The 72089-nt window shown below is 40.9% G+C and overlaps 1 pseudogene; it reads right to left on the bottom strand.

Moving 5' to 3' along the window:
* Positions 1-44133: 44133 nt before the first annotated feature.
* Positions 44134-58887, bottom strand: LOC117084986 (annotated as a pseudogene).
* Positions 58888-72089: the final 13202 nt, after the last annotated feature.

Raw genomic sequence — 72089 nt, 5'->3', positions numbered from 1 at the left:
GGTGACAGAGCGAGACTCCATCTCAGAAAAGTAATACTATAAAAAATAAAAGAAAATAAATACAGAAAAGCACATAAAATGACAATTCTAAATTTTTGCTTATGTACAAAATAAGTAACTACTTAGATCAAAATTTCCTACCCTCTTCCATACTAATTTTTTCTTAGTACTTGCTTTCTTTGATAGCCACCATTGAACACCTAATTTTGCTAAGGTATGCACAGAATAAAATGTGGCACAATGTGATGTTGAACGTGTGAATTAGCTTAGCTGATATTTTGTGAGGAATTTGACAGAAGTTTGTATTGCTCTGTTTCCCTCCAAAACGCAGAATATCCCAGGGCATCTTTTGAGTTTGGTGCAGTTGCTGCCGAGTTTGTTGCAGTTCTCCAAAGCAGCTTGGCACACAGTTGAACTTAGCAGATTTATTGTTGAACATCTCACATTTTGTTTATGGTCCACCTCAAGTAAATTTTGTGCATAATGTGAGATGAGTGTCAAGGTTAATTTTTTCATCATATGGATATTCCATTGCTCCGATACCATTATTTGTGGTCAATCAGGGGATCATATATGTGGGTCTATTTCAGAGCTCCCTTTTCATTATACTGTAGTAATAAGGCAGTGTGGAGCTCACTGTCTGTTAGACCAGCATCACACTGTCTTCATTACTATGGTTTTATGAAAAGTCTTGAAACCTAATAGTGTATGTTTTTCCTCCTTGTTCTTTAAGATTGTTATGACTATTTTTTGTCCCTTGCATTTGCACATATGCTTTAGGATTTGTTGTGATGCTCTACCAAAGAAATCTCCTGTTCTTTCTAACGTGGTTAGACTAGCCTGCTGCTGTTGTGGCTAACAGTGTGTGTGTGAAGTGGCGATGGGGGAAAAGATGGAGTTTATCAGCTCTTTAATACGCCCTTTTCTCTTTTGCTAGGTGATAGCTCCTTCAGTGCATTTGAGGGGAATGTAAGAAGAAGAAAAATAAAATTTAAAAAATCTTGGTTAGACCTAAAACCATAAAAACCCTAGAAGAAAACCTAGGAAATACCATTCAGGACATAGGCATGGGCAAGGACTTCATGTCTAAAACACCAAAAGCAATTGCAACAAAAGCTAAGATTGACAAATGGGATCTAATTAAACTAAAGAGCTTCTGCACAGCAAAAGAAACTACCATCAGAGTGAACAGGCAACCTACAGGATGGGAGAAAATTTTTGCAGTCTATCCATCTGAAAAAGGGATAATATCCAGAATCTATAAATAACTTAAACTAATTTACAAGAAAAAATCAAACAACCCCATCAAAAAGTGAGCAAAGGATATGAACAGACACTTCTCAAAAGAAGACATTTATACAGCCAACAGACACATGAAAAAATGCTTAGCATCACTGGCCATCAGAGAAATGCAAATCAAAACCACAATGAGATACCATCTCACACCAGTTAGAATGGTGATCTTTAAAAAGTCAGGAAACAATAGGTGCTGGAGAGGATGTGGAGAAACAGGAACACTTTTACACTGTTGGTGGGACTGTAAACTAGTTCAACCATTGTGGAAGACAGTGTGGTGATTCCTCAAGGATCTAGAACTAGAAATACCATTTGACCCAGCCATCCCACTACTGGGTATATACCCAAAGGATTATAAATCATGCTGCTATAAAGACACATGCACACGTATGTTTATTGCAGCACCATTCACAATAGCAAAGACTTGGAACTAACCCAAATGCCCATCAATGATAGACTGGATTAAGAAAATGTGGCAAAAAAAAAAAAAAAAAAGAAAATGTGGCATATATACACCATGGAATACTATGCAGCCATGAAAGAGGATAAGTTCATGTCCTTTGTAAGGACATGGATGAAGCTGGAAACCATCATTCTCAGCAAACTATTGCAAGGGACAGAAAACCAAACACCGCATGTTCTCACTCATAGGTGGGAGCTGAACAATGAGATCACTTGGACACAGGAAGGGGAACATCACACACCGGGGCCTGTTGTGGGGAGAAGGAAGGAGGGAGGGATAGCATTGGGAGATATACCTAATGTAAATGACAAGTTAATGGGTGCAGCACACCGACATGGCACATGTATACATATGTAACAAACCTGCATGTGGTGCACATGTACCCTAAAACTTAAAGTATAATTTAAAAAATCCCAGTTAAACAGGAAATTGCAAAGTTCTCTCTGGTTGGCTGTTGCTCTTTCTCATTTCTCATTTAAATGCCAGTTCTCTCACTGGGGCTTGTGTGTGGACTCTTCAGAGGACCACAGAAGAGAGGCACCTCCCACTGCCCAGCTCAGACCTGGCCTTTTCTACACTCCCCGCCACCTCTGTACAACCTGCCTCCGCCTGCTCTATATCCCCTGCATGACCTCCTTGCTGCTGGGATCCATTAGCTACACGGGAATCTTGAGTAGAATGCTGGCAAGAGGCTTTGAACTCAGCTGCACTGCATGGTTCTACCATAGCCACAGAGCACTCACACTTCCTCGCCATCCCCACCTACTCTCCCAGGCCCTCCTGGGCCATGCCTGGTAACACAGCAGATAACTGGTAGGCATACTGGCTAAGCAGACATGCCCCCATCCCCTGTGCATGCAGGCATCGCCGTGTTTACATCACCATCTTCACGTCTTTACTCTTGGACTCCCTCTGGGATGGAAGAGAGTGAAGAGACTCTCTGCAGAACTTTGTTCTAGCAATCCCTCTAGCTACAAGCTCATCTCCTCACTGTTATTGGTGATAAGTTGTATTGCTTTGGGGGTTAATCCAATCTGGCCCTTCTCGGTACCTTAGTGCTTCTGGCCAACTCTGGCCCCAGCTGTGGGCAAATTGTTGGCAGAATGCACACTCGGATGTGTGGTGATCAGTGGCTTTGGTTCTCAGTTTTGCACCATAAATGTAATTTCCTCCCTCCCAATAATAGCAGGAATGAAACAACAATTAATTCCACATTTTTTTAAAGGCCAGTTTTGTTTTAAAATCTAAAATAACTAAAGGTCTTTCCTGTCCTTGCCTCTAAGAGCAGCTAATCTACTTTTAATAAGAAGTGATTCTTTTTTTCCCTACATTTTTGGTATATGGTGAGTGTGGTTACTAATGAGACAAAGACTTTCACATTCAACAAATGCATGTCTGCATTTACCATGTGGTCTGCGCTGTTTTAACGTCGAGGTCTAAACATTAACAAATCTGATTTAAGTCAAATAAAATCTGCAAGTCAGGTGTCATTATTTGAGTTTTAGCTAAAAACAAAACAAAACAAAACAAAAAACAGAAAACAATGCTGAGAATGTTGATCTCCCAGAGGGCCAGTAAATTTGCTGTTTTAGCCACAGCCATCTCCCAAAGTCAGTAATTTTTCACAGGAACGACCACAAGGAAGATGTTAGATGTGCATCCACCTGGAAAAGCAGTACAGAAACAGACGACCTGTCGATGCGGCCACTGTCATCTCCTTACACAAAAGAAGGCACTTTAAATTGCAAAAGTCTGAAATGATTGAACTTACACCATATGTGATTTTTTTTTTAATCGGGTGCTCTAGAGACTACCATTATGAGGTCAGCACTCGGCCAGTAATTCACTTTTATGTCTCCAGAGTTACTTACTTGTCTCTTTGAACCAGAGAAAGAAAGAAGCAGCTTTTAAGATAAACGGGGAACAAAAGACAGAACAACGACAGTAAGTGTACTTTATTTAGCTTGTTGACTTCCAGAAGTTAAATGGAATTTTTTAAATGCATATTTCTCATTATTTGATTATACAAAATCTTTGCAGGCATTTGGGAAATCTGACAACATAAAAACATATCAAAGAAATAATCTCATAGTTTCCCTAGATCTCCAGAAAGGAGCAAAGCAATCTCTGTTTTCAAATGAAGTTCTTTATCTTTTTTGTTTTTTGAGAGCAGCACCAAACATTTTCATTGGATTTTCCAATTCATCTTTCCACATTATGTGGAACTTTTAAAATAAGACTTTTATTTGATTACAGGCATTCAATTTTAACTTAACGATTGTAGCACCGATTGAGAAATATTTCATTCTTTTGGGGAATCTCATTAAGATTTTCACATTTTTGTTTTATTTTCCTATAAGTTTTAAAAACCCTGATCAATCTGAGCTGTATCTGATTTTTACTGTAATCAGTTAAGAACTGCCTTTTCTCTCTTAGGATGTTGAAAAGTTTTTGTTTGTATTTATCTCACTGTGCAATTAATTCGGTTTTGTTCTTTGATGGAAATCTGAGTTGTGTTTTATTCATATGAAAAAGATGCAGCAGTAAATCCTCATCTTCATTTTAACATGTGGAGCAGATGGTCCACATCACTGAAACGCAGAAGGCAAGTCAAGGCTTTTCTTTCACTTTTGCTGTTTCTTACTTTGATGACTGGAAGATAATGCAAACCTATATGAGCACTAGAGTTTTTCTGAAATTTCTGAATAGCGTTATTTTTAAGTTTCTGTTTTTAGAATTTCAATAACTACTCATATAGGAGATTTGCAACAGAAATCTTATCAACACTGTTTCATTTTTACTTTTTGGATTCAGAGTGACATGTACAAGTTTGTTATCTAGGAAATTTGTGGGTCATGGGGGTTTGATGTACAGATTATTTTGTCACCCAGGTAATAAGCATAGTACCTGATACGTCATTCTGTCCTCTCTCTTCCTACCCTCCTCCCTCAAACAGGCCCCAGCGTCTATCGTTTCCTTCTTACCTCGTGTCCATTTGTTCTCAGTGTTTAACGCCCCCTTATAAGCCGAGAACATGCAATACTTGGTTTTCTGTTCTTGTGTTAATTTGCTTAAGATAATGGTGTCCAGCTCCATCCATGCTGCTGCAGAGCACATGAGCTCATTCTGTTTCATGGCTACGTGGTAGTGCATGGTGTGTATGTACCATATTTTAGTTAGCCAGCCCATAATTGATGGGCATTTTCTCTGATATTATGTCTTTGATATTGTGAATAGTGCTGAGATAAACGTACAAATACATGTGCCCTTATGGTAGAACAATTTATATTCCCTTGGGTATATACCCAATAATGGGATTGCTGGGTTGAACGCTGGTTCTTTTTGAAGTTTTTTGAGAAATTACTGAACTGCTCTCCACAATGGTTGAACTACATTACATTCCGACAAGCAGCACACAAGTGTTCCCTTTTCTCTACAAGTTTGCCAGCATCTGTTATTTTTTGACTTTTTAATAGTAGCCATTCTGACTAGTGTGAGATGGGATCTCATGGTAGCTTTGGATGACATTTCCCTAATGATAGACCTTTTCCAGATGCATAGTGTGAAAATATTTTCTCCCATTCTGTAGATTGTCTGTTTACTCTGCTGATAGTTTCTTTGCTGTGCAGAAGCTCTTTAGTTTAATTAGGTCTCATTTGTCAATTTTGGTTTTTATTGCTTTTGACATCTTCATTATGAAATATGTCCAGCATGATATTTGCTGGGTTTTCTTGCAGGGTTTTTATAGTTTTAGGTTTTACATTTAAGTCTTTAATCATCCTGATTTAATTTTATATGTGGTGAAAGGAAGGGCATCTGGCGAATTTTTCGTATTTTTAGTAGAGACAGGGTTTCACCATGTTAGCCGGGATGGTCTCAATCTCCTGACCTTGTGATCCACCCACCTTGGCCTCCCAAAGTGCTGGGATTACAGGTGTGAGCCACCACACCAGCCCCACATTGTATTTCATTTTTATGTCTCCTTAGAATCCTTTTGGCTGTGACAGTTTCATACACTTTCCTTGTTTTTCCTGACCTTGACAGTTTTGGAGGGTATTGGTAAACTATTACAGAACATTCTTCTATTAAAATCTGTCTGATGTTTGTCTCACGACTAAACTGGATTTATGTGTTTTGGAGAGGAAGATCATAGAATATATTGCCATGTTCATATCAAGGGCATATTCCAGTAGCATGATTCATGACCATTGATCTTCACCTTAGTCACTTGGTGAAAGCAGTGTTTGCCAGAACTTTGTATTTCCCCCTTTCTGTATTATGTTCTTTGGAAGGAAGTAACCATATGCAGCTCACATTTATGGAGAGTATATATGTGGGAGAGTCCTTATTTTTTTCTTACAAAATTAACTCTCAGATTTGCAGGTTTGGAAAATAATGTTGACAGACTGATTCTGAATCTTCCACACATCCTCTCCAAAAATCCATAAAGTTCACACTGAGAGCAAACAAAACTGTATAGAATCCATGGAGACAGAGAATGTCAACATTGAAATCTTCAATTTACCACAAGAGAGAATAAAATAGACAAATGCTGAGAGAGCTCACATAAACCCTATTAGACATCTGAGGATCCAGGCTGGAGGGGTTTAAATAACTCTGCAATAAGAATGTAGATGAATGTGAAAGATGTGCAGAAGACAGGAAAAATCATGCCTCAGTAAGAAAATGTGCACTAATAAATGCCAAAGTAAGGAACACAGATTGAGACACAATTCAGAGAAATGCTGTAAAAAAGGTACTAAAACATGTGCTAAATTGTAGCATTAGATAGTCACTTCAGATACATGGGGTGACACTTATTGGAGACAAAAAGGTGAGGAGGAATAATGAATCAGAGAGAAAAATTAGGATTTTGTGAAGCTTCAGTCTCTTCCTTTTTCCTATATGACCATCACCACCACCACCATTGTCCACAAAAAGTCCTGCTGGACAGAATGCCACACTGGCAGAAGAAACTCAAACTAGGAACTCTGTCCACAAAATGAGTAGGAATGGAAGAAAGTAGATTGCACACAGGCCAATGTAAAAATAAATAAATAAATAAATAAATAGATAAAAGCTTTTGTGTTGGTTAAACATCACCTCAAAAACTGTAATACAGTACTTCAAGATGAATTACATATTTTTAAGCAAGTATTTGGGAATGTAAACAACAACAAAAAACAAAACAAACAAGAAAATATTAAAATTCTATGACCTCAAATTATAAAAACACAGTAGGAAATTACATGAGTTGATTGAACTTGAAAATAAAGAAATAGAAGGCAAAATTACATCATAGTTAAAGACTAAATTAGAGACCCCCCAAAATACATTAAAATTTAATAATGAGTATTACAGAAAATCAGAAAAACAATCAAGAGAATAAAAATGATATAAAGAAAGAAGTAAATAAAGAGGAATTACAGACAGCAAAGAAGGTCCAACATATATATAATTGATGTTTCTGAAGTAGAAAACCAAAACAATGAACAAAATTAATACTTTGAACTATATCCAAAAGTACACAATGAAAATGTATTTTCAAGGAAAATAACTTGCAGCAATTATCTTTCAGCCATATGCTAATAAAACTGTTAGACTTCAACAATAAAAACAAAGTTATGATTTTCAAGCAGAAAGATAAAATTACTTATAATCAGAAAACAACCTAGATGGGGTTTGATTCCTTGAAAACAACATGGAAAGAAAGCCACCAATGCAATAACATTTTCAGAAAAGCTTAAAGAAAGACAGAACGAGTCAAAGATAATATGTCTGGTCAAATTGTCTTTCAAGTGTCAAGGCACATTTCTTTTTCTTTTTGAAATGGAGGAGTTTTGCTCTGTCTCCCAGGTTGGAGTGCAATGGCTCACTGCAACTTTTTCCTCCCAGGTTCAAGAGATTTTCCTGCCTCATCCTCCTGAGTAGCTGGGATTACAGGCATAAGCCACCATGTCCAGCTAATATTTGCAATTTTAGTAGAGACAGGGTTTTGCCACATAAGCCAGGCTGGTCTCAAACTCCTGACCTCAGGTGATCCGCCTGCCTTGGCCTCCCAAAGTGCTGGGATAACAGGTGTGAGCCACTGCACCTGGCTGAAGACACATATCTGAATGTTCCAGTACTCAATACTGTCATAATTTCCCTTTCTGAGGTATGTACAGGATGAACTTCATCTAAAAAAAAAATTCTATACAATGGAACACTGCACATAATTTCCCTTCCTGAGGTATCTACTAGAAGATGAGCTTCATCTAAAAAAAATGACTTGGAAATAATTGGCAAAAAGAGTGAGGAGTTTATAAGTTCATCACAGGTATAAGAGTAACACAAGGGTGGGGTCATGGGTAGATTTATATTTAAAAATTATCCATTATGTGTACACACAAAGTAGAAGGAGTAAAACCAATGAATGAGAGAAGGAAGAGAAGAAGAAAAAGTAGAATATAATTTTTAATTGTTTCATCTTAGAATATTGGAATTAATAAATACTATTGGAAATGAATATATCAATTGTGACACTGCCCTCCAGCCTGGGTGACAGGGCAAGACTCCATCTCAAAAAAAAAAAGAAACCAACATATCAAAGAATAACATGTTAAATGAGAAAAAAAGAAATTGAAAGCTTACGAAAATATTAATTCAAAGTTAACCACCAACATATAAATAAAGGTATAAATTTTCTCAAACACTGAAAGAAATTTTAAGAAATCCAAGAAGTCACACTAAATTTAATGTGCACTGTAATTGTAATATAACATGAAAGACAGAATTGAGAATAAACATAACCATCATATCAATAAATGTGAATGACCCTAACTTGCTTACTAAAGAAAAAATATGTTCAAATTAACTCATAAAACAAAACCCAATCTATGTCATATATAAGGGGAACACTAAAAATTCAGTGGTTAGAAATGATGATATAACTAGAAGACAAACTAAAGATCTACTAATTCAAGTGAGACAAGAAAGAAAATGTTAAGCCTCTGATACTACATAAAGTAGAATTCAAGCAGCATTTAATAAAATAGAAAAGAATATTTTGTAATGGTAAACACCATAATCTTGAATGAAAATACAACAGTCATGGGCATCCACATACCAAATAATGTGACAAATACCTACATTAAATAAGAACTGTAAAAGCTGCAAAGAAAAATACATAGATGCACACTAATATAGACAATATTTAACATACCACTCTCTGCAAAAGACAAATAAATGAACAAAATATATATTAAAATAGAAAAAAACTAAACAGCATAATAAGAGAACTTTTAGATGTATATTGAATAATACACCATAAAAATAGAAAATATTTTTTCTGAAGTATGCATGGAAAATTCATAAAGATTTCTCATATACTAGGGCATAGAGAAAACATCTGTATATTCCATACGATGTAAATATTACAGTTTCTGACCGTAATACAGTATCCCTAGAAATGGAAAATGAAACAAAAAGACTTTATTACCTGGAAATTATAAGTTGTATTATACAACTCTCAAATAAAAAGGGAAATAAACAAGAATAAAAGTACTATAGATGAAAGTCAGAGTGATACATGTTAAATGCAGTCATTAGAAAAATACTTGCTGGGGTTGAGTGGAAAGTGTGCTGCTGCCGTGGGCACAGGACCTGGGTGCCCTAGCTTGGCAGGTGAACAGGGAAGGGAATGGCCTGAAACCCAAGATTCCTGTCTCAGCCGGAAAAAGGTTTATAGCCTGGGGCAGTTTTGAGTTCTGAGCATAGACTGCATGGAATTTAGCTAGTTGCTGGTAGCAAATACTGAGGGTTACAGATCTGCTGTGCCAAGTGTGTGGGAGCTCAGGTGAGGCTTACTTTGGCCTGCTATTCTCCACTCCCTGTGTGAACCCTTCTGTGAAGGACAGGCAGTTATGCTCCTTTCTGGAACATTACCCCAGTGGCCAGAGAACTGACCCCTGATCCCCGCAGGGACTTCTGCTTGTCCTGCAAGTGGAGATCAAGAACTTGAAGCTGCCTGATCCATCCCCCACCTGACTTTGCTTCTCCACCTACTCTGGTCGCTTAATACAAAGGATAGAAACTTTTGGAAGCCCTATGGCCCCTCCCATCACCTTAGAAACCAGAATACTTTCTCTGGGTAACATAAGGCAAACACAAATCTTACCACTGCTACTGCAGCTGGTTCTCCTTTGCAATTCCACCTCTTGGCTGGAAGCCAACTGACACAGTCCATTACAGCATCTCCAGGAAGACTAACACTGCCTCCAGGAAGGAGAACACAGCTATCTCCACTGCCTGCATCACCCTGGCTATCTCCACTGTATTTGACCTCAGCTATCTTCATGCCTTCACCACCCTGTCCAACCAGGAACTCCTGAGTGGGACCGTGTGACCAGTTCATTACTATTGCAACCAGCATTTGAGAAAGCCAACACACTAAGGTTATTTACACCCAAGGAATTTTACAGAGTCTGTCACTTCCCTGCCACACTCATCAGAGTGAGTGCTGGTACCCACTGCTGGGAGACTTGAGGGTAGTTTCTATCACTGGCTCCCTTGAAGACATTCCCCAACACCAGCTTGGGTTGTGGCAGCCTCGCTGGGCAGCTAGACCAAGAGGAGCAGCAACATTCACTCTAATCTGGTTATCAGGAACTCCTGATCCTAGGAGAAGAGGAAGTGAACCACATCAAGGGAACATCCCATAGGACAAAAGATTATAGACGGCAGGCCTTGAGTCCCAGGTTTTTCCACTGGTGACAAGTTTACTTCAACAGAGACCCAGTTGCAGTGCTGGGCTCAGCAGGGATAGACAGGCAGCCCTGGTGCTCAGAAAGGGTCTTAGAGAAGGAGATTTCCCCCTTTTCCACACAGCAGAACCAACTGGGGCTTCTTCCATGGGAGCTCAGCATGGTAGAACTACACATAGCCTTTCTGAAGCACTTCAAGACACTTCAGGGTGAATGCATTCCCACAGGTGGATAACCCTGTAGGTTCAGGCTTGCACGAGAGAAGAGGTAGAGTCTCAATTTCTCTCTACCTGGAACATCAACATTCCTGCAGATAAAAAGAGGTGCCTGTCTGATCTGAACAGCTAGAACACTGGGTCAGAAGTGTGTCTGGGAGGTGGATGACTTTCTTGCTGGCCTGGCAGGGAAGCTAAAGTGGGTCTTGCCCTTCCCCCTGATAATACGTCAGTGTGTTTTACTGACAGTTCCCCCAACCATCTCTCTCAAGGCTGGGACCTCTACCTGCCACTGGAAATAGCATTTACCTATGTGCTTTTACCACAACTGGTTTCTACTCAGGGACACCCCCTCTACTGGTCTGAAGCCTGAACTATTCAACTCAGTAAATAAAATAATGAGGAAAAACATAAGTAAAAGCATGCATATCATGGGGGAATGAGGTGAGCTTCAAGAGGCCTCTTTCATTCCAACCCCATAGGTGACAGTAAACTTGCACACACACCAAGCACATTGCTACTACAACCAGTATCTGAGAAAGCCATCATACAAAGACTATATAATCAAGAAACTTATACAGAGTCCTACTCCTGAAAGCACAAAGAGCCAAATTGACTACAATAAACTAAAAACATTAAAGTCACATCCTTAAGGGGAAAAAAGAAATGTAAAAAAACCAGTCAAATAAACAATTCAAGAATAATTAGAAAAAACAGTCTACCCAAATGAGAAGAAACCAGAAAAATAATCTGGCAATATGGCAAAACAGGATTCTGTAATACCCCCAAAAGATTACATTAGCTCTCCAGGAATGGATCCAAAGCAAGATAAAATCTTTGAAATACTAGGTAAAAAATTCAAAAGTTTGATTGTTAAGCTGCTCAACATGATACCACAGAAAGGTTAAAACCAACATAAAGAGATTAAAAATCAATTCCGGATATGAATAAAATATTTTCTAAAAAGATGGATGTTTTTTAAAAAAGCCAATCAGAATTTCTGAAAATAAAATACACATTTAGGGAGTTGTAAAATGCAATGGAAAGTTTAACAAAAGACTAGAACAACTAGAATAATGAATTTCAGAGCTCAAAAACAAAGCATTCAAATGAACCTAATCAGGCAAAGATAAAGAAAAAAGAAAAAAACAAACAAAAAGTCTATAAGAAATATGGGATCATGTAAAATTACCAAACATAAGAATAATTGGTGTTCTTGAGGGAGAAGAAGCAGCAAAAAAGTTGAAGAAAATGTCCCCAGCCTTGCTAGAGATTTAGACTTCCAAATACAAGAAGCTAAAGAACGCCTGGGAGATTCATCACATAAAGGACTTCACCAAGACATATAGTTATCCATTTACCAGAAGTCAACATGAAGGAAATAATTCTGAGGGCAGTGAGAAAAAAGCATCAAGTAACCATCAGACTAACAGCAGACTTCTCACCAGAAACCTTACAAGGCAAAAGGGATTGGGATCCTATCTTTAGCCTCCTGAAACAGAGTAACTGTGAGTCAAGAATTTTGTATACATCAAAACTAAGTTTCAGGAATGAAAAAGAAATGAAGTCATTGTCAGACAAACAAGTGCTGAGAGAATTTGTCAATAACAGTCCAGCCCTGCAAGAAATGCTAAAAGGAGTTCTAAACTTTGAAACAAAAGGTTGATATGCATGCACCAGAATAGAACCTTTTGAAAGGATAAAGTTCACAAAGCCTATAAAACAATAACACAATGAAGAAAGCAAAGTATCTAGGTAACAATTAACATGATGACTAGAACAATACACCACATGTCATTATTAATGTTGAATGCAAATATCCTAAGTGCTACACTTAAAAGATACAATTTGGCAAAATGGATTGAAAAAAATCACAAATAAAATATCTACTATTTTCAAGAGACTCACCCAACACATAAGGACTCATATCAACTAAAGGTAAAGGGATGGAAAAAGATATTCCATGCAAATTAAAATCAAAAGTAAGCAGGAGTAGCTATTCTTATATCAGATTAAAACAGACTTTACAGCACAACATTAAAAAAAGTAATTATACAATAAAAGGATTAATCCAAAAAAGAAAATATTATAATTATCAACTTAGATCTACCTAACACTAGAGATCCAAGATTGATAAAACATTTACTACTAGAGCTAAAAAATAAGACAGCAACACAGTAATAATAGTAGGTGACATGATTTAGCTCTGTGTCCCCACCCAAATCTCACCTTGAATTGTAATAATCCCCACATGTCAAAGACAGGACCTGGTAAAGGTAATTGAATCATGGTGGCACTTTTCCCCATGCTGTTCTCGTGATGATGAGTGAGTCTCATGGTATCTGATGGTTTTACAAGCCTTTAGCATTTCCCCTGTTTGCAATTCTCTCTCATGCCACCTTATGAAGAAGGACATGGTTGCATCCCCTTCCCCATGAGTGTAGGTTTCCTGAGGCTTTCCCAGCCATGAAGAGCTGCGAGTTAAACCTCTTTTCTTTGTAAATTACCCAGTCTCAGGTATTTCTTCATAGCAGCATGAGAATGAACTAATACAGCAGGACTTCAATACTCCACTGAGAGCACTAGACAGATTATCAAGAGAGAAAGTCAACAAGGAAACAAAGGGCTTAAGCTATACTCTATGACAAATGGACCTGACGGATATTTACCAAACATGCTACCCGAGAACTGTAGAACGTATATTTTTTTGTCATCAGCACGTGGAACATTCTGCAAGACAGACCATACGATAGGCCACAAAATAACTCTCAATACATTTAAAAATGTCTAAATAATATCAAGTATCTACTCAGACAGCTGTGGAAAAAACTGGAAATTAATTACAAAAGGAATCCTCAAAGCTACACAAGTACATGAAAATTAATCTGCTCTTGAATTATTTGGGCGGAAACAGTGAAATCAAGATGAGGATTTAAAAATTCCTTAAAATGAAGAATAATAGTGACACAATTCATCAAGACCTCTGGGATATAGGAAAGCAGTGCTCAGAGGAACGTTTACAGCGTTAAAAGCCTGAAAGATTACAAATCGATAACGCAGTGTTGCACTTCAAGGAACTAGAGGAACAGTCATAAATATCACTCAAAATTAGCAGAAGAAATGAAATAACAAAGACCAGAGGGCAACTAAATGAAACTAAAACAAACAAAAATATGAAAGATCAATGAAACAAAAAGCTGGTACTTTGAACAGCTAAAAGAATGATATATCATTAGCCAGATTAATCATTACTAAAAAAGAGAAAAGATACGTATAAACTCAATTAGAAATGAAACTGGAGACATTACAACCAACTCCACAGAAATACAGAAGATTATTCAAAATACAATAATCACCTCTATGCACGCAAACTAGAAAATTTAGAGAAAATAAATAAATTTCTGGAAACATTCAGCTGTCCTAGATTAAGTCAGGAAGAAATAGATACCCTGAATAGACCAATAACAAGCAGTGAGACTGAATATGTAATAAAAAACAATTGCCAACAACAAAAACAAACCCCATGGTCAGATGACATATTAGGCCATTCTCTTGCTACTAATAAAGACATACCTGAGACTGGCCAATTTACAAAGGAAAGAGGTTTAGTTGACTCACAGTTCAGCATGGCTGGGGAGGCCTCAGGAAAATTACAATCATGGTGGCAGAGGAAGCAAACACCACGGCAGCAACAAGAGAAACTGCTGAAGAAAAGAGAGGAAAGCTCCTGATAAAAACATCAGATCTCGTGATAACTCAATATCATGAGAACAGCATGAGGGTAATCACCTCCATGATTAAATTACCTCCCACTGAGTCCCTCCCATGGCAATGTGGAGATTATGGAAACTGCAATTCGAGATGAGATTTCTGTGAGAACACAGCCAAACCATATTATTCTGCCCTCCTGGCTTCTCCCATTTCATGTCCTCAAATTTCAAAACAAAATTATGCTCTTTCAACGGTCCCCTAAAGTCTTAGCTCATTCCAGCATTAACTCAAAAGTTCAGGTCCAAAGTCTCATCTGGGACCAGGCAAGTTCTTTCTGCCTATGAGCCTGTAAAATCAAAAGCAAGTTAATTACTTCCTAGATACAATGGGGGTACAGACATTGGGTACGTTCACCCATTCCAAATGAGAGAAATTGGCCAAAACAAAGGGGCTGCAGGCCTCATGCAAATCCGAAATCTAATAGGGTGGTCATTAAACCTTAAAGTTCCAAAATAATCTATTTTGACGCCATATCTCTCAACCAGTTCATGCAGATGCAAGAGGTGGGTTCCCATGGCCTTGGGAAGCTCTGTCTCTGCGGCCTTGCAGGCTACAGCTCCCCTCCCAGCTGCTTTCACAAGCTGGCATTGAGTGTCTGTGGCTTTTCCAGGCCCATGGCACAAGCTGTCAGTGGATCTCCCATTCTGGGGTCTGGAGGACAGTAGCTCTCTTCTCACAGCTCTACTAGGCAGTGCCTCAGTGGGGACTTGGTGTGGGGGCTCCAACACCTCATTTCTCCTTTCTGCACTCCCTAGCAGAGGTTCTCCATGAGGGCCCTGCCCCTACAGCAAACTTCTTCTTGGACATTCAGGTGTTTCCATACATCCTCTGAAATCTAGGCAGAGGTTTCCAAACCTCACTTCTTCTGTGCATCTTCATGCTCAACACCCTGTGGAAGCTGACAAGGCATGGGTTCGCACCCTCTGAAGCCATGGCCTGAGCTGTACCTCAGCCACTTTGAGCCATGGGTGGAGCAGCTGGGACTCGGGGCACCAAGTCCTTAGGCTGTACATGGCAGGAGGGCCCTGGGCCCAGCCCAGGAAAGCATTTTCTCTTCCTTGGCCTCCAGTCCTGTAATGGGAGGTGCTGCTGCAAAGGGTCCCGACATGACCTGGAGATATTTTCTTCATTGTCTTGGTGATTAACATAAGGATCCTCGTTACTTCTGCAAATGTCTGCTGCTGACTTGAATCTCTCCCAAGAAAACGTGTTTTTCTTTTCTACTGCATCATCAAGCTGCAAATATTTCAAACTTTTACGCTCTGCTTCCTCTTGAACACGTTGCCACTTAGAAATTTCTTCTGCCACATACCCTAAATTATCTATCTCAAGTTCAAACTTCCACAGATCTCTAGGGCAGGGGCAACATGCTACCAGTCTCTTTGCATAGCAAGAGTGATCTTTACTCCAGTTCCCAACAAGTTCCTCATCTCCATCTGAGACCACCTCAGCCTGGACTTTATTGTTCATATCACCAACAGCATTTTGGTCAAAGCCATTCCACAAGTCTCTAGGAAGTTCCAAACTTTCCCACATTTTCTTATCATTTTTTTCTGAGCCCTCCAAACATTTCCAACCTCTGTCTGTTACCCAGTTCCAAAGTTGCTTCTACATTTTCAGGTGTCTTTACAGCAGCACCCCATTACCTGGTACCAAGTTACTGTATTAGTCCACTTTCACACTGCTAATAAAGACATACCTGAGACTAGATAATTTATAAAGGAAAAAGGTTTAATTGACTCACAGTTCATCATGGCTGGGGAGGCCTCAGGAGACTTCCAATCATGGTGGAAAGGGAAACAAACATGTCCTTCTTCATATGGTAGCAGCAAGAGAAAGTGCTGAGCAAAACAGGGAAAAGCCCCTTATAAAACCATCAGATCTCATGAGAACTCACTATCATGAGCGCAGCATGAGGGTCACTGCCCCTATGATTAAACTGCCTCCCACTGAGTCCCTCCCATGACACATGGGGATTATGGGAACTACCATTCAAGATGAGATTTGGGTGGGGGCACAGCCAAAACGTATCAAATGGATTCACAGCTGAATTCTACCAGACATTCAGAGAAGAATTGCTGCCCATCTTTCTATAACTATTCCAAAAGACTGAGAAAGAGGGAATCCTCCCTAAATCATTGTATGAAGCCCTATCATCCTGATCCCAAAACCAAGAAAGGATATTTAAAAGAAAACTACAGACCAATATTCTTGATGAAAATAGATGAAAAATTCTCAACAAAATACTAGCTAACTGAATCCAACAGCACATAAAAAGGATAATACACCACAATCAAGTGGGTTTTAGCTCAGGAAGGCAGGGGTCATTTAACATACACAAGTCAATAAATATGATACATCATATGAGCAGAATTTAAAACAAAAAGTGATCATTTAAATAGATGCAGAAAAAGCATTCAATAGAATCCAGCATTCTTTTATCATAAAACACTCAACAAACTAGGCATAGAAGGGACTTATCTCAAAATAAAAAATGTCATATATGACAAACCCATAGCCAACAATATACTCAACGGAGAAAAGTTTAAAGCATTACCCCTGCGAACTGAAACAAGACGAGGATGACCATTTTCATCACTTCTATTCAATGTAGTACAGGAAGTCCTTGCCAGAGTGATCAGGCAAGAGAAAGAAATAATTGGCATCCACACTGGAAAAGAGGAATTCAAACTATCATTGTTCACTGATGATATGATTATATGCCTAGAAAACCATAAAGGCTCCTTCAAAGACTCTTAGATTTGATAAGTGAATTCAGTAAAGTCTCAGGTTAGAAATTCAATGTATAAAAATCAGTAGTACTGCTTGCTATACACCAAGAATGACCAAGCTGAGAGTGAAATTAAGAACTCAATACCCTTTACAACAGCTGCAAAAAAATAATAACATACCTAGGAATATACTTAACAAAGAAGGTGAAGGATCCACAAAAGAAGAACTACAAAACACTTCTACAAGAAATCATAGGTGATACAAACAAATAGAAATGCATCCCACGCTCATGGATAGGTAGAATTAATGTTATGAAAATGGCCATACTGCCCAAAGTGATCTACAGATTCAGTGCAATTCCCATCAAAATGCCAACATCATTTCTTCCAGACTTAGAAAAAACAATCCTGAAATTCACACGGAATCAAAAACAGCCTGAATATCCAAAGCAATCTTAATGAGAAGAACAAATCTGGAAGCATCACCTTACCAGACTTCAAATTACACTACAAGGCTATAGTTGCCAAAACAGTGTGACACTGGTATAAAAGTAGGCACATGTAACAGAATAGAGGACCCAGAAATGAAGCCAAATACTTACAACCAACGGATCCACAAAACATACAAAAACATAAATTGGGGAAAGGACATTCTAGTTAATAAGTGGCACTGGGAAAACTGGCTAGTCATATGTAGAAGAATGAAAATGAATCCCTATTTCACACCTTATACACAAATTAACTCAAGATGGATCACCTATTTAAATCTAAGATCTGAAACCATAAAAATTATACAAGATAACCTAGGAAAAACTCTTCTTGTCAGTAACCTAGGCAAAGAATTCATGAGTAAGATTCCAAAAGCAGATGGAATATAAAAATCATAAGTGAATGGAACTTCATTAAACTAAAAAGCTTCTATACAGTGAGAGAAATAATCATCAGAGTAAACAGATAGCCCATAGAATGGGAAAAATATTTGCAAACTATGTGTTCAGCAAAGGACAAATATCCAGTATATTCAAGAAACTTAAACAAATCAGCAAGAAAAAATAAAAAATCCCATCAAAAATGAACAAATGACATCAACAGACAATTCTCAAAAGAAGATACACAAATGGTCAGCAAATGTTAAAAAAATGCTCAATATTACAAAATCATCAGGGAAATGTAAATTAAAACCCCAATGAGACACTACATTACTCCTGCAAGAATAGCCATTATTAAAAAGTCAAAAAACAATAGATGGTGTGGATGTGGTGAAAATGGAATTCTGCTATACCACTGGTGGAAATGTAAATTAGTATAAACTCTATTGAAAAAAGTACACAGGTTTCTTAAAGAACTAAAAGTGGATCTGCCATTCTATCCAGCATTTCTACTACTGAGTTTCCACCCAAAGATAAAGAAATCATTATATCAAAAACTCCCCTGCATGTGTACATTTATTGCAGCACAATTCACAATGGCAAAGACATGGAACCAATCTAAGTGCCCATTGAGCAATGAGTGGATAAAGAAAATGTAGCATGTACACGTCATGGAATGCTACTCAGCCTTAAAAAAGAAGCAAATAATGTCTTCTGCAGCAACTCAGATGAAGCTGGAGGGAATAATTCTAAGCGAAGTAACCCAGGAGTGGAAAACCAAATACCACATGTTCTCACTTTGTCAGCGGGAGCTAGGCAATAGATATGCAAAGGCATACAGAGTGATATCACAAGACTACGAAGACTCAGAAGGGGAAGGTTGGGAGTGGGGATGAAAGATAAAATATATTGGGTGCAATGTACACTTCTCAGGTGATGGATGCGCTAAAATTTCAGACTTTACTACTGGACAATTCATCCATGTAACCCAAAATCACTTCTACCCCAAACGCTACTGAGATTTTTAAAAGTACTTAAAAAATTGGGGAATGTTATGCAAGTCAGGGTTATCTTCTGTAAGACGTTACACAAAGATATGAAATTGGGGAAGAGAAGTGAGAACCTGTGGAATGCATTGGAATTGGAGATAACACTGCAAAATCATAATTTCCAAAAACGTGTAAATGTATGTGCATTCTGATATATATGTTTTCAGGGAGCAAAAGGTTTTTCCCTACCCTCTTAGATTCAGTATCTGGGAGCCTGCAAATTAGATAAAAGTCCGATGAACAGGAAAAAAAAGTTTATTCACATGCACATAGGAGCTTACCAGAAGTAGCTAGATATATAGAGATTTATCACAGAACTTAGATAAAGAGAGAAGTAAGCAAGGGCCTCTATGGAAAGAACAAGTGGGTTTCTTTAAGGAAGACAAACGGATTTCTAGAAGAACAAATAGGAGGTAAGAAAGTTTGTGACGATGTTTGTTTATGGAAGTGCATGTGGTCTTCCCATCTTCTTCATGGCTGTCAAACTTCCCCAGAGAGGAGTATACGATCAGTTCACTCTGGGTCTCCTTCCAGGGAGCAAAAACCTCCCCACAGTTATGCAATCTCACTTCCCCAAAGTTTCTGCTTTTAGTCAAACAAGGAAAGCTCCAAAAAGCCTTCTTTCGGTATGTGTTGAATCGCAAATGTCTTCAGTTTAAAATAATCTCAAACCCTGGGACTCTGAATAGGTCCTTGCCATGTGCTCACATAAAGAAACAAACCTGCATGTTGTGCACATGTACCCTAGAACTTAAAGTATAATAAAAAAGTAAAAATTAAAAAAAAGATATGTATATCTGTGTATATGGCTGTGTCGATTTTCGGATTTCCTAGCTCTGTTTGCTAAAAGAAGCTAGAAGGAAAGATGCCTCAGTACCACCAAGAGGCTGGGTTTTGCTCTCTGATATCATTTCCATAAAGAGAACTAGGGATCCTCGGAAAACTTGTTGGTTTTACGACTCGGGCATGGTAGATTCAAGGTGAGTCTAAATCACCGTGTTATGCCAAAAAGTAAGATAGTGCTTAAAAAATGGTGGAGGCATATTGCAAGGTACTATCTGAAGGGGGCTCCAGTGACCCGAATCTGGGACGACTTGAGCACCAAAATAAGAACAGTAATGAATTATAAACCATGGAAAGAATGAGAATTCAGGAGCTCATACAGATATAAAGTGATAAACAAACAGGAACGGAAGTTCCTGCTAGTAATAGAATGCTATATGATGACTGGTAAATGTGTAAGAAGTAATAAAGTTAGAAAAAAATTTCATTTTGTAGTCATCAAAGACTGGATCAGGTTAGGATTATCCTTGATAATAAATCTAGGGGGGAATATTTTGCTGAGGAATAATGCATTTCATGCCCTTAAAGTGTTTGTCAACCCACAGACTGCTTATTAGTAGCAAAGAAAAAGAATAACTTTTATAATGGAGAAACCAGACAACAACTTGCTCAGGTGATCAAAAGTATCACCGCTACTGTGGGCATACGGACACCCCAGACGTTTTACTTTGTTTTGAGAAGAACAAAATATACCTCTGTTGTATTCTAGCCGAGAAGGCATCACTGGAATCTAATCATGAATAAACATCAGACAACCCCCAAATGAAAAACATTATGTTTATAAATAACTGGGGCTGTATTTTTAGAAAATGTTAATGTCCTCAAAGACAAAGGATATAGAGTTTTTTTTTTCCAAATGAAGAGAAACTAAACAGACATGATAAGTAAATGCAATTCCCTATCCTAGAACGGATCCTCAATGGAAGGAAAAAAAGTGCTATGAGGTGTATTATCGAGTCAATTTAAAACGTAGTAAAGTGAGTGAATGGAATAGTTGGTAAAACATAAAGATATAACTATACAAAATAAAAATAAATGCATCAACTTACTAAAATGTCAAATTATATGATTTATGTAAAAATATAAATATTAGGAAATATAAACTGAAGAGTAAAGGTCATAATGAACGTTACGATGTTATGAAACTTAACTGCAAATGATATATATATACACACACATATATACACATACATATATACACATACACACACACACACACACATATATGAGAGAGACAGAGATACAAAGGAAGAGACAGAGCAGAGATTGAGAAAACAAATGGGGTATAATGTTAACATAAAGTAAATCTTATTAAAGGTGTTTGGGAGTTCTTTGTATTATTCTTATTCTTGTAGCATTTATTTAAATTTGAGGTTATTTTCAACTAAAAATATGTCACTGAACTGAAATTTTAAGGGTTTATTAAAATACCTGGGAACAATTAAAAACCCTTCTAGGATACCTAAAAATTAGTTTCTAGTTAAGAAATATACAAGTCTTAAATTATTTGCACCTTTCAACTGGATTTTTACCATATCAAGTAAATGGTTGCTAAGGATTTCAACAGATTACTTTCACCCAAGCAGAAAAGTGAGGGTAGGAGGGACAGGTAGAGGGCACAGAGTAATGAGAGAAAGTCCAGGTCAGCAGAATATGAACCGGGCTCTGAGGAAACCCCACCTCAACTCTAAACTCTGGAAAACTCTGGATTACATCGGTGTAATCCAAAGCTGCAGAACGGAGATCTTCAACTGCCAGGCAAGCTTTCAGCAAATCAAAGATCAGCCTTCAGTCTTTGAGGGTATGCGTTTTTCTCAATTTCAAGAAAGTAGACTCTTCCTTTTAGTGTTTGGTGGGATTTGCGTCACCATCTAGTCCTGCTTGACATATAAGTACTTCCAAAAGCAAAACAAACAAATGAAGAACCTCTGATATTCTATTTACCATGGTGATATTTTAAAGAGTTTTCTTCACCTCTCTTTCTCGCTCTGTCTCTTATCTATCTATCTATCTATCTATCTATCTATCTATCTATCATCAAATTGCTACATAAATAAGCTATTATTTAGGTTTTCTTTCCTTTGTGAGCTGGCGTTTTCTTCCAGCCGCCTGTGATTAGAAGGCAGATCAGGATGTCCTACCGCCCCCTGAATGCTGAGAATGAACAGGACCCCCCCTTCATTCCCACATTTGTAATCTCTCATCTATATTGGCTTTCAAGTGGAATTCAAAGATCGTTAAGAAAATTGTTCTTGATCGGTAAAATTTGTCAAACTGCGTATTCCTTTCTATAATTTTCCTTAATATTAGGCTTTGAGAGCAAAAATAGCCATATGTGGTTGAGGCACTAGAAAGGAAATACAGACAAATTATTAACATTTTTCCTCGTTTGAGCCTGATTTGTATGAATTTGGTATTTCATAACTTGGCATTTTAGTTGTCTTGGATATGAACGTTAGACTGTATAGCTACTCGAAAGATCACTTAGACCTATGTCTCCAGAAAATGAATAAATTAAGAACTGGGTGGAGAATTAGGCGTGAGCAAGCTGATGAAACTCACACAGTGACTGACATGAAGCACCCACACGGAAGGCTTTCTTTGCGCCAGACACCATGCTACCGGAAGTCGTAGTCTGAAGTAGTTTCCATTACATCACAACTGCTATGCTTTCCTTTTCTCTCTCTTGTCCAAGTGAAAGACACTGAGATGAATGGGTCAGCAGAACTGGTTTGTCAAAACTCAAATGACAGAGAGACAGCACATCTTGCATGGCTAAGAGAATTTGTCCGATCAAATAATCGTGGCGTTATAAAGAATTGTAGCATGCTCCTATTCCATCCCTTCATTTTTCAGATTAAAAACAAACAACAACAAATAACTTAAATCTAGAAAAGTCTCATTGGTTCATCAAAGTATCATACTTACCAAAATGACTGTGGGAAAATCACCCTTTTTAAGCCTCAGGTTTGTTAAAAAAAAAAATATATATATATATATACACACAAAGAGCTATTGGAAATATGTTAGTTCATGCTTATAAAATACCTTGTGTTCAATTAAGTTTGGCCTGAGGCTGTCTCCATACTTCAAGTTCCCAAGTAAGGAAATACAACCCACCTTAGCATGTGAACACACTGGAACCCACCGTGGGAGTATACAGTTTTGTAATAGACAGCCAGGTCTCGGTCTATCACAGGCAGCCAGGTGATCAGGCCATGTGCAAACCAGGCCCAGCTGAAACCAGCCCAGCTGCCGCTTCTGTCCTTCTGTGTTCTGCCTGTAAAAGCTCATGTGCCATCACCTGCAGAGCAGAGTGCTCTGAGCCCTTTTTGGTTTAGAGTACTACCTGCTTCATGAATTACCCTTTGCTCAAATAAACTTTTAAATTTAATTTTTAAGCTTTTCTTTCAACGCTAGTATAGTACCTGACATCTATAAAGCATTCAGTGAGTGTGGATTGTCATTGCTGAAATTGTGCCTTGAGTTTTAATATTATTAATAGCAATTATATTTATCTAATGTCCCAGCTGAACATAGACCCACACCTTCTAACTCAGATGCGGTGCGGTTCCTTTCCCACTCTCCCGCCTTTCTCTGCCACTCTGGGGCCTCACTTCTTAAGATGGAGGTTTGAGAGCAGGGCCTGCCTTAGTGAGGGCGACTGAATTGAAGGAGAAAGCAAGCGAACGTCGTGAGAGCGAGTCTGAACTCCAATCCGAGCTGCAGATGTTCTGGATCCAGGGCTTGTCACACCTGGTGAGATGTAGTTTTATTTGAAGTTATGATCAAAGTTCTGCGTGGTTCATACTGAGAGGTAGTTCTCTCTCCCATGTGCCCCTTGCTTTCTTTTTGTTCAGCTTTAAAACATTTGTTCTGTTCACATGAATGTATTCAACAGGCAGATTGTTTCTTGCCTGAAAACTCTTCCCATGAATGCAAATAACATTTCTTAATCTCTCACAGCTGGTTCAAGAAGCATGCTTGATGAATCACCTAAAGGAGATTAAAAGAAAAAGAGAGAGAAGAAAAACAAATGCAAAACATTATACAGCCCTTGAGAAGCCATTAACGATTTAACTTATGCAAAATATGCTCTGTGTGAGGAACTGCTTAAGACAGAAGCCACAAGTCTTTCTCGCGGGCTATGGAAAGACAAGGTTAGACCTTTGATGCTTTAAAAATGCAGAAAAGCTAAGAGCAGATGAGATTTCCATGCCAATCTTGTGAAACAAACATGGGTTAAAAAATCCTCTAAAACCGTCATCAATGTTCTGGATAAATCAAAACATTTACCCTCCTGGCGAGGGAAGGTTTCCAAATTTAGGGACTAAAGTCCCATTGCTTTAGGCCTCCTCAATGCTTTTCTAAGGAAATTTGGTACTTATAAAATCCACTAGCAGTCCTCAATTTTACTCACCAAAAAAAGCAGCTACTAGTATTAAGTCTGTTCCTCTTTCCCTCAGAGAAGTGTTAGGAGATTGCTGGAGACTGTAAGCACCTTTGCCAGCAGGCATGGAATGGCAGATTTGGCACTGCTGCTGAGGTTGCAGGACTCGGTAACATGTAAGTGCACAGAAGTAAAATAGAGAATGTACACGTCCTGCCGCCATGGAGCTTCCATTCCAATGGATGCATTCCCATGGCGGGGAGGAAGTAGCAGCTCCCAATGGATGCATTCCCATGGCGGGGAGGAAGTAGCAGCTCCCAATGGATGCATTCCCATGGCAGGGAGGAAGTAGCAGCTCCCAGTGGATGCATTCCCATGGCGGGGAGGAAGTAGCAGCTCCCAATGGATGCATTCCCATGGCGGGGAGGAAGTAGCAGCTCCCAATGGATGCATTCCCATGGCGGGGAAGGAGAACTAGCAGCTCCCAATGGATGCATTCCCATGGCGGGGAAGGAGAACTAGCAGCTCCCAGTGGATGCATTCCCATGGCGGGGAAGGAGAACTAGCAGCTCCCAGTGGATGCATTCCCATGGCAGGGAAGCAGAACTAGCAGCTCCCAGTGGATGCATTCCCATGGCAGGGAAGGAGAACTAGCAGCTTTGGGTGAACAAATTGCAAAATAACATTTTTATCTGATGCAAATGTCTGCAAGCAATTCTATGTGTCTTCAAATAATTCAAGGGGTACTAAGGGGTACTCTACGTTGACATGTGGCTCTCCTCTCCCGGTGAGGTGGGGATGTGAGAAAAAGAGAGTTGTAAAGGAGAGAGGCTGGGTTTCACGTTGCCTGAGGAGTGATGAGACGATAGCAGTGTATGAAAAGGAGGAATGGAAGAGAGATGGGACTCAGGGGGCACAGACTATATCTAAAGCTGTTGGATTGGAAGGAAATGAACCCATTCACTCAGTCATTTCTTCATTCATTCAGCAGATATTTATCCTAATGATGTTTCTCTTCTGATTAAAACTCTCATTTTGTTTTATTTTATTTTTATACCTAGAGTATAAAATAAACTTTCTTCTTGAACTCTCATGGCTACCATAGTATGGTCCCTGCCTGATTCCCAAATTCATCCTGTACCTGTTTATTCTACTCATTGGACACACTCTTCTGAGCCAAACCCTTCCCTGTTGGAAACTGTCCATCCCACCGCACCTGCCACACATGAAGGCAACACACATTTTCTATGACGGGTTGTTTTCCATCTTTCTGGTCCCAGATGAAATCTCAGCTACTCCGAGGGACCTCCCCTGACCGCTCTGTCTGAAGCAGAGATCCCTGCCCTGTCGCTCTCCATCTCAGCACTCGGCTTACTCCTTAATTGCTTTCATCACACGTGTAATTGCTTTGTTTGCATGTGTCTTGTGCACATTTATCTCCAGACCACACATAGCGCAAGAGCAACCACGTCCACCGCGTTCCCCCTCATCTGCAGCACCTGTTGCACAGTCCAGCGCGGCATGAGTGCTGAGTAATGAATGGTTAGAAGACGGAAGGGGCCTGTGGCTGGGACGGTGAGGGACAGAGAAGCTGAGCAAAGAACTCTGAGGAATGCATGTCCTCCTAATGATCAGGCCCAGAGAGATGTTAAAACAAGACTGTAATCATGTCCCAGTTCCCTCTTGAGCTACGAATCCATCTCTGGAAACTGCTGCTACTATGAATGCCTATAAATTAACCTAAGAAGTCACACTGCACATAACCCACACCTTACGTAACAGTGTGTGGCTAATCACTAATACACGTATTTTCTGTAAGCCAGTGAGCATTCCTGACAAAGCCCCTTGTATCAGCCCGCTCCCTGTCCCCCTTCATTGCCTTCAGAAACCCACTTGTAACTGTTGCTGTTTGGGCGGATGTTCGGGGCACCTTGAATCTGTGCTCTGGGTTGTAATCCTCAAGTTGGCTCCAAAAAACTCTCCACTTATATTAATTTCTTCCCTTTAGGCTGACAAGGCTAATCAAGAAAATCAAAAATCTTTCTCTGAAAATCGACGTGTGGTCTTTGTGCCTCAGGGACACAGGCCCTCAGGGGGAGAGCACCCTGCTGCAGGAGGGAGGGGGCGGGGATGGTGGGGGGCAGGTGGGAAGGCAGAGTCAGGTGAGACTTATACATCAGGGCCCCGAAGTGCTATTTCTGGAAAGAGGTTATTGGTAATGGGTTCTGAGTATCTGTGACTAACAAAGTCTGTCATTGGAGGTCCTGTTGTCATGTGTGGCCTGTGGGCTCTGGTTCCTACACACTATCTCCCTTGCATGGGGAAGAAGCGAGAAAGCGTGGGTGTTGGTAGACATGGGAATATGCTGACGTGTGAATGTGCTGGTCTTGGTCCCTGGCATCTCACTGAGCCTAGACAAGTGCCCAAGTCACCATCAGCATCCCTCCCGAGCAGGGTTTCAGCAGCCACAATGTCCTGTCTTTAGCGCGTGAATCTTGGAAGAAGCCTATTTTACAGTCCCTGTGGAGCCGTAGAGAAGGAGGTGTGCAGAATCCCCAGCTGCGTCCCCCTCAGCTCCCTTCACCCTGCTTGAAGGACCCAGGTCTCCTCAGCGTGGGCTCCTCTCCTGCCCCTACGGTTCTGCATCCTGCATGTTGCATGGTAGAGCCTATGACTTTCAGCTCAGTGTGCAAGCCTGGGGCTCTGAAGAACCTGGAGTTACTTTCTCCTTCACTCCTCCCGCAGCTCCCCCAGCAAGCTCAGGAGCAGATATGCAAATCAGTCCCGAAGACCCACCTTGGGAATCTGGTGTTTCCAAAGTGTTATTCAATGTAAATGCTGATAAAGACGGCTTTTGCTTTGACTTGTTTGTAGATGACTGTGAATTTGGGAAGGGACTTGCTGGTAGGCTCCTGTAGCAGTTGCCATTGCAGTCCTCTTTCCTGTTTCCTAATTTCTTCCACCCCGGAGACAGAGACAGGCCAGCGTTGGAATTCATAAACTCCAAGGCAGTGCAGTGATACACAGACGCTGGATGGATTTCATAGACTGTGGTGTCATCACAGTGCATCTCCCTTGGAACGAAGAAAGAGGCTGCTTTGTGAGAAGAGGGAGCATATGCTCGGAGGCTCAGGACTCAGCCTGGCTCTTATGTAAAGAAGCCAAAATGCACTGGGAAGAAGAAGGAGTGCTGTCCTGCTCTGCTACATTCTTTGAAGACAAATCTGCATAAGGAGGTTCTGAGAAAATGCTTCTCTGGGGACACCCAAAAACGTGTGTGATGTGCCAGAGGATCACAAAGCACTGTTTTTTTAAAGCTGAACATTAAAAAAAAAAAAAAAAAAAAAAAAAAAAAAAAAACAACCTCCCGTTCTTTCATGAAGAATTAATAATGTTTCCCTCCTGGCCATTTCTGCCACAACAGGGAAAACTGTTCTATGTTGGAACATGAAAGCCAGTGAGAACTGCACACATCACAGAAATGAAGACACCACGCAGCGCTTAAGTAACAGCGAAAGGAACTCCCAGGCTATTTATAAAACATCTCAAACTGGCCTTTATCAGAGTTGTAATTTCTATAAAATGAATCCCTGCTGAGTAGGGACTAATAAGCCTGAGGACATGTGATTCCGTGCCCTATTGAACTGGCTGTGTAAACAGGTGTCCCACCCTGTTCCCAGTCACTCATTTCCACCTGACTTAACATTGCTGTGGATCTAGGAGGTCTCCAGGCACTGCGGCGAGATATCAGCATTTCAGATGATAATTAGGGATAAGCCCGAAGATTTAGTGTTGCTGCTGTTATATATTAAGTGCTTACTAAATGTTAAACCTCGTGATTATTGATGTTGCTGTTTTTCTTAGAAAGGCCACTGGCACCACAACCCAGTCTCTTCTCTCAGAGCCGAGAGTCTCCTGTTTGTTCTCCTGGAAGGAGGAGAGGCTCCCTCCTTGGCTGGGCAGCATGCTGTCCCTTGGTGTCCCCTCTGCACTTGCAGGCACCTCATCTTTCCTCCTCCTTCCTGCATCCTCTGGGTGAGGGGAACCTGGTCTGGGAGGACGGAGCTCTAGAGGCATCTTCTGCCTAATTTTTAACAAATTGGTTTATTTTTTTACTGCCTTGAGTAACAATGGCTTAATGTCGTCAGACTGTTTATGGAGAGATTTCTATCAGTGTTTAATAAACTTACGTCAAATAGATTGGATTAGTTTGGATTACTTGAATTAATCTTTAAAACTTGGTAAATTTATATAAATGTCTGGTTAACCCATGTCTGGTTATACAGTGAACTTTGAAGAACTGTGGACAGCCAGATTTATGAGATGAGGATAAAAATAACATGGCTTTTCCACTGAGACTGTCTTAGTTTATGGATCATAATAATAAACACCAACCATGTTCAGATTAACACAGAAATTGCTGATCTATTAAATTTATTTTATCTCTTTAAAAGGCAGCTTAGCATGATAAGCAAAACGGGAAAATCTCTGGCAGGAAAGTCGCTATTTTAAAGTCAAGTTGGCATTTCTCTAAGTTGTTAAGATTGTAGCTGCTTTTTCTTTCCTTGGCAATTAAATCTGAGTCCAAAGTAGAATTTTAATTTGGTCATCTAACTTGTACAATTTCAATAAATATTCTTAAAATGCTATTTTAAAATGAACTAAAATGCGGTGCCTGGGCGGCCTGGCTTGCTCTGAGCAGTCTCAGCCTAAAACGTCCGGCCTATGCCTCTTACCCAGGTATTTCATTAGTGGAAACCCCCTCACTCGCGAAAGTATCCTGGTTTGGACCATAAATTGTATGGTCACCGTATTCATTATGGAGCAATTAAACTGTAAACCAATGTCAACAGCAATGACGATGACAACAAAGACAGTATTTATAGAGTCACAAGGAGGGAACTCATTTAAACTGGGCCATACGGAAAGAATCGTACGAAGGTGAGTAGGGAGAAGAACAGGGTAGATGAGTTTATCTGCCTTGGGTGAGGAGTGGGAGTAGCAAGCATCCTGGTCAGGAAATGAGGTCCACTCATGCAGTGGAGTCCTTGGACGCCGTGAGAGTCTGGGTGGGTGAAGCAGGGCACGGAAGGTTGTTGAACATTCTTGAGCAACTATGTGACAGATTAAAACTGCTGTAAGGAAGGGAGCATGTTGAACGTACATGGAGAATTTTGCAGTGGGAAATGAGACCTCTCCTAGACAAGAACCACTGGCAATGGAGCGCACAGGCCCTCGAAACGGCCGGCTGGGAGCCGTGAGCCTGCAGCCGACAGGCCACCCAGCAGCCATCACTCACAGGAGACTGAGGAGAGGGAAATCATGGTTACAGAAACAGCTTGCAAAATGAGTGGACATGAGATTGGAATCTGAAGCTCTGATTATCTGGTAGTTCTCTGTGCCTGCTGTCATAGAGCTTCAGTGCCATTTTCCTAATGGCTTTTGTGGCTAAACATAATCCTTGACAATTTCACTCGGGACCTAAGTAAGTTACTCCTTCTTTATCCCTAGGCAGTGTTCAAGACATATGGGTATTGAAGGGCGAAGAGAGTTATGAATACTTTAAGGTTGAAATCAAGTTAGATTTTATTATATATATATTAGCTTATTTTTTTTACTTTAAATATATGTGTATTTTTGTATATATGTGTGTATATATATGTATATATGTGTATATGTGTATATATATGTGTACATATATATACACACAGAGAGAGAGAGGATATATGCATGTGTTTAAACTTTAGAAAACTTTAAATAAAATCATGGAAGAGAGACCCATATGCAGTTATTAAAGGTTCATTTAATATGCTCAGGAGATAATTTAATCTTTTGAGCTCAGCATCATTGAAAACCACAATGACACTCCCTCTCAAATCATATTGTATTAGTGACACAGACAGTAATACAGATATTACTTTGTTTTCACCCAGGATTGATTTCTTACGTCTTTATGTTAAGAAATTATCTGCCACTGTGTAAAATGCTAAAAAACAGAAGGTAATCTAACTGCACAGGCTAATCTAACTGCACATATTAAATGGCAGGTTTCCAGATAGTCTTCTATGTATTTTAAAATGTTAAGTGATCAATTTTCATAATCCATCAAAATCCCTATTATTTTCTTCTTTTGAAAGTATCTGCTTCTTTGTCTTTACCAGCTTAGAACTAAGTAGTAGTAAAACCTTTGGAAAGTGGAGGTTGGACAATGTGTAGGAGGAAAAGAAGGACATACACACTTCCACGTGGCTTACATAACCATCTTAAAGTCCCAGCTAACGGGTCAGGAACTTGCTATGCATGTGGGCAGCAAAGGCAAGGGGAAATCTTTTGCCTCTGGTTGGCCTTGAGGCTCTGTGCAAGCAGTATGTGTAAATTGCCTGAGTGTCAAATGCATGTTCAATAACTTTGCAGAGACTCTCTGCAAAGTCGCTGAATATTTATTGGTTCAATAAAATTTCTTACAAACTATTATCTCATTCTTACAGTAACCCAAAAAGGATCTTAGTTGTCACACATCACAGGGAATTTAGACCATACAGGATTAGTCCTGGAAAGTCACTAAACAAACAGCAGCAGCAACAACAAAGACACAATTAGCAGCCACAACAAATTTTGCAGAGAGTATCTAGTTTACAAATTTCCAAGTTATATTTTCTGAAATCATCAGTATTCAATAAAAAGTTATGAGTCCTAAAAAGGAAAGTGCGGTCCTACACAGTGAAAAAAGTAATCAGTATAAGCTGTCTCTAAGGAAGCCCTGATTTCGACTTATGGAAAGAAGACTACTATTATAAGTATATTTACAGAATTCAAGAAAACAATGTCTAAAGTATTCAAGGGAAGCATAATGACAATTTGTAAACCAAGACAGTATATCAATAAGGAAGTAGAAATTATTTAAAAATATAGAAACTCTCGAACTGAAAAGTACAATAATAGAAATAATGCGCATTTCACTGATGGGACTCAATAGCTGATATGAAGTAGTAGAAGAAAGAATCAGAGCACTGGGAGATAACCCAATTGAAAATTATCCAGTCTGAGGAACAGAGAGAAAAATAAGAAGAAAAATGTACAAAAGCTCAAAGACCCGTGGATGATTATTACACATACTAAAATAAGCAGAATGGATGTTCAGAAGGAAAAGAGAGAGAAAAAGGAGCAGATAGAATATTTATTAAAATAGTTGAAAACTTATCAAACTTAATGAAAAACATTCATGTATATATCTAAGTAGAAAGAACCTTGGAAACAGCACACACACACACACACACACACACACTGATTCATCCTGTACAAGAGATTCTCACCAAGGTTGAGAGCTGACTTCTCATCGCAAACCATGAAGGACAGAAGACAACAGGTGGGCATACTCAAAATAAGAACAAAGACCAATCAGGATATCTATATTCAGCAAAAACAATACTTTTAAAATGAAGACTTAAGACATTTTCAGATAAAAACAGATAATTCACTGATAGCAGATTTATCTGACAAAGAATAATAATAAGAAGAAAGACAGTCCTTCAGGCTGAAACAAATGGTAAATTTAATCCACACAAATAAATAATGAGAAAAAGGGAAATAAGGTTCAACTTAATAAACTGAGTAACGAAAGAGAGGGCATGACTACCAACCTTGCAGAAATAAAAAGGACAGAAAGGAGTAGTGTGAACAACTCTGTACCAACATATTGTGTAACTTAGAGAAAACTGATGAATTTGTAGAAAAATAGAAACTACTGAAACTAACTCAAAAAGAAATTTTAAAAATCTGAATAGACATATAGTAAATAATGTGATCCAGCTAGTAATTTAAAAAAACTTGTTACCGAGAAAATCTCAAGCTCAGATGACTTTTATGAATTTTACACTATATATAAAAAGAATTAATTCCCAGCCCTTTATGAACCCTTTCATAAAATAGGAGAGAATTCATTCTATGAGTTAAGACCACCCTGATATTAAAACTAGACAAAATATTATTTTAAAATGCCAGAGCAATATCCCTTTTAAAATAGATGCAAAAACTTTAGCAAAATCCTAGCAACCAAATCCAGCACCATATAAAATGGTTTTTACACCATAACCAAAGGGCATTTATTCCAGGAATACTAGACATGTTCAGAATTCAAAAATCAATCATTACAGTGTATCATATTATACATACAGAATAAATGACAAAAACTATATGCTCATCTCGATAGATGTAGAAAAAAATGTTTGACAAGAACCAACACCTTTTCATGATAAAAAAAAAAAAAAAATTACTCGCCGGGCGCAGTGGCTCAAGCCTGTAATCCCAGCACTTTGGGAGGCCGAGACGGGCGGATCACGAGGTCAGGAGATCGAGACCATCCTGGCTAACACGGTGAAACCCCATCTCTACTAAAAATACAAAAAACTAGCCGGGCGAGGTGGCGGGCGCCTGTAGTCCCAGCTACTCGGGAGGCTGAGGCAGGAGAATGGCGTAAACCTGGGAGGCGGAGCTTGCAGTGAGCTGAGATCCGGCCACTGCACTCCAGCCCGGGCGACAGAGCGAGACTCCGTCTCAAAAAAAAAAAAAAAAAAAAAAGTACTCAACCAACTTGTAATGAAGGAAATGTTCTCGGCGTGACAAAGGGCATCTTTGAAAAACACTCACCTTACACCATATTTAACAATGAAAGACTGAAGGCTGTCTCTGAAGATCCCAACAAGAAAAGGGTCCACTCTAGTCACTTCTGCTCAACATTGTACTGGAGGTTCTACCCAGGTCAGTTAGGCAAGGGAAAGAAATGAAAGACAATCATATTGGAAAGGAGGAAGTAAAACTACTTGTGTTTGCAGATGACATGAACTTGTATATAGAAAATCCTAAGGAATCCAATAAAGAACAGGCCTGACATACAAGTACAGCTGAGATCAATATGATAAATTAGTTGCATTTCTATACACTAGCAATGAACAATCTGGAAATAAAAGGTTAACAATTACTTACATTAGCATTAAAAATAGAATATTTGGGAATAAATTTAACAAAAGACGTGTAGGACTTGTACAATGAAAACCACAGAACCTTGTTGAAAAAATTTAAGAAGACCTATGTAAACAGAAAGGCATTCCGTATTTTTTAATTGGAAGGTTTAATATTATTTAGATAAGCATATTACTCAAATTGATTTACAGATTCCATGAAGATATTGTACATTTTTTTCTGGATTTTTTACAAAAACAGAAAAGCTGATAAATTCATATGGAAATGCAAGGACCAAATAACTAAAGCATTCTTTAAAATGAAGAACAAAATTAAATTATTCACATGTTCTAATTTTGAAACCTTATGGTTGAATAGAATAGAAAGTCCAGAAATGATTCTCTACAGTATGGCCAATTGATTTTTAACAAGGGTTCCAAGGTAATTCTACTGAGAAAGAGAAATATTTTCGGCAAATAGTGCCAGAACCACTAGATAGCCACATGCAAAACAGTAAATCTGGGTCCCTAACTCATGCTATTCAAAAGAAAAAAACATAAAATACGTCAGAGACATAAATGTTAGATCTAAACATGTAAAACATTAGAAGAAAGCATGGGGTAAATTTTTTTGACTTTTAGTTAGGCAAATTGGACTTCTTAATTTGGCAATTGGTGATGTGGTAATTAGGTAAATTGGACAAACAATCCAATTACAAATTAGTGAGAGATTTAGGGAAAAGCTTTCTCAAGAATAAACACAATAACAAGCGCACAAACAACGCTTACCGTCATTAGTCATTAGGAAAATGTCAATCCAAATCTCAATGGGATTCCACGTTGCATCTAGAAGGACGTACAGTCAGACATCGTGAGGAGGATGGGAAGAAACTGACGCTCTCAGGCGTTGCTGAGGAGTCTGAAAGGGTGGTGCTGCCACTTTGTAAAACAGGACGACATTTTCCCACAATGTTAAGCGCAGAGTTGCTCTTTGATCCCATGAGGCTTTTCCCAGGTACATATCCAAGAGAAACGAAAACATGTGGCCACACAAATACCCACCTGTGGTCACACAAATACCCACCTGTGGTCACACACATACTCACATGTGGTCACACACATACCCACCTGTGGTCACACACATACTCACTTGTGGTCACACACATACTCACCTGTGGTCACACACATACTCACCTGTGGTCACATAAATACTCACATATGCATATTCATAGCAATATTCATAACAGTCAAAAAGTGGAACCACTACCAATGTCCATTAACCGATGAATGAATCAACAAAATGATGGATCAACACAATGGAATATTATTTGTTAAAAATATTGACATGTGTTACAACATGTATGGACTTAGAAAACATTGTACAGGTTGAGGATCCCTAATCTGAAAACTTGAAATGTGAAAAGCTTCAAAATTGGAATTTTTTGACCACCGACATGATGTCACAAATGGAAGATTCCACAGCAGACAGGTTGCAGTGAAAATCCAAACACAGTTTCTTCAGCGTCCTCAGGGAAATACATTTACCTTCTAAATACCTGTATAAGGTGTATCTAAAACATAAGCGAGTTTTGTGTTTAGACTGGTCACATCCCAAGGATATCTCATAAGGTATTCAAATATTACAAAATCTGAAATATGCCAAAATCTGAAGCACTTCTGGTCCCAAGTATTTCAGATAAGAGATACTCAATCTGTACTAAGAAAAAGAAACCAGACGCAAAAGACCACATGTCATATGATTTCTTTCATATAAAATGTCCAGAATGAGTAAATGATGGAGACAGAACCTACATTAGTGGTTGCCTAAGGGTGGGGACTGGGGAAAATGGAGAATGGCTGCTAATGGGTGGGGGGTTTCTTTTTGGGGTGATAAAAATATTCTAATATGTTGTAGCGATGGTGGCACAGCTCTGGGAATATGTAAAAAGTTATCTAATTGTAGGGTTCTTTCGTGCTACCAGGTGATGAGGCTCTGAAACCAGGGGCAGAGACAAAGGGACAAGAACCACTGATGGTGACGAAACAACGAGGCTCCCCTCCTGTCAGTGAGGGGGGGCCAAGGCGAAGCCGGACACTGGATGGAGCAAAGTGTGGACACCTGCTGCGCAGACGTCTCCACGTGGACAAAGGCCATCTGCCTCACAGACTCACAGAGACCCAGGCCACACTTGGGCTTTACATACGTGAATATTATGGTATGTGAATTTTTTCTCAGTTTTTAAAAAGTATATTGACCTTTCGATTTTTAAAACTTTCTGTTATTTTCAAGCTTGGGACGTTGCTGCTCTGCGTGAGCAGAGCCTGGAAACTCAGTAATGAAGTGGGCTGAGGAAAGGACAGGAAGGAGGTGTAAACTTAGGGTGTCAGGATTTCCAGTTCTCATATGATTGGGGTATAAAGTAAAATCGTTTTTTTCTATAATGATTTTCCAGTGTCTCATATTAAATCTCTTCTCACCTTAACAACACATTGAAGTGTCGAGTGACTTCTGCTTCTTAAAATGTAATCCAGGTTTATTTGGAATACGAAGCTGATATTCATAGACGAGTCAAAATTCACCCCTCTGGCAGTTGGAGTTTTGATGTTGACCTTCTATGAATGTTGTGGGTGTGGGTGTGAGCATGTGTATGTGTGTGAGTGTATATGTATGTGTGTGGGTGTGTATGTGTGTCAATGTGTGTGTGTATGTGTGTCAGTGATGCATGAGTGATTGTGTATATGTGTATATATGTGTCAGTGTATGTGTGTGAGGGTGTGTGAGGGTGTGAGAGTAAGTGTGTGTGAGTGTGTGAGTGTGTCAGAGTGTGTGACAGTGTGTGATTGTGTTGTCTGTGTGTGACGGTGTGAGTGTGCAAGAGTGTGTATGTGTGAGTGTGTCTGTGAGAGTGTGTGTGTTGTATGTATAGATGTGTCAGTGTATATGTGTGTGTGAAAGTGTGTGTGTGTGTCTGAGTGTGCATGAGTGATTGTATATATGTGGCAGTGTATGTGTGTGAGAGTGAGTGTGTATGAGAATGCGTGAGTGTGTGTGAAAGTGTGTGTGAGAGAGTGTGTGTGAGTGTGTGTAGTTGGGAGCTGTGTATGGTCCGGCTTTGAGATCTCTCCAGCTGCACGCCTTTCCTTTTAGGGTTAGCTCCTGTGATGCTGGGGCAGGGGCAGGGAGAGGACCAGTGAGGGAACTGAAGGATCTTCTTCCTCACAGGTGCACGTTAGTGCAGAGGGTGAGTGCAGAGGAAGATGAGTGCAGAGGAAGGTGAGTGCAGAGGAAGGTGAGTGCAGAGGAGGGTCAGTGCGGAGGGTGAGTGCAGAGGAGGGTCAGTGCGGGGGCTCAGTGCAGAGGAGGGTCAGTGCGGGGGCTCAGTGCAGAGGAGGGTGAGTGCAGAGGAGGGTCAGTGCAGAGGAGGGTGAGTGCAGAGGAGGGTCAGTGCAGAGGGTGAGTGCAGAGGAGGGTGAGTGCAGAGGAGGGTGAGTGCAGAGGAGGGTCAGTGCAGAGGAGGGTCAGTGCAGAGGGTGAGTGCAGAGGAGGGTGAGTGCAGAGGAGGGTGAGTGCAGAGGAGGTCAGTGCAGAGGAGGGTCAGTGCAGAGGGTGAGTGCAGAGGAGGGTGAGTGCAGAGGAGGGTGAGTGCAGAGGAGGGTGAGTGCAGAGGAGGGTGAGTGCAGAGGAGGGTGAGTGCGGAGGGTGAGTGCAGAGGAGGGTGAGTGCGGAGGGTGAGTGCAGAGGAGGGTGAGTGCGGAGGAGGGTCAGTGCAGTGGAGGGTCAGCGCAGAGGGGGGTCAGCACGGAGGGTCAGTGCAGAGGAACCGACCTTGTTCTCGCTGCACTTTGCTCTGGGTTGTTCTAATGCTGGTGGCGTTGGTCCATGTGGTGATACCCGCGCATGTGGGGTCCACACTCGTCTTAGTCCAGTGTTCAGCTTCACCAGAGCCCCTCTCCCCAGCCTAGTTTGCCTTTGGCGCCACCCGGGTTCCGGCCCCCTGCCCTTGTCCCTGGGTTGGGGCGTCTTTGCCCGGCAGCACCAGCGTGCCTTCTCCTCGAGCGTCCTTGTGCATGCACACGGGGTTGTGGGAGCCACCAGTGACCTTGTCCAGGCCCTCCCAGTGCCGTGGGAGGCTGTGGCAGGGAATGACCCCCTCCCTTTCTTTCCTGCAGGCTGGAACGTGTCCCATCAGATACTGTTGGCTTGCTCTCTAGCTGATAAATGAACAGTCACCTTTATGTTCACATGTGCTCCCACTCTCAGGGTGTGGAGGCCAAGCTCTCCTGGCTCTCCCGTCCAGCTCTGCCCTGGGCAGCAATAGCTGCACCTCCATCTGTGCAAGTATCAAGCCAAGTAATAATATTCCGGCTTCCCATTCCTGTGTGCTCCCTCAGATTCACAGCCTTCCTCCCGTGCTGAGAATCGGTACCTCGTCTCCCCACTGTTCGAAAGAGGGACTCATCCTTTTTGATTGCCTTTGTAGGCCGGGGAGGTTCCGGTGGAGTGGGTGGTGGTTAAAGGTAGGATTGCCAGCTCTGCTGCCTCTTAGGAAGCCCTGCTGGGAAGTACCAGGGGTTTGAGGCCCTCATCTTTAGAGCAGGGGTTAATCAGTGCTTTAGTTTTATTCTGGGGTCATAACCACATCTCCAGGAACCAGGACAATCCCCTCCCTGTGCCTGGGACGTAAGGTAGTTTCTCTGCTTACAAGAGCTTATGGGGTTGTGCATTCTGCCACCATCTAAAGGAACAACCCTTACAACATTAGGGACTGGTTGAATAATTTCTCTGATTCTTCTTACAAGAACTAGAAAGCAGCGGTGAAAATACCAGGTCATATTTCTTACACTATTAGGAGTTCTGATGAAAGCTGTGGTAGCAGAAAAGGCTGAAGTAAATTATTAGATTAAAATAGTTAGGAAGATTCTCTCTGATTTCGTTTATCTGTTTTAGTTCCAGATGAACAACCAGGTCTCATATTCTTGTATGTTCCTGTAAACATTTTTTACGTGTTGCATTGTAAACAGTTTATGAGCTATTTGGAAGCCCATGTGTTATGTTTTCTTGTAGTCCCTGCAATGCTGTGAACACAGTGAGTGTTCAATACATATATTTTCTTAGTTTCATTTTTTCTTACTTACAAATTAAAAGTATGGTACCAGCTCCTTACTGTATGATCTCAAAATATTTTGTATTATTATAAATGAAAGAATAATCCTTCAAGCTATTCAAATACTGACATGAGATTACAGCAAAAGGAATGGTTCTTCTTTTATAGCTATAAAATCTAAAATAAAACCTTATGGCATCTGCCAACAATTCCACGTTGGCCTCTGTGATCTGTTTCCCATGCTCATTAGACAGTTGAACTGGGTTTATGTGGGTGAGAGTAAACAGATTAGCCACTTGTGTGGGAACATAGATGCGGAGAAATGTTCCTGGGCTCAGGCTTCCAGTTCCAATCCCATCTCTATGCTCTGAGTACAGAGGTGGACAGAGATGATGAAAATCACTGAGTCACTGCAGTAATTTAATTATAAATAGAGGTTTTATGAGTGGTGTTAATGTGTGCCACCTCAGCTAACCTGACAATAAAGGTTTCACGAGCTACAATGACATCTGGAACCAAATCACATGTAGGAATTATGCAGCCTCAATAAAAGCCACTTAATTAGCATTGCAAATAGTGTTCAGCATTTATGAGCCGTCTGCACATTTGCATACAGATACGTAATTACATAATTGCAGCTGTTGTGTTTGTTCCATAAAACCTTGCCACTTTATTAGCGGAATATGTAAATCAGGAATTAACTCTCTCTGCCTTTCTCATTCTCAGTCATCTAAAGACGTGGTAAACCACGGGGGTTTGGGGCAAGTTTTGTGTGAGGATGTCATCACCTTGCGTTAGGCTGGCTTGAGAACAGAAACGTAGCCCACAACTTATTTAGTAAAGGCGATTTTTGAATAATTTGTAAATACCATTTCCTGATGAATGAAGGTCATTTATTAGCTAACTTGGGCTTTCCCTGTTCATCTTTGAAATCCTTTACTTGTTCTGTCACCCTAGAAATATGGTCTTTTTATGTCGGGCTGGTTTCAAGAGGCTCATTCTATACTTGCTCTTATTTGTATCTTTCAGATAGTGACAGCTGTCTTGTATTCTAATTTAATAAAGTCCACTGGAATGGAAGAATCTAATCACAATGGAGTCGCATCTCGTAAGAGTTTTAGACATGGAAAGCTGAGCAGATTTGGCAGCTGAATACAGAATAGAAAAGAGGGGCATCCAATTTAATTTATTGTCAATTCTTTTGAAGGAAATGCTAGTTGAACTAATTTAATAAGTTATATTAGTGCAGTTTCGTGTACTGGGAGATACGGTTTTTATATTTCAGATCTAGCAGTTGTGAATAAAACAATGCGTGGGTTTGTGATTTACTCTCAGCAAGTCAGCTTTAAAATGTGCAGTTACGTCTGCTGTGCTGGCTTCCCACGGTGTGAACTTGGGCGTCACAAGCACGAGAGACGTCTAGGGCACTTTTTGATAAACAGGAAACGCCCATCTGCATCCTGGCTTATTGGAGCTGTAGTTCTTCCAGGATATCAGATTAGTCATAGAAGTAAGTGACAGAGTCTCTGAGGAAAAGTGTTGGAGTAGGATGGGATTTGATAGTGTAGGCTCCACTGTTCATTTGCCCTTTCATGTATTCAGTTAGCATTTATGTAGACAGGTGCCAAGAAAGAGAGGGGACTGAGCTGGGTTGTTAAGCTGCAGGCTGAGGATAAGGAAGACTAATGTGTTAAGTCTGACCATAAAAATTCTACAGTTTAAAATTCAAAGTCACTGTCAACTATGCTTTCTGAATGCTCATCTTTATGGAGTGTTGGGCTGGCTACAGTTCAATTTTAATAAAATAGATATTGTTCTAAATTTATAGAAATTTTAATTAATTATAAATCCACATGCAAAAATAGTTAAATAGCTATGTATGAAGTTACGGTTGAGTATGTGTTTGTGGCTTACTGGAGGAACGTTTCATATTTAAACAGTTACAGGGAGAACAACCTGTGCGCCTTTGACAGGAAGTCTCTTGATGTCCCTTCTGTCTCAATGATGGCAGCCACTAAATTAATGCCTTTTATTATTTTGGAAAGCAGCTCTCTGATGGAGTTGAGCTCACTGAGAACCTCTGTAATTCTCTCTAGCTCATCTTTTCTCGATTCTACTCCACTTTTGGCAAAAGTAATTACATGGTAAGTCTTAGGAATTTCCTGTGTTGTGGAGAGAGACTCTGCAGGGCCGATTTTCACCTACCAGCTTCCCGAGGAATGGAGAATGGTGCTGTGGTGCCCAGCCTTGCTAACTGTGGAAGAGAATTATATTTAAAAACCTGAAATACGGTCTACATATGGATTGTATATAAAAAAGGATCCCATAAAGAGAAAATTGGTTCTTTCGGTGGCCCCTTTATTCTTTTTTATGGGATATCATCATTCTTTTACAGATTAATTAGCTGAGATAGCAACTATTTTATTAATATCATTATTTAAAATACGTTTGTGAGTAATATGTAATTTGGTTGATAATGGAATAAATACAACAGAAAGGGTCTTGCCTTAAGCTTCCCTTAAGTTTTTGATTGCTAGAATCTTCTGGATTTTACTTTTTTGGGTAGATAAAGATGGAGTCTCTCTCTGTTGGCCCGGCTGGTCAGAACTCCTGAATTCAAGCAATCTTCCCACCTTAGCCTCCTAAAGTGCTGGGATTACAGTCATGAGCTATTGTACCTGGTGATGTTAAAAATGTTAATGACCCCCAAAGTCAATGACATCTATTGCAAAAAAGGATCTCACTCTGGCCACTTGGCCTGGCAGGATAGTGCACACCTCGAACATGGGTTCATCGGTTCTGTTTCACAGTGGACACCCTGAACGTGGGTTCATCGGTTCTGTTTCACAGTGGACACCTCGAACATGGGTTCATCGGTTCTGTTTCACAGTGGACACCCTGAACGTGGGTTCATCGGTTCCGTTTCACAGTGGACACCCTGAACGTGAGTTCATCGGTTCCGTTTCACAGTGGACACCCTGAACGTGGGTTCATCGGTTCCGTTTCACAGTGGACACCCTGAACGTGGGTTCATCGGTTCCGTTTCACAGTGGACACCCTGAACGTGGGTTCATCGGTTCCGTTTCACAGTGGACACCCTGAACGTGGGTTCATCGGTTCCGTTTCACAGTGGACACCCTGAACGTGGGTTCATCGGTTCCGTTTCACAGTGGACACCCTGAACGTGGGTTCATCGGTTCCGTTTCACAGTGGACACCCTGAACGTGGGTTCATCGGTTCCGTTTCACAGTGGACACCCTGAACGTGGGTTCATCGGTTCCGTTTCACAGTGGACACCCTGAACGTGGGTTCATCGGTTCCGTTTCACAGTGGACACCCTGAACGTGGGTTCATCGGTTCCGTTTCACAGTGGACACCCTGAACATGGGTTCATCGGTTCCGTTTCATAGTGACTGCTCTTTGAGGTAGAAAAGGTGACCACATGGATTACTGTTGAAATTTTTTGCTAGCGTATCCATGAGCTCTTTTCCTTTCTTTCTGTATTTAGCTCAAGGTAATTTTTAGGGTTATACAAACGTTGTAGCCCAAAACACAAAAATAACCACAAAAATACCAGTTCATTTGCTCATTGTTGACCTTGACACTTTTCACAGAACTGGTGACGACAGCTCCGACGCTGCTGCAGCCAGGGCAGACGGTACTTCTCATCCCCTCCCTCTGGACTCCTCTGCATGCATTTCCAAAAGTGGAAAACTTTTCCCGGCTTGTCCCCCGTTCCCACTGTACCAACAATGTGGCTTTCCTTGCTGTGTGCTCAGAGAAGCTAAACGATGATTATAACCTGAGGTCGTCTGATGCTTACGCAGGAAAGAGGCAGAATTCTAGAGGCAACTCACAACCCCTGTAAGCCAGGGTCCCCGGTCAGGCCCTGGGCTGGCAGCAGTGGTGCAGAAGCTGAAGGCTGGCCCTGGAGAGCCACTGGGGTGCCTCGGCTGCATCCTTCTCTGTGTAGAGTGACCTGGACTTCTTCGAATTGGGTAAAACTCTTTGGCTTGTAGCTTTAAAGATGCTTATGAACTTATAAACCCCTGCTCTTTCTTCTTAAATATCAGAAACAGTAATAAAGATCATTAACATTTTTCTAATAGAAAGGTGAGAAAAAATAAAGAAAAGCTTAAAGGATAATTTGGCACTTTTCAGCTTAAGAAATGGAAATGAATTAAAATTATGACTAAAATTACTAGAATAATTACAATATTAATGAAGGGTTTTTACTGTATTCTTGATGAACTGACTCAGTGCTTATTTCCTGAATCCGGCAGCATTCCCCAGAAAGGGGTGGAAAGTTATTTCTTTTACGCCAGAACAGCCATTAACTTCTTTCCTCTCACCTATTGCAAAACCACCAGTTCCTGAATTTTATGGCTTTTATTAAGTTACACAGTGAAGAAATTAGGTTCAAAACTATTAAAGTTGGATTTACCCTGTGGAAACAAGTATATTATTAATTCATTTGATTTGGTAATAGCAAAAACAATATATCAACAAGTTCTGATAATATAATTTTTATATTTCAGAGACTTCTTATTGTTATGTCTAATCTCTGCCACTTTCACTGAAAATAGTAAGATGAAAAGATACAGTAAATGAAAAAAGCATTTCAAAAACCTACTAGTGAACTAAAAGATAACCAGTTTCCAAGTTAACATGGGTAGTAGAAAGAAAAGAAAAGGTGTATCAGCAAGAGTTAAGTCCCGAAACAGCATTCACTCTTGGTTTTTAAGCAGGACGGTATTTAATACAGGGAATTGAATGTCTTCAAACATCTCAAAGATCCTTGTGAAGTGCTGGGAAAGAGAAGGCCAGGGAAAGCAGTGTGAACTCTTCGCTGCACACCAAGCTTTTAGAGATCAAAGGGTTGCAGATCCAGAAAACTGACACTGATGATCAGATTTTTCTTCAGTACTTAAGAAGATGATTTCGGAGCACTCGGGAGCCACCACAGAGAGCCCACATTTGCCATTTGCCTGCCTGTTCACCTGCCACACCCAGAGGTGGCTTCTCCTCTCTTCTCCATTCCAAATCCTTCACAAGGGCTTCTCGTGGGCGGCTGTGCTAGCCAGGGGTGCTAGTGGGTGCAGCCTTCAGGCTTCCCAACTCCCTGATGCCAGGAGGCTGAGAAGGGGCAGAGCAGGGTTCTGTGGCCAGAACATCAGGAGCCCAGCACGGCTATCCAGGAGGGCTCCTGTTCTCTTAGTAAGATAAGATATCTCTGGGTTTGAGGGGTTTGGCATTGTTTACAGAAGCAAATGGACAATTAGATAAAGCAGTGACACTAGCTCTGCGTGGTCCTGCATGTCCTTTAGCCGGAGCATGGGAAAGGCCGCCCTGATATTCACAGAGCAGCCATTCCTGCCTGCCCCTGCCTCGCCTGCACCTCCCTCACCTGCACACGCAGTGCCCTGTGCTGCTGCTCTGCGGCCAGCGGGCTGTGATTCACCTCCCCACCTGCCATTGCAGAGCTGGACTTACTATGCAGAACGGAATCTTCAGTCTTGTTTCCTAATCACTTCTTCCAACTTTCCCTCATCCCCACAAGCTATTTTTCCTATTGGTGTTGCTTCTCACCAGGTCTGTAAAAATCTCATCCCACCCATTACCGGGCTGGCGCAGCCCATTTTAATTGAGCAGTTGGTGGACTTGGTGCTCTCTCTTCTCGGTTGCAGGCTGTTTCCAGCTCAGCTGCATTGAGCGAAGAGCAAACACTCAGGTGGTCCATATTCAGGTGGCCCACACTCGGTTGTCCCATACTCGGGTGTTCCATTCTCAGGTGGCCCATACTCAAGTGGTCCATACTTGGGTGGTCCATACTCGGGTGGCCCATACTCAGGTGGTCCATACTCGGGTGGCCCATACTTGGGTGGCCCATACTCCGGTGGCCCGTACTCAGGTGGCCCGTACTCAGGTGGCCCATACTCGAGTGGCCCATACTCAGGTGGCCCATACTCAGGTGGCCCATACTCGGGTGGCCCATACTCGAGTGGCCCATACTCAGGTAGCCCATACTCGGGTGGCCCATACTCAGGTGGTCCATACTCGGGTGGTCCATACTCCGGTGGCCCATAGCCTTGGTATTACTCTGTACAGGTTTCAGTTTGCGGTAATGAGTCATCCCCCACACTGAGTGTATTGCTCTGAGAATTTCTCTGCTTAGATAATCTCCATCTCTGCCCTGTTAGTGCCACTTGCCCTTATGCTGATGCTCTGGACATTGCTGTCAGCAGAGTAGCCTAATCTCAGAAACGCGTCTGACATCCTTTCTCTGAATGACGCTGCTTGTTTCCCCTTCTTAGTGATTTCTCTTATCTCATCTCTACCTTCAGCTTTTTCCCAGTCTTCTCATGTATTATTTTCTGCCCTTTATACTCTTCAGAAATACGACTTCAACCGCCTCTGGAGATATTTAGACCTGAAATTCCAGTGTATACTGTGAATCCCTAAAGAGGGGCCGACGGGAACTGAAGGTTATTTTTTATGTCTTTGAGTCCCTGATGACTACTCTAGTGATGGACACACAGGGACCCCCGGTTTGTTAAATGAGTAAATGAGCCCAACTCCCTGTTTTTTCCTCTGCTGTTCCTATGGTGCTGGAGGAAAATCATGTCATTTCGCTGACTGACTGAATATCCATTTACAATTTCTATTTTAAACTGGGCCTTTAGTCCATCACTGATCTTTTGCTTATTCCAGTTTGGCACTGTCTTTGCCTGTGTTCCCTAGAAAACCTGCTCGAGGGAAATAGGAGGTGCTATGCCTGATGATGAGTGCAGCTCAAACACACAAGTGAGGGACAAAGAGGCAGGGAAGTAGGGGCAGCAAATCAAAGGGAATGTCACTGAGCTGGTCACATATGTCCCTCAGAACGTCACTAGAGAAGCCACCAGAAAGTACTGCTGCTCCAAACAGCCCATCCAGAGAATGGAAAGTATCACAATCTATCTGCTAGTAACTGCCTTCCCTTGGTCAGACTTCACCAGTGGGGTGTCACACCCCTTCCACTTCTGGGCACTACATATATGGACATGGAGAATGTCCTGTGGCATTGTGGAGTTTAGAATCGACAAAAAACCCTGGTGAGGATGGAGAGAGGTGCGTGGCCCAGGCATCAGGTGCAGTTTACGAGGGACGTCCTCCTCCTTGTTGCACAGCAGCAACCACCTGGTTCCAGGACCACAAACCAGCACAAGTTCTAGCCGGGGACTTTCTGACCAGAACACAAGCTAAGTGCACACGTCTAGGCTGGCACAGGAATGAGTCTCTCTTCTTCCCACAGGGGACTTTCACAAGTTATTATTATTATTATCATCCAGTAACAGCAAAGCCTGATTCCCGTAGCCGTGTAAGGAGCATGTGCACATTCAGACTTCTATTATTTCCAATGGGAAAAATCTTATATTTGTGTTTTACAGTATACTTTTATGTAAATGTGAGTTTTATGGCCAAAACAGAAAACAAACAAACAAAAATCAATGAGCGGGTTTAGATAATATACTAACTTTGAAAATGAGACAGAGACTTATAAAAGTAGAAAGTCTTGCCCAAGGCAATAGGGCAAGAGTGTTTTAGTGAAAAGAACTTTTGATTGGAACCTGAAAGACTTGAATTTTAGTTGAAGCTCCATAGCCTACTTTTATCACTTTTTTAACCCAGAAGCACTAATATCCAAAAGAACCGGGCATGACGGACTCATCGATGCTTTGATCTTGTAGTGGCCTCACATGATACACCTCACCAACTTATGGAAGTTTATGTGTTTTCACAGATGATTAGGAGAGAAAGAGGGTGAGAAAAATTTGGATTACTTGACTTAGTACTTTTATGCGTTAAAAGCAAAAGAAAGCCAGTTTTCTCTATGTTGGAAACATCAATAGGTTGAAATGGAAGAAAAGTCAGATTCCCACTAACAAAATACATAAAAACAAGCCCTTTCCCTTCTTCATCTTCTCTCTAACAGCAAACCATTTTGGCTTATAAGTTGCAATATTTTATGATATTGAAAGTGTTATTTTATACATATAAATCCTATCCAGTGATTGTCTTCAGGTTGAAATACGTCAATTAAGATTAAAGACCAAGGTTTTTTTCTCCAAGGATATAGTCTTATGCCACATTTCATAACTAAATATTCTGTCAGAAAATTACAAAGAACTGTGTTCAAAAGTGACAGAATCTAGTAAAACTAGTCTGCAATTGCTAACAATACTGGTCTTAATGCTGTAAAAGTATAAAGAAAGAAATGAATGGAACACCATGAAAATGTTGGCCTCTTTCAGTTGCCAAGAAATGATGTAGTTTTTATGTCTTAAAAACAAATAGTTTGCTCCTTTCTTGGTGCAAATAGTCATTTAATAAGAGAGTAATCTCTGCACGTCCAAAATAGATTGAGTTAGTTCCCATTACTCAAATTGAATACAGCAAACCATTCATCCTGTTTGTCTTTTGATTTTCTCGCCATCTCTCTGCATTTACATCTGCATTGTAACTTAATTAGGGGTGACCTTCCACAGTCAATCTTACATATAGGCTGTTTTAAGCGTTTCTTAATAACAATTTTCCAGAATATCTTAATTTCCTAGCCAAAGAAAAATAAAGTAACATAAAATAGCTCAGGCTTCATGCCAGCATCAAATATGGGTGTAAATTAAACTGCTTAGTTGGCAGCCAATTCAGAATTTTTTTCTTGATCAGGATGAGATAATTAGCACATCTGCAAATCATGTAATTTTTATTATCTGTGAAGACTTTACCACAATGAATACATCATTACCTGCACAAATACGAAGGCAAAATGCTGCAATTCATTTTCTGAGCTGCTGTGAGTGAGGAAGAAAAGCCAGCCGACCTTATCTTTTTCTTTATTATTAGCATTACTGAAACAATTTAAAAGCAGAACCAAACGAAGATAAAAATGTAGACTGGTAACAAGTTGGGAAGAGTTTATTATAAAAGGGACTGTAATTACTTAAAGAATATACTGAATAGAAAGACCTGTGGTTTAAAAGTGCACAACATTGAGTAATAGGAAGTTCCAGACCTGCCCATACTCCAGGAGATAATGAGAGAAGAAATATAAAGTGAGGAACTAGGCTTCCTTAGAAAAATTGAGCTGCAGAAAAGGAATATATTTACACCTTGACAATGAAATATGCAAAATATTTCCTTAAGTTGCTGATAAAGGTCACAAGGGTAGCCTCCATAGTAGTGGAGCCAGGAGCTTAGGGATATACTCTTTGATCTTGCCACATTATTTATCTTTTTATGAATATTGGTGTTATGATAAATAAAACTGTGATAAGGATGATGGCATTCTCCAATTTGCCAGTGGGCTATTTTCCAAGATTGTTTGGATAACAAAAGCCTAATTAAAAGGAATTGTGCAGTTGTGTCCTGACGTTGGGTGTCCAGAACACAGACGCAGCCCCATGCTACCTACCCAATGGCACCCATGGCTAGAGCGGGGAGATCCTCAAGTGTGCCCAGGTGAGTGGAGATGGAGGGGCCTGGAACTTAGGGACTGAGGGTTATGGCAGGTAGGATTTTCCTCTAAGAAAAACCTCAAGGCTCTCTCTTGGTCCTGGGTCAGCCCCCGGTTGTATTCCCACCCTCCATTTTTCCTCGAAAGGGCCATGGGGGCTGGTCCGCCTGCTCCTCTTTTCACGGCTGCCACCTGGCTCCCAGCCGTGATTCTCTACACCTTGGCCCGCTGGAGAAAATGATTTGGTGGGTCACCTGCCTTTCCTTTGCTGAAGAAGCTTAAAGCTCTTTTGCAATTTTATATCCATTTTTACCCGTAGCAACATTTATTCTTTGAACAGCTGCTTTTGAGGACATACTGTGTTCCAGGCATGTAATTAGACAGTAGTGACATAAAGATGAGTGAGTTCAGTGGCAAAGGTGTTCTTCTCTCCAGAAGGAAGACAGTGTCAGACAACAAACAGACAACTAAAATAACACACGACATTTTATCCTACCCGTTAGAATAACTACTACCAAAAACAAAACCAAAACCCCGGAACTCACGGGTGTGGGAGAGAAATGGAAAAACTGAAATCCTTGTATGCTGCTGGTGGGAATTGAAAATGGCTTAATGGCTATGGAAACATGATGATGATTCCTTGAAAAATTAAAACTGCAATTACCATATGGTGCAGAAATTTCACTTCTGGATATATACCCCAAAGAAATGAAAGCAGGGTGTGGAAGAGATATTTGCACATTCATGTTCAGAGCAGAATTATTCACAATAGCCACAAGGTGGAAACAATTCATGTGGCCATCAATGAATGACTGGATAAAGAAAACGTGGTATACTCATGCACTGGAATATTATTCAGCCTTAAGAAGGAAGAAAATCCTAATACATACCATAGCATGGGTGAACTTTGAGGACATTATGCTAAGTGAAATAAGCCAGTCACAGAAGACAAATAGGTTATGATTCTACCTGTATGAGGTGCTTAGAGTAGTCAGCTTCACAGAGACAGAAAGTCTTCACTGACTCTCTGTGGCTCCCAGGGCCTAGGGGAGGAAGATGGGAGAGTTGTTTAAAGAGTAGAGCATTTCAGTTTTCCAAGATGAAAACTTCTGGAGATTGATTTTACAACAGTGTGAATGTACTCACTAGAAAATAACTGTACTCACTAGTACTTAACTGTACACTCAATAAGGAACGTGTGAGTATCATAAAAGTATCTATTTCTAGAGGACTCAGAGGATGTTTCTAGAGGACTAAGAGGATGTAGACAGAAAACACCAACAACTGGAAGGGCCGGAAAAGCGTACCTAGAAGAGTTTAACGGTGCACAGGAGCTTCCCAGAACACAGGCAGGGAGGAACAAGCAGGCGTGGACAACATGTCGCGGTGTGCCAGGGCAGACCCTGCTTCCTGCATGGCTGGAATGGAAACAAAGCGGAGAGAAAATGATGTGGAAGAAAGCACAGGGTGTGAGATCTCTGGAGTGTGTGTCTGCAGGAGACATTAACTTGGCACTGAAATCGGAAGTGAATGTCAGTCTACCCAAACCTCTCATTAGCTCTAATCAACACAGTCCACCTACACCGGTGAGGGTCAGCCGCAGCCCACCTACACAGGTGAGGGTCAGCAGTGGAGACACAGGTTGACTGGGAACAGTCGCTGCGTAGATGGGATCCACAGAGGGAGGGTTGAGGGGAGAAGAGTAGAAAAACAACATGGAAAACACAGTGGAAAGGGGCTTGGGCTTCCTCATTCAGTCCAAATTTGCATGGGGGCCCAGGCACAGTGGCTCATGCCTGTAATCCCAGCATGCTGGGAGGCTGAGGAAGGTGGGTCACCTAAGGTCAGGAGATTGAGACCAGCCTGGCCAACGTGGGGAAATCCTGTCTCTACCAAAAACACAAAAATTAGCCGGGCGTGGTGGCAAGTGCCTATAGTCCCAGCTACTTAGGAGGCTGAGGCGGGAGAATCAAACCCAGGAGGCAGACGTTGCAGTGAGCTGAGATTGCGCCACTTCCCTCCAGCCTGGGCGAGACAGCAAGACTCCATCTCAAAAAAAAAATATATATATATATCTCATTTTGGACCCAGCAAGGAGGCAGGAGCTACCTGTACAACACACAAGATTAATAAGAAGATATTTGTAATGTAGAGGTTTTGAAAGAGGTACTTTCGTGAATGCAAAGCATTGTTCCCATAGAAAAGACACTACACCAAAGGTAACTATTTTTTGAGACACAGAAACATTAACCAGAAATGTAGTGAGAGAGTTTTAGCAACACTGAACTTGAGGCTGGCACCTGATTTGTTTTTGACAGAGTTCTCCCTGCTTTTTTGGGCCAGTGACTGCTTTTTCCTACCACTGCCGATGAGTTCATTTTCCTCACTGCTTGCGATGACAGATTCACACTCTTCTCCTGGCTTGTGTGTGGCACGTACACAACGCCTCGCTGTCATCAAGCCAAAGTCTGCTTTTTCACGATGGATCAGCCAAACATTACTTCTTAGACACATGACTTCAAGGGAATCCCAGTACTCAGTTTACCTTAAATTTTAATATAAACATTCCATTTTACTCATTATAGAAACAAAGACATAATACTTTTTAAGTAAATTAGGACATGCAAACATGCAGTTGAAAACAACCACAACAAAAACCCTTTAGTATAAGCAAGCTTCATTTAAATGTTCTTAGATTTCTCATTGGTACCACAGTGGGTATCAGTTGAGAGCCTCTCATGGTCTTTCTAGTTCTAAAGCTACATGAGTATATTTCTCATGTTAAATTATTTGGAAGCCAATGTCTTTGGCTTCCAAACACTGGGATTTCTGTTTTTCAAATGACATTCTAAGGTGTGAGTTGACTGGCAGCTTGAGTAACGTGAAAGATATTAGAGTATTACTGTAAGAATTAACATTATTATTGCTTCATAATAGCCAGCTTTAGTTAGTATAAAAGCGTGGACTGTATTAGCTAGAAAACCAGGTTTTAAGTCTACACTCTGCCTTTTATTAGCTGTGTGTCTTCAATTTACAGCTGTCCCTCGGTACACCTGGGGGACTAGTTCCAGCACTGGGTCAGCCCTACAGAGCTCACAGAAATTAACAGCTTGCCCTCCTTACATGTGGGTTTCACATGCCCTGAATACTGCATTTTCTGATCCATGTTTCACTGAAAGAAGTTGACCCACATATTTTAAACTCATCTTATTCAAGGGCCAACTGTTTTTTTTTTTTTTTTAAGAGAAATATAATTTATTTCAAGTAATAAATGTATTAAAGTATGAAAACAACATTAATTTTATAAATTCAAATTACAATTCAATCCTGTAATAGCACAGATAGGAATGGGGTGGACAGGGCCAATACTTATGTAGTTTTTCTTTGGTGTTTTAAGACCAGTGTCCTGTATAATGCCATGCACACAGGGGACCAGACAGGATTTGACCAACAGTGCAGCTTAATTCAGATTATAGCATAGTGGTGCTTTTAAAAAGGATTTTATTATTAAAATTAAAATGATGGGCTGAAAAAGTTACCCAGATTCATTAAGCTTAGCACATAATATGAAGTCCTCTTTCTTTCTTCTTGCACTGCCAATCCTTTCAAATAAGCATTCTGTCCTATAGCCTCCATTTTCAATCCATACTCTCCTTAGCTCTCAGAAATCTGCCTTTTTCTCTGTTTACTTGTCTGAATCTGAACTTGTTTTCTTTTTTTCTTAAAATTTGATTTTAATTTCCAGGATATAAGAGCAGAACGTGCAGATTTGTTATGTTTGTTATGTAAGTATACATGTACCATGTGGTTTGCTGCACTTATCAACCCATCATCTAGGTTTTAAGCCCCACATACCTTAGCTGTTTGTCCTAATGCTCTCCCTCCCCTCACCTCCCACCCCCTTAATGACCCTGATGTGTGATGCTCCCCTCCCTGTGTCCATGTGTTCTCATTGTTCAACTCCCACTTGTGAGTGAGAACATGCAGTGTTTGGTTTTCTCTTCCTGTGTTAGTTTGCTGAGGATGAAGGCTTCCATCTTCATCTATGTCCCTGCAAAGGACATGAACTGATTCTTTTTTATGGCTGCATAGTATTCCATGGTATATCTGTGCCACATTTTCTTTATCCAGTCTATCATTGATGGGCATTTTGGTTGGTTCCATGTCTTTGCTATTGCGAACAGTGCTGCAATAAACATACATGTGCATGTGTCATTATAGCAGAATGACTTATAATCCTGTGGGTATATTCCCAGTAATGGGATGGCTGGGTCAGATGGCATTTCTGGTTCTAGATCCTTGAGGACACATCACACTGTCTTCCACAATGGTTCAACTAATTTACATTTCCCTCTATGGAGTAAAAGCGTTCCTATTTCTCCACAGTCTCGCCAGCATCTATTGTTTCTCGGCTTTTTAATAATCACCATTCTGACTGGTGTGAAATGGTTCTCATTGTGGTTTCGGTTTACATTTCTCTAATGATCAGTGTTGTTGAGCTTTTTTCATATGTTTGTTGGCCAATAAATGTCTTCTTTTGAAAAGTGTCTGTTCATACACTTTGCCCACTTTTTGATGGGGTTTTTTTTTTTTTTTTCTTGTACATTTGTTTAAATTCCTTGTAGATTTTGGATATTAGACCTTTGTCAGATGGGTAGATTGCAAAACTTCTCTCCCATTCTGTAGGGTGCCTGTTCACTGTGATGATAGTTTTTTTGTTGTTGTTGTGCAGAAGCTCTTTAGTTTAATTAGATCCCATTTGTCAATTTGGCTTTTGTTGCCATTGTTTTTGGTGTTTTAGTCCTGAAGGCTTTGCCCATGCCTGTGTCCTGAATGGTATTCCATAGGTTTTATTCTAGGGTTTTTATGGATTGGAATTTTATGTTTAAGTCTTTAATCCATCTTGAGTTAGTTAATTTTTGTCTAAAGTGTAAGGAAGGGGTCCAAGGTCAGTTTTCTGCATATGGGCCAACTGTTCTTAACCTTTCTAGGACTCAGTTTCCTCATTGTAAAGTGGAAGGAATGATCTGTCTTTGGCAAGCAGATTGTAAAGTTAAAATAATATAATCCCAGTGAAATGTCACATTCATGGTTTTAGCAGCCCTAGAAATGTAATTCACTCCTGTAGTTTAAAATGTGTTATTTGCATATTAATCTTAACTACTACCCACTGGCTCACAGCAGCTTGAATCTAAGTAAAATAGCTTGGAGAAAGTCATTGCTTATTTTAAAGTAGTTATGACTTTTGTCAACACAAAACTCAGATATTTTGTAAAGTTAGTTAAGACAATGTTGCCTTTACTCAAAATTGCCCGGTGGTAGCCCCTCTTTTCCAGGCAGCCTGCGTTTCTATAGTGGTCCCACGCCCATTAGCTCACTCTGCTCCAGCTGCCCAGGCCTCCTCACTCTTCCTCACAGGCTTCCTCTCAGAGGCTCTATGCTCGCAGCACCGAGGTCGGGAACTCCTTCCCTCAGGTGATTCCATGGCTTTCTCCCTCCAGTGTTCATTGTGTTAAAATTCACACACAGACAAATACACTCACACATATGCACACACTCCGGTCTCCATTCCTACCTCATTTTCTCTTCAGGCCCATGTCCCCATTACACATCCTTTGCTAACAGGCTTCATTTGTTTGCTGAGTGACTGTCCCCTCTCCTGAAATGAGTGAAGCAAGAGCAGGATGAGCACATCATTTTTGTGTTATTCTTGGATATTTTGAAAGTTATGTTAAACAACGGACTCTCCCAAACTGGGATGTGCTCACCCTGTCCATGAGGACTGATATTTTTTATTATTATTTATTTACTCATAGACCAGGTCTCACTCTGCCACCCTGACTGGAGTGCAGTGACACAAACATAGCTCAGGGCAGCCTGGAGCCCCTGGGCTCGGGCAATCCTCCTGCCATAGGTGCAGGCTACCACGCCTAGTTTGAGAGCCTGGCTGCATTCTCAGTGCTGTATCTCCAGGGTCTTCTTTACTGTAGAGTGCCTGGTAGGTGCTCAGATCATATGATATTGGTTGTTGAATGAATGAATACATTTTGAAGCCTGACTCCAAGTCTATGTCATATCTTGCTTCTGGTTTGCTTCCCTGACATCTTTCTCTCTTCAATCCATTCTTCTCATTGCTACCTAAGCAATGAGTCACTGTACTGCCTAAAAAAAAAAAGTGCCTCTATCATCTCAATACTTAAGCAGAAAGTCCAAACTACTTACTGTGGCTTCCAGATCCTGCCACCCTCTTGGCTTCTCAAATATCCATTTCAGGCACATTTCTCAACCCTTGTTCCTGAGACTCAGAACTTTCAGTCACTTGTTGAAGTTTCCTGAAGTAGTAAGACCTTTTATGGAGATACCTTGTGCAGGACTCTGTCTTCCACCAAATATCACTTTTCCTCTCTTAAGTTCGCAAATTCATATTCATCCTTCAGATCTAGTTCACAGGTCACTTTGCCAAGTCCTTGAAGTGCCTAAGTGTTTTGTTTCGTCAGAGAGATTTTTTCTACATTTTAAAAGAACAACCACTAATTATTTCTTATATTTGTTGCAAGATAATTTATTTTAAAATGCCTTAGCCTTCTACACGTGTAAATTAAGTTTAATTCATATTCTAGAAATTAGTAATTTGCATTTGAAGTATGTTAACAAAGACTTCACACTCTAGATATATCTATAGCAAGTAGGTCAAGTCTCATCTAGATACACAGCAGAAGGTTTGTTAATTAGCATAAAGAACGCTAGAAATATTTCTCCTTTTTTCTTGATAAAATAAATAGTGCTCAATATATATAATTGTCTGAAAAAATTTCATGGACTCTGACATTCCTGTGTGAGCAGAATCTGGAAACCTAGCAGGATCACACCTGTAATGTTGCATCCAAGTTCTTTGCAGCTATTGGGTCTCTTTGCACTACTCTTCGGCAGGATTGCTCTGTCTAATCTAACTCAGAGGTTAGTGGATCCCAACATTAGAATGTGATTGTGCTTTCCCTACAATAACCTTTTGTGTGAAATGCTTGTCAGGGTGTTTACAGTAGAGCACAGGAGATCATTATGTTAAAAAATACATAGGTTGCATGACTGTGTTGAGGCATTTATGCTTCTAAATGTTTTAATTTGTGGTAGACTTAGTCTGCAACTGCCTTTATTATAACTTTTTACCTAATTTAAGAGGTTCCAACCAGCCTGTCATTGCTGAAAGCAACAAATGTTTACAAAGAACCCCACAGACGCTGACCACATTGGCTTCCATCAGTCTGACATGGTGTGATAATGATGTAATTATGCACCAAGGTCAGCTCTGCCCGTGAGGATTGTGAGCTCTCAGATGAGCCTTCTTCTTATCTGTGCTCATGGAGGTGGACACATTGGTGGGTTGACTCAGCTGATGTTTGTTATGTGGATGAACAAATGAAATATAAGACCTTTAACATTAGAGACAGCTTAAGGCAATGCAACCTAAAAGATTTAAAGATAATACAACTGGTAGAGTGATGGTTTAACCACTTGTGCTGCCTGGGATTTAGGAATTTCCCCAGGAAACAAGAGATTCAAACACCAGGACAGGGCCAGGCAAACACGGACAGCTGGTCACTCTGACAGGCCTTCTTTTCCCTTACTTAAATAATTACTCATGTTAAAAAATTTTAAAGCATAAACAAGGTTGACAACATTTTGCAATCTTTCTCAACAAAAACTCTTAATTGTTTACCTATAGAATGAAACTTTCTCAACCTAATAAAGGCCATTTATGGGAAACCTACAGCTAATATCATAATCAACAGGGAAGAACTGAACTCTTTTGCACTAAAATTCGGTACAAGAGAGGGCTGCCCACTCTCACCACGTGCCTTCTACATAGCACTGGAAGCACTAGCAAAAGCAATCAAAAGGGGAAAAGAAGTAAAAGACATCCAAACTGAAAAGGAAGACGTAACATCATCTCCGATTGCAGATGGCATGATTCTATGAGTAGAAAATCCCAAAGATTCCTGAAAAAACTGTGAGAACAAATACCTGAATTCAGTAAAGTTGCAGAATACAAAATTAACATATAAATATCAATAGCATTTCTTTTTTTCTTTTTGACTCATTTGTATTGGTTACAACTTTGAGCAGAATGTGACTCAGGCACTTCCCTCCACGAGACTGGCTCTGGGTTATTTTTAAACAACTTTATGATATGCTCAGGTTGGCTTATAACTTTGCTCCCCCAAACAATACTTTTCTTTGGAAAACAAGCCCCAGGGAGAGTTCCTTCCATCAAGTGGCTTCAGTTTAACCTGTTTGTAGGGGACTAGCACATGCAGAATTGGCAGCTACAGGGGATGAAAAGTTCAAAAAGTAGATGCTATAAGATGTAACAAACACTTTTCCTCTAAACATCAAGGTGTAGCTCAGGAACACTTCGATAACACGATTTGGTCTACTAAGGAATCTGGCTTGATAGCTAAACACTTTAGACCGCAAAGTTAACATCATGTTACATACATCTTACAACACATCTGTTAAAATAAGCCAGTGTGAAACTAAGAAAGCGTTACTAGCTCTGCTTTAGTGCCTAAGGTATCACAGCATCACTTAGAAGTAGACAGAAATCTTATATTCCCCTTGAAGAAGTTGTTGTCATGCCATATGGACTACTTAATGTTAACAAAAATAAAGAAAAACATCCTTGAAAGTATATTCTCAGAGGAACTGTAGAGTACTGAACAGAGAAGTCACCCATCAGCCGGAGGTTGTTCTGCTTTTTCATGCGTGCTGTGTCGTCATCTCCTTCGAGGGGCGGCATTTCTTCAGTTGCAGCTGCACTGGTATCATCAGCAGTAGGGTCATCTTCATCAATACCAGACCAAGTTTGTTCATCCTGTAGATCCTGTTAGCCTGTGTCTGGGGATCTTCCAGACTGAAGTCAGAAGACAAGAGCGCAGTTTCATAAGGCAAGATGACCAGATCCTTCACAGACATGTTGTTCTCTGCCTTTTGCCTTAAGGTCTCAATAAAGGAATGGTTGGGGTTTATCTCCAGGTGTTTCTTTGCTGCCATGTAACCCATTGTTGAGTTGTCTCTTAGGGTTTGAGCTTTCATGATTCTCTCCACGTTTGCTGTCCAGCCATGTGTGCTTGTGACAATACAACATGGAGACGTCACCAATAACTTTGACACAACCACCTTTTCAACTCTTTTCTCCAATATGTCTTTCCTGATTTTGCAGAGGTTCTCAAACTTTGTGTGTTTTGTTTGTTTGTTTGTTTGTTTGTTTTTTACTTCTTCCTGTTTCTTTTTCTCTTCTTCATCCTCTGGAAGTTCCAAGCCCTCTTTGCTGACTGACACTAAAGCCTTGCCCTCAAATTCCTTCAGCTGCTGGACACAGTACTCATCATTTGTCTCGATCATATAGATCCACTTCCAAGCCATGTTTACAAAGACGTTCCACAAAGGCTGAATTAGCCATGTGGTCCTTGGTCTCACCTGTGATGTAATAGATATGGTTCTGGTTTTCCTTCATTCTGTTGCAGTAGTCCTGGAGAGAAACCATCTCATCACCAGAGGCAGATGTGTAGTATCTTAGCAGCTCTGAACACTTCTTCTGATTTTGAGAGTCTCCGTGTATTCCAAGCTTTATGTTTTTAGATAACTGCTCATTGAACGTCTTGTAGCTCTCTTTATCATCTGCCAGTTCAGTAAAGAGTTCTAAGCATTTTTTGACCAAATTCTTCCTGATAACTTTCAAATTTTTCTTCATTGCAACATCTCACAGGAAATATTTAGAAGGAGATCCTCCGAGTCTACCATCCCTCTGATGAAGTTCGGATATTCAGGGATTAGCTCCTCACAGTTATCCGTGATGAGAACTCTGCATGCATACAAATTGATGTTCTTTTTTCTTTCAGTTTCCAACAGCTCAAAAGGAGCACGTTGTGGGACAAATAGAAGGGCTCTGAATTCTCACTGTTCTTCAACTGAAAAATGCTTCACTGCCAAGTAATCTTCCCAGTCATTGGTCAAGCTCTTGTAGAATTCTCTGTATTCCTAATTAGTGATGTCGTCGGGATTTCTGATCCAGATAGACTTTGTTTTGTTGAGTTCTTCTTGATCGATGTACTTTTCCTTAATCTTCTTCTTCTTCTTGTCACCATCTTCTTTTCTTCTTCTCCTTCATCAGAACCAACATCTTCAATTTCAGGTTTGTCTTTGGACTCTTTCTCTTCTTTTCCTTTTTCTTCTCCTTTATCTTCCTTTTCTTCAGCCTCATCATCGCTGACTTCTTTATCATGCTTTTTCTCCACAAAAAGAGTGATGGGATATCCAATAAACTGAGAATGTTTCTTCACAATCTCCTTTATTCTTCGTTCCTCCAAATGCTCAGTTTGGTCTTCTTTTAGCTGTAGGATAACCTTTGTTCCACGACCCATAGGTTCACCTGTGTCTGTCCTCACTGTGAATGATCCCCCTGCTGAGGACTCCCAGCCATACTGCTTATCCTGGTTACGTTTGGTGATCACTGTTACTTTCTCAGCAACCAAATAAGCAGAATAAAAATGAGCACTGAACTGGCCAATCTTAGAGATACGTGCAGCAGCCTGCAAAGCTTCCATGAACACTTTGGTCCCAGACTTGGTGATATTTCCAAAGTTATTGGTCAAGTCAGCCTTGGTCATTCCAATTCCAGTATCCACAATAGTGAGTGTTCGAGCTTGTTTGTTTGGTATAAGGTTAATATGCAGCTCTTTCCCAGAGTCTAATTTACTGGGATCCGTCAAACTCTCATCCCGGATTTTGTCCAATGCATCTGATAAATTTGAAATGAGCTCGCTCAGAAAGATCTCTTTGTCCGAGTGGAAAGTATTGATGATCAATGACATCAACTGGGCAATTTCTGCCTGAAAGGCGAACGTCTCAACCTCCTCCTCCCTGTCAGTTGGTCTTGGGTCTGCATTTCCTCAGGCATCTTGGCTGAGGGACAGCACGGGCTCCACAGTGCAGCAGCACCAGGACGCTGAAGCAACTCTAAATATCAATAGCATTTCTATACACCAATAACAACTTAGCTGAAAAAGAAATCAAGAAAACAATCCCATTTATGATAACATTAAAAACAAAATGTTGGAATAAATTTAACCAAGGAGATAAAAACCTGTAGGCTAAAAAATACAAAACATTAGTAACATAGATTGAAGAAGATACAAATAAATGGAGAGATATCTAATGTTTATTTCTCAGAATAATTGATATTGTTAAAATGTTTATACTGCCCAAAGCAATGTGGATTAATGCAATCCTTATCAAAATCTCAATGGCATTCCTCACAGAAATAGCAAAAACAACCTTAAAATTTATACAGAACCACAAAAATCCCTGAATAGCCAAAGCAATACTGAGAAAGAAAGGCAGTTATCACACAACCCTATTTAAAAGTATATTACTAAGCTACAGCAATCAAAGCAATATGATATTAGTGTAAAAACAGCCACATAGGCCAATGGAACAGAATACAGAGCCAAGAAATAAATCCAAACACACATAGTCAGCTAATTTTTGACAGGAGCACCAAGAGGACACAATGAGGGAAGAATAGGTGTTTCAAAATATGGTGCTGGAAGGTCAGGCACCGTGGCTTAAGCCTGCAATCCCAGCACTTTGGGAGGCTGAGGCAGGCAGAACAAAAGGTCAGGAGTTCCAGACCAACCTGGCCAACTAATGAAACCCAGTCTCTACTAAAAAAAAAAAATACAAAAATTAGCCATGCATGGTGGCGGGCACCTGTAGTTCCAGCTAATTGGCAGGCTGAGGCGGGAGAACTACTTGAACCCAGGAGTCAGAGGTTTCATTGAGCTGACATTGTGCCACTGCACTCCAGCCTGGGTGATACAGCAAGACTCTGTCTCAAAAAAAAAAAAAATGGTGTTGGAAAAACTGTATTTCCACATGCAAATAAACAAAACCGGATGCTTATCTTACTCCACTCACAAAAATCAACTCAAAATGAGTATCAGACCTAAATGGAAGACCAGAAATTATAAAACTCCTAGAAGAGAATGCAGGGGCAAGTGGCAATGATTTTTTGGACATCTCACTTAAAGCCCAGGCTACAACAGCAAAAACAAACAAATGGGCTACATCAAACTAAAACTGTTCTTCACAGCAAAGGAAGCAATCAACAAAGCCATAGAAGATATTTGTAAACTGCATATCTGATAACATATTAATATCCTAAATTTAAAAAATAACTCTTACAACCCAATAGCAGAAAAACAAATAACATGATTAAAAATTGGGCAAAAAATGGGTTCTCCAGAGACATAAAAACAGTCAACAGGTATATGAAAAGGGGGTCAATATCATTAATCATCAGGAAAATGAAAATTAAAACCGCAATGAGATACCACCTCACACCTGTAAGCATGGTTGTTATCAAAAAGGCAAGAGCGAATGAGTGCTGGCAAGAGTGTGGAGAAAAGGAAGCCTGGCAGAGTTTTGGTGGGAATGTAGATTGGTGTAGCTCTTATGGAAAGCACTGTGGAGGTTACCATACCATCCAGCAATCCCTCTTCTGAGTCTCCAGGCAAAGGAGATGAGCTCACCCTCCTGTAAAGATACCTGCACTTCCATCTTCATTGCAGCATCATTTGCAACAGTCAAGACACAGAAGCAACCTAAGTGTGTGTTGACGGACCAATGGGTAAAGAAAATGTGGCCCGTGTGTACAATGGAATAACATTTGGCCTGAAAAAAGGAGATTATGCCATTTCCCACAGCATGGATGGAACTGGATCCATGCTGCTAAAGGAAATAAGCCAGACACAGAAGGAAAATACTGTGTGGTCTCAGTTATATGTGAAATCCATGAAACAATGAATCAGAAAGGTCAAATACGCAGAGAGAGAGACAATAAAACCATGGTTACCAGCATGAGAAGTTGAAGAGAAAGGAAATAGAGAGATGTAGGTCTAAGGACACAAAGTGGCAGGTACGGAAGATGAACTGATGTGTGGAATGAACGAGGGTAGAGTTCCAGTGGACAATGTGAGGACTGCAGTTAATACAATTGCATAGTATTTGGGATTTTTGTCAAGTAGATTTTAGCTGCTTTTGTTACACACACAAAAGTAACTGTGAGATGGTAGATATGTTAATTTCCTTCACCAAAGTAACCATTTTACTACTATATGTATCGCATAATATCATGTCTGAGACTTCAGATATACACAATAAAATTTTCTAAAAACAAGACAAAATATAAACAAGGTAAAAGAAACGTGGCTAGTGATTGGTATACACAACTTCTTGCAAAAAATCTTGGAAGATAAATAGCAACAAATGTTCTGAATGTTACAAAACATTGCTTTAATTTACAGCACCACAAATGCCCTAAATTAAGAAAATGTCTTTACCTTTTATTCTTCTTGCATTAGAAGATGTTATAGATGGCAGCAATAATAAGACTATCTTGCTTTTCTAAAGCTCTTTAGAGTTTTTAAGGCACTTTCAAAAATTGTGATTTCATCTTCACAATAAGCCTTTAAGGTAGGTCTTGTAGACAGTACGTAGTAATGACAGTGCAGACTTACCTAAGAACTTGGAAATACAGAAAGTGCAATTGCTGTGAGAGAGTAAAACCAAATCGCTAAGTTGTAAAAAGACACAATGTCTCCTAGGCCCAAAGTATCAGGTTCCTAACTATAGATTAACCATTGATAATAACATATGTGTTAGCAAACAAAGAAAGCCCAGAATTTCAACTGACAGTGGCCTAAACAATAAAGCCGTGTAATGGTCTCTCAGGGCAAGCTGTTCAGACTGTCCAGGGCTAAGGGTGGCTCAGCAATGCCACCAAAACCCAGGTTCCTTCTCAGTTTCTACTCCGTCATCTTAAGTGTGTTGGCTTGATTTCTTGCACCCAAAAATGGTGGCACTGCTGCAAGCCCAGTCTCATGTCTCCAGTAAAGGCAGGAAGAAGGGAGAAGGAATGGCCCCAGCTGTCCCTTTTATCAGGAATGCAGAGGTCTCCCTTGAAGGGTCCAGCAATCTTCCATTGGTCTATTATTGACCAGAACTACCAAAAAGCCATCCCCAGCTTCAAGAGGCACGAGAAAGCAGGCATTAGCTCTCTACTGGGAGGAGACAAGGAACAATGGGGTTGGCATTGGGCATTGTCTCACCCAGCCGAGAGTGTCTGTGGCAGCTCGTAAGGAGAAGGCAGACAAGCAGAGCACACAGCTCTGAGAAGGCCACACCCCACGGTGTGTGCTCTGCTGTGGGCAGTGAGGGGCTGGAGGATGGGGCATTCTGCTCAGGGTGGGAATCTGGCTGGGGGATCTGGTGAACCGTCCCCCAGGAATACCCATCTCTCTTTGCTCTCATTCCACAAACACCAAAAAGCCTTTTTGGTTCAAGTTCAAGCTTCTCAGGAAACTTGAGACAATGAAGTAGACGTCTATGTAAGAACAAGCTAAAATTTTGAAAATAAATCCATCAACAGCTTAGCTTATCCATCCTGTGAATTTAGTTTTGGGAAGCCCAGTTTTTTACTCTGGTTTTTTAAAATCATGTATTTCTCTGCTGCTGTTGTCTGATTTCTGGGCTTGCAAAACTGAGGACCAAATCATGAACCATGTTATGTTTGCCAAGAAAATGAGCTTGCTGAACTTACGTGGGTTAGGACACACAGGACTCCATTCCACATTTGAGTTCTACCAAGCATCTCTTTCACTAGCTGGCCTGTCTCTTCCAAATTTAACAGAAATAATTTTTCCCATTTTGCCAATGAGAAAATGGGTTCAAAAAAGTTTAATTCTCGTTTCACATATTCAGTGAGGTATACAGGACATGAACACAGGTCCTCCACGTTTCCAGGAAAATACCCACCTTAAAATTTCAAGAGAACTCTTTTGGGTCTCCATTTTCCCTCTTTAGCTCTGACAGGAGCTGAGGTATCCTTTAGCCTCCAAGTACAATGAGTGTGGAAGGACTAGAGTGTACAGCATTGGGAGAGGATCGGTGCAAATAACGACATTGCAATATTGAGAAAGATGACCTGTGCCACTTAAAAACCATCCCAGGGAGGCGATGGCAACCCCACAGCATGCAGGGAACAAGCAGAGAACCCACAGTCATTGTACTTGAACCAAAGAGGGGACCTCCAGGCTGGTTATCTTCAACTCCAGGCTGCTTAGCTTCACCTGCAGGCTGGTTAGCCTCACCTCCAGGCTGGTTAACTTCACCTCCAGGCTGGTTAACTTCACCTCCAGGCTGGTTAGCTTCACCTCCAGGCTGGTTAGCCTCACCTCCGGGCTGGTTAGCTTCACCTCCAGGCTGGTTAGCTTCACCTGCAGGCTGGTTAGCTTCACCTCCAGGCTGGTTAGCTTCACCTCCAGGCTGGTTAGCTTCAGCTGCAGGCTGCTTGTCTTCACCTCCAGGCTGCTTGTCTTCACCTCCAGGCTGGTTAGCTTCACCTCCAGGATGGTTAGCTTCACCTCCAGGCTGGTTAGCTTCACCTGCAGGCTGGTTAGCTTCACCTCTAGGCTGGTTAGCTTCACCTCTAGGCTGGTTAGCTTCACCTCCAGGCTTCTTATCTTCACCTCCAGGCTGGTTAGCTTCTTGGTCACTTAGGGTTTTATGTATGGAGGCTTCTCTGGCATCAACATAATAATACTCTAAATGACCAGTAATACACATAAATATATGCAGTGTTACAGTTTATATTCTGTTATATTCTATTTAGAATTAAAATTCCACAGTGTCTGTTTACTACATCAAGTGTTATCATGGAGGCTATTCAGGTGTCGATACACATTTCAGGATACTGAACTTCTAAGGTTACTAGAGCAGAAAGAGTATTTTCACAAATCAGAAAGGTGCTAAAGTTTTAGTTCTGAATATTTGTCTTAGCTATAATATGCAATTTTTACTATCCAAAGGCATGCACCTATTGGAGCAGGTCTTAATTATTAGAGTCAGATTCAGCCCTGCAATCCCCATGCATGGAGATAATCACATTTCTACAAGTCATTCATTTACTTCACAGATATTTATTAAGCATCTACTGTGTGCCAGGCATGATTCTGGTCACTAAGAACCCCATGGTGAAGATGGGAGACCAGGCTACTGCTTTCATGGAGCTTTTGTGTGGTGGAGGCGATAAAAAAATCAGTAGATAAATGGGGGAAATTCAGCAGTCATATGTACTAAGGAAGATGACAACGCATGCATGTGGGAGAGACTCTTCAGCAGTGAACTCCATGGAGAACTTTCAGAGGAAGCAACATGAAAGGTGAGACTGGCAAGAGTCAGTCACGCAAAAAACCTGTGGGAAGACACTCCTGGAAGCTGTGGTTACAACCTTGCAGCATGGAAATCTGTCCGTCAGTGTTTGGAACAGGGTTTGCATCACTATATATATATATATATATTTTAAAGAACAAGAAAACAAAATACTTGTTTATGTGCTGGGCTGGACTGTGTCGCTCTGTGGTACCAGCAGGGCACAGGCCTCTGGGATAGGTCTTACGATTTTATGCAGGAGGAGTGTTGCATCTCAGAGAAATTATCCCTCACTTACACACAGCACTGGAGAGCTTATAAAGACCTTTTACGTTCATAATTATGTTGTTTGGTGGACATCAATTTTAGCAATAGGCCTCAGATAATTGTGTCACAAATGAAAGAAAGCCCAGTTCAAATAAATAGAAATTATGTAATTACACAAGAATCTGGGAGTTTCTAATTTCAGGCAGAGGTGAATTCAGAGGCTAATAGCTACATAGTCTCTCTGTCTCTCTATTTCTTTCCTTGGTTTTCTCTTCACTGCTTTACTCTCAATGATGCTCTCCCTGTGTGGAAACAAGCATGATCTTCAGTACTCCAGGCCGTGAACCCCCGCTCTGTGCACACCTAGCTTAGGGACGGGCAGAGGCACCCTCTCCTGAGGGCTGCAGCGCACCTGCACTTGCAGCCCTCCTGAATCGGGCCTGGGTCACGTGTCCATCACCACTCTGGTGGCCAGGGGCCACGTGGAACTCCGGTTGGCCAGGACTGGAGCCCGGACCACAGGGGCTGAAAGTGAGACGCTTGGTCCTCAGAAGGAAAGGAAGGGATGCTGGGCAGGCCATGGAATGACATCCACAGGAAACGACACTCACTTCCACATGTGAGGTTAAAAGACTGGCTCCGCCTTACACAGAAAGCCTGGATCTCAAATCCTAAAACGCAGAGTTCTTCCTACTCCCGTGGAATAATTACTGCTTCTACATAAAACACAGTATGAAGCCCCAAGATGACTCAGTTAAAGAGAGTGGAGGAAGGGCCTGGCGAGTCGTGTTTGAAAGGAGGACCTGCTTCACCGAAGCTGTGTGACTGGGGAGTCGGCAGCCCTGTCCTGCCCTCCAGGCTTGTAAAGACACACCGGCCACCGGTTTCACACAGCCTTTGTTTTGTCTGATAAGCACGGGTAGAGTTTTCCTGACCTGTGGAGGGTGGCATCATGTTTGTGAGCGTGGGTAGAGCCGAGGGAGGAGGTGAAGGCCGGGACACCCTACGCCGAGTGGAAGGCTGGGGTGTGGTGGGGTGAAAAGGGCTGGGTCCTTTCACTCCTCCTGATGAGTGCACACACTCCTGGCGTCGTCAGCTTTCCTTACTTTTACACAAGGACGAGTTCACCTGCCAGATCTAGACCGGAATCTAGAGGTAACTTCAGGCCAACGGGCAGGAGGAAGCAGCACCAGATGTTTTGTGAAAGTGTCCAGCACAGCCGGGCGCGGAGGCTCACGCCTGTAATCCCAGCACTTTGGGAGGCTGAGGCGGGCGGCTCACCTGAGGTCGAGAGTTTTAAACCAGGCGGACCAACAAGGAGAAATCCCGCCTCTACTAAAAACACAAACAATCAGCCGGGCGTGGTGGCGGCGCCTGTGGTCGCAGCTGCTCGGGAGGCTGAGGCAGGAGAATGGAGGGAACCCGGGAGGCGGAGCTTGCAGTGGGCGGAGATCTCGCCACTCACTCCAGCCTGGGGGACAGGGCGTGACTCTCTCTCAAAAAAAGAAAAAAGAAAAAGAAAAAGAAAAAAAGAAAGTGGCGAGCACGAGGAAATGATTCCATGTGGAACAGACACAGCCGTCTACTGGCTGAAATATCAGTGTTGCCTACAGCAGATAAATACGGTAATTCATGTGTGCGAGAGAATCGGAGCCAATGTATGCTCATTCCGTAACTTTAACTTTTTTTCTAGTTATTAAATATGTTATATTTTAAGGACTACAGAAAACAAAAACAAAAAGTCAACTCCAAAGGATTTTGGAATTTGTTTCTACCATCCGCTCGTCAGCGCGGACGTTTGCTTCCCTCTTTGTTAAGCGTGTTAATCTCGAGCGCAAGGGCTCGGCAGCCAACCCCCAGGTCCTCTCCAGGGCAGGTGGAGAGGACACAAGCGGCCAGCCCTCCTAAACCGCGGCTTCCGCGGAGGGGCTGCTGCTGCTCCTCACTCAGGACCAAGACGTTCCTGGGTTTGAGGGCGCCTCTTCTAGACCCAGGGGCACGGTGTGCTTTGAGCAAGGTAGATGGAAACATATCTGTTCTCCAGAAAACAAGATTAAGAACATATTTAGGCTTGCACAAGATACAGCTCACTGCCCAAAGCCTTGCTGGATCCTGAAAAATATTTCACTAACTTGTACATGTATTCCAGGAGGCTTCTCCGCGCCTAAACTTTTCTATCTTCTGTCTCAAACTTTGTGTGGCAAACGCTCCTCCCACGTTTGCTGACCTTCAGAATCATTCTAAGGCAGCGAGTGTGGATGTGAAAACCGGGTGCAAACCCAGCCCAGTGCCCTGGCAGCCCTCTGGGCCCTGAACCACCGGCTTCACTCCGAGGACCTACATATTGACTTTTGGCCTTGCAGGGTCACCAGGCGAAGATCTTGCATCCTGAGTGGACAGAAATGCCCGGATCTAACATTTCCCACCTCATCTACAGAATGCTGCTCCTTGTCTGCTGGCTCACGGCTGCCTTCTGTTTTTCTGATCACTTACTGGACTGTGCCTTTTCTGCTCCAGATAGCTGGGTTCCGACTCCAACACTCACCCATCCCCTTCCCTGAACCCAGCTGTTAACCCAGATGCTGAACACAAGCGACTTTTCCAACTTCATTCAAAGAACTTCTCATGAGAAAACCGGGCTGTCAAGAGAGTCTTCCCTCACCCTTATCACTCATCGTTCCCTACAATCACCGTATAGAAGTATAAGTTAACAGGAATTTGGAGAATCCAGAGCCCATTTTTATCATCTCAGTGTTTGTAATCCTTCTGGAACCCGGGCACCCATGGGCAAGCCTTCTGTGTGCCCCTCTATGCACATACCTGGGTGAACTGGAAAGCTCCAATACCTTGGAGAAGTCAGATCTTCAGAACCAAAGCTGATGGAGATGTTTCCTGGCATTAAGCTTCTTGAGAGTAAATCTTATTATCTCTTTCTTTTTTCTTGCCTTATTTCTTCCACTTTTCTATCCTTCTTTCCTTCCTTCCTTCCTTCCTTCCTCCCTCCCTCCCTCCCTTCCTTCTTCTTCCCCTTCCTTCCTTCCTTCTTTCCTTCCTTCTTTCTTCCCTTCCTTTCTTCTTTCCCTCCTTCCTTCCTTCTTTTTCCTCTCGTTCCTCCCTAACTTCCTTCCTTCATTTCTTTTTCTTTATTTTTCGTTCTTAACTTCTTTCTGTCGTCTATGTATCTATATGTGTATCTATCTCTATTTCATCTATCTATCTATATCTATCTCATCTATCTATCAATATCTAAACTATCACTAGTGTCATATCTGAATTTGGGGGAGTTATGCTTTTCATATCTAATTGATAGTTCAGAGTTCCTGCTGGTGATGTGAGACAAAATAATGACATCTGACCTTTTTTTAGGGCAGCCTAGAGGACATTATTATGGTTTCTTAGCTTCTTAGGCTGAAATCTTTTTTTATTATGGATTTTTCATAATTAGTCATGGTTTTCTTTAAATTGTTACAGAATTCTACCTAAAAATCAAAGCTCCCAAATGCCTACTTAATTTAATATGCTTGAATAGAGCTTTTCAGATCATAATAGGTTCATAAGATTTATCATGTGATAAAAAATCAGGCTGGTCAATTTGGTTTGAAAGGAATAAAATGCATTGAGATGTGTAGTTGTTGAAATGTGTTCTTCTCAATGATGATTACATGTTAGGTTGGCTTTAATATTTATGTCATTATAATAATTTATATTGTCAAGGTGAAACCTAAAAAGGCTCAATGGGCATGGGCATTAAATATTACATATTTTACAGTTGCTCAAGGAAAGAAATTACATGATTGGCCCTGACTCACATGCATCAATAAGAACGTGCATTTTAAAGTGGACAAAGGTATAATTTCCCCTCCAGGTGGTAACGACGCTCTGCGATGCTGAGTGGCTCTGTTCCTAGGTTCTCATTACCAGACATTCTGAAACTGCTGAGATTTCCCAAAATCACAATTCAGACAAGAAGTTAAAAAACCAAACAAGGAAAAAACACATGGACATTTTATTCACAGAGAGCACGTGGAGAACCCATCCAGGCTTACACGTGAATGTTTAAAATCCTCGGGTTGAATTCACGCCAGTGTCTGGGTGCACTGGTGGCTTCCAGCATCCTGACTCACTGGAAGGAGCATGCACCTGACTTCTCGGCTTTCGATTTTCACCTCCTTATTCTCCACTCTCTAGTAGGATGTTGCTGCCAGAGCTGCATCCTACACACTGGAGCCAGGTTTCCACTGACATTAGGAAAGGTCCTCTGGATTCTCACAGGATTAATGAAATCAGACTGGCATTTCTCATGCTGATGCTTTTTCCTCTAGGCATGTGGCATTTCTCACTCCCAGGGAAGAAGCCTTTGAGGAAAGGGGTTTGTGGTCAGCCAGGGCTGTCAGATAATCCGGCCTTCTAATCCCCACACTGTGCTGGATTCCACACAACCTGCAGGGTGGGTTAAGGTGACAGGTCCCTAATCAACTGAAACTTAACTTGGTCTATGCCTACAGAAATCATTTATCTTGTGCACATAATTGATACCTGTCAAGAGGTTGGAGCAATATTTTCCCCTGAATATAAGGAATTATTTAGACATAAATCTGTATTTTAGTTTCTAGTACATTGTCCCATGGAGGAAAATATGGAAGCTGAGCCCTGTCCCAAGTAAATGAAAAACCAAATTATCTGCTTTATCATTATAATTATCATGAATAAAGCAATTTATTTTCTTTTAATTTGTGGGAGGGGTTTAATTTTTATATATAGTAGTTTTAATCATTCATGTTAATAAAAATTTTGTTCCTTTATATTTCCATAAAATGGCTAGCATTTATTGAATACTTTCTATTTCTGGGATTTGTCTTAGAATACCTATATCTTTATCTAATCTATTTCTCTTCACACACATGTACACGCGTGTATATGTAAATACACATATCTTAACAGCATACATGGAGCATATATATATGTGTTTGTGTGTGTGTGTGTGTATCATCCCAAATCCCCTGATAGTTTATTATGTTCATTTTACACTTAAGGAAACTGAACCACAGAGATGGTAGAAAATATTCCCCAATCATAACAGGTTGATTCCCCAGATCATAACAGGTTCATGAGATTTATCAAGTAATTAAAAAGGTCACCCACTCAGTAAGTGAAGGAGCTGGGACTTAAGCCCAGCTCGCCTATTGACAGTCTACAGGATCATAAAGAAAATAGCCATAGTTACTTAATAATAACAGAAAACATTTATGTAGAAATCAGCGTGTAACTGACACTCCCCAAAGCACGTGCCTTATATAAATTCATTCAATTCTCAAAGCAAACTTGGAAGATAGATATTATTTTTGTTATTCTCATTTTATTGATGAGGGAACAGAAAGAGTGAGGAGGTTTCCCAAGGTCACACAGTGGGTGAGGAGAGGATCCTAGGTTTGAACACTGCAGTCCTGCTTCAGAATCTGACACTGTACTGTCTTATTACAAATACTAAAACTGAGGTAGTATTAATATCTCATTTATTCAAATGATAACAATTAGCTGTATTGATCAACTACCATGGGCCAGGCTCTGAGTTAGGTTTTTAGCGAACTTTATCTGCCTTAACTATTTTAAAAATTCCCCAAAGTAGATATCTGGAGTGTTTTTTCTTTTTTGTACGAGGAGGAAGAGATTAGGGACAGTAAATAATGTTCCCAACGTCACAAAACTAATAGAAGAAGAAATGGAATTCAATTCTGAGCTATCCGTTTCTAAGACTCACACTATTTTCTCCACATAACGTTGCCTTTTGAGCTTCTCCTCACATATCGTCTTTTTCAGTAATAATGATCATGGATTTTTTACAAAGAATAATGCATTGGGAATATTAAAAACTCACGAAATGTTGATAGTTTGTTAATCTAAAAACCAGCAAAACTAAACTAACATTTCCTCAAAAAGGAGATGTATAAAGCAGTAAAATTTAACCCCAGTGAAAGATATCCATGAACATAAAGTCAGCTGAGAAACTAATCTATCAATGAATCGACAAGAAACTAAAAATTTAAAAATTATAATTGGCATAACCATGTTTGTTTATTAAGCAATTTTGAAAATAAGCACCTATATATTATTTTGTGCTTCATAAATGTTATATAAGTATACATACATTATGGATACTCATTCAAAATTCATCTTTAATAAGTGGCTTCTCTAATTGATTTTCACTCTAAATGATATTAACCAAAATCACAGTTTCCCAGTTCGAAAGCTTACTTATAAACAACCAAACTATCTTCTTCTTTGTGGTGTAATGAACTTTTTTAACCTAATAACACCCCCAGGACACTTTTTTTACATCTGTTCTTAGTTGCTCACATGTGCACATACATCCATGAGTACACAGGAGAAAGGTGGTAATGCCACCGATCTCAGGGGATAACACGATATTTACCAGTGGCTTCAATGGGCATGGAGGAAGGTGGTAATGCCACCGATCTCAGCAGATAACACGATTTTTATCAGCGGCTTCAATGGGTGTGGAGAAAGGTGGTAATGCCACTGATCTCAGCAGATAACACGATATTTACCAGTGGCTTCAATGGGCATGGAGGAAGATGGTAATGCTACTCATCTCAGGGGATAACATGATATTTACCAGTGGCTTCAATGGGCATGGAGGAAGGTGGTAATGCCACCGATCTCAGCAGATAACACGATTTTTATCAGCGGCTTCAATGGGTGTGGAGAAAGGTGGTAATGCCACTGATCTCAGCAGATAACACGATATTTACCAGTGGCTTCAATGGGCATGGAGGAAGATGGTAATGCTACTCATCTCAGGGGATAACATGATATTTACCAGTGGCTTCAATGGGCGTGGATGAAGGTGGTAATGCCACTCATCTCAGGGGATAACAGTACATTTGCCAGTGGCTTCAATGGGCGTGGAGGAAGGTGGTAATGCCACTCATCTCAGGGGATAACGTGATATTTGCCAGTGGCTTCAATGGGCATGGAGGAAGGTGGTAATGCCACTCATCTCAGGGGATAACGTGATATTTGCCAGTGGCTTCAATGGGCATGGAGGAAGGTGGTAATGCCACTCATCTCAGGGGATAACGTGATATTTGCCAGTGGCTTCAATGGGCATGGAGGAAGGTGGTAATGCCACTCATCTCAGGGGATAACGTGATATTTGCCAGTGGCTTCAATGGGCATGGAGGAAGATGGTAATGCTACTCATCTCAGGGGATAACATGATATTTACCAGTGGCTTCAATGGCGTGGATGAAGGTGGTAATGCCACTCATCTCAGGGGATAACAGTACATTTGCCAGTGGCTTCAATGGGCGTGGAGGAAGGTGGTAATGCCACTCATCTCAGGGGATAACGTGATATTTGCCAGTGGCTTCAATGGGCATGGAGGAAGGTGGTAATGCCACTCATCTCAGGGGATAACGTGATATTTGCCAGTGGCTTCAATGGGCATGGAGGAAGGTGGTAATGCCACTCATCTCAGGGGATAACGTGATATTTGCCAGTGGCTTCAATGGGCATGGAGGAAGGTGGTAATGCCACTCATCTCAGGGGATAACGTGATATTTGCCAGTGGCTTCAATGGGCATGGAGGAAGGTGGTAATGCC

This window comes from Trachypithecus francoisi, unplaced genomic scaffold, assembly GCF_009764315.1.
Source record: "Trachypithecus francoisi isolate TF-2019V2 unplaced genomic scaffold, Tfra_2.0 Lachesis_group1, whole genome shotgun sequence".
Taxonomy (NCBI): Eukaryota; Metazoa; Chordata; class Mammalia; order Primates; family Cercopithecidae; genus Trachypithecus; species Trachypithecus francoisi.
The sequence above is the reverse complement of the archived record's forward strand: the minus strand, read 5'-3'. Positions and strand labels throughout refer to the sequence as shown.